Source organism: Uloborus diversus, chromosome 5 (assembly GCF_026930045.1).
Source record: "Uloborus diversus isolate 005 chromosome 5, Udiv.v.3.1, whole genome shotgun sequence".
Classification (NCBI taxonomy): domain Eukaryota; kingdom Metazoa; phylum Arthropoda; class Arachnida; order Araneae; family Uloboridae; genus Uloborus; species Uloborus diversus.
In genome coordinates, this window is record NC_072735.1 from 145,173,367 (window position 1) to 145,245,455 (window position 72,089).

General features: G+C 34.6%; 1 protein-coding gene across 1 annotated transcript; it reads right to left on the bottom strand.

Moving 5' to 3' along the window:
- Positions 1-2,541: 2,541 nt before the first annotated feature.
- LOC129221895 (tRNA N6-adenosine threonylcarbamoyltransferase, mitochondrial-like) lies at positions 2,542-33,204 on the bottom strand (the record flags this gene model as incomplete). Its single annotated transcript, XM_054856267.1, is given in 7 exon segments — positions 2,542-2,610; positions 8,397-8,676; positions 11,055-11,259; positions 12,697-12,826; positions 24,687-24,844; positions 26,065-26,164; positions 32,805-33,204. Coding segments are annotated over 7 exon segments (1,118 nt in total), but the record flags the coding sequence as incomplete, so codon positions are not given.
- Between the last annotated feature and the right edge of the window lie 38,885 nt (positions 33,205-72,089).

Here is a 72,089-nt window from a genome sequence, read left to right on the forward strand (position 1 = left end):
ATATTAATTTCAATATGGAAAATTTGCGTTGAAATAGGTTTTTAAATTTTTTAAATTAGTAAATGAGAAGTTGGCAGGAAACTGCATTTTAGATGAAATATTTAGCTTATAGCAAAGCCTTCAAATCAACAAGGATCAAATACAACTGTGCAGATAATAATTCGCATTTTTCAAAAAAATATTTTATAAAAAGAAAAAAAAAACACGTTTTATATAACACTTTATGTTATCTTCAATAGTTTGTGTTGAGGTCAACATCCAATTCTGTTTTTGGAAACTTAGGTAAGCATTAGTATCGTTTATTTCTATCTTGCGAATGACCAAACATGGCGTCTACGCGAAAAATTCATGGTTATAAATAGATATTTGAATTTGTTGCATAAAAATAGTAATAAATTCAAAATCCTTAAAAAACTACAATTTAGGTGAAATAGTCAGTTTTTAGCACTTAACCTCTAAAGCAATGAAGATAAGATAATATTCTGAAGATAAAATTTTGCAATTTTAAAGACAATAATTAAGAATTACCAAAAAAAAAAAGGCACATTTTGCTTAATTTTCAACAGTTTGCATTGCAATAAACATCCAATTCCGTTTTTGAAAACGTAGGCACTTCATTAGTCTTACGTACCAACATCTTGGGAATGACCAAACATGGCGACTACGCTAAAAATTAAGATATTAATTTCTGAATTTGTTGCAAAAAATATTTTCAAAATAAAAATCCTCATGAGACTAAACTTAAGTAAAAAAGTTTTAGCGCTTTTGCGTCCAAAGCAATGAGGATAAGGTGAAATTTTCACATAAAATTTTTCATTTCTCAAGAAAATTATTTTAAAAAATAAAAATAAAAAAACGATTTGCTGTAAATTTTAAGTTATTTTCATTTCTTGGCAGAAAGATAATACATCCAATTCATCTTTGTTTTTGAAAACTTTTGCACTTTTCTACTTCAATTTTGTGAATGACCAAATATGGCGACTATGTTTCTAGTTGAAATGCTGAAGCATCCATCGTTCAAAAAGCGATCCCCAAACGATCTTTTCTAAGTTGTATTTCTTTTTTTTTCTTTTATTTATTTGTTTTTTTTTCTTTCTTTCGTTTTGTTCTTTGGTAAAATTATCTGCAGGCCGCCGAAAAATCTGCGAGGCACGTCTCGTGTCTCGCAGTTTCTGCTACCGGGGTGATCCACAAGTCTTGTAAAGCATAGTTTTCAAAACTGCAGTTTTGTGAAAGGTTCATTTTGGCGATTAGGATTTTTGTTTGTTTTTTTCTGAAGCATCATCACACAAATTTGGATTTTTTCTTCTAACTTTATTACATTCAATATATGACACACTTTTAAATATGACACACTTTTAAACTTTCGGTTAACAAACCAAACATTTGCGTTTCCCATGGTTTCTGGCTTGTAGAGCTTTTACTGTCATTTTCCTAATACTTTTTGAATTTTTAATCAGCGCTTAACTCTTATGTTTTTTGCTTTGAATCCTTTTTGCTAATGTGGCTCATTAGCTATTATTGCTTTTAAATTTCTCTTCCAGGGTTCGTACGCTCCTTTCAAAACTCCTCCAATACTACATTTAGGGAATTATTTTGAAGGGTCCTTCAAAATCCTTCATTTTGGTTTTAACTCCTTCAAAACTCCTTCTTTGTTAGTTCAAGATTCTATAGTAATCTTCCTCTATGACAGTAACTTAAAATACTTTGAGCAACAACTTAACTTTGTCACAAGAGAGATTTTAATGTAGTAATTTCGTATATATATATTTTTTTTCATAAAGATGTGATTTACAAATGATCACAGAAGTCATAAAAGTGAAAATATTATTAGATCACTAAAACATTTAAAAAGTGAAGTAAAAAATGCTTAAATGGTGCTTGGCTATTTTTTCCAAGTTTTATGATTATTGCTTTTCCCTCCACCACATCCTCAGCAGCAAAAATCAGGTTGTCTAATTATTATTTTAATATTTAAAAATACATATGCAGTTGTACTATATTAAGTGATTGTGTTAAAAAAAAATATTTTAATAAGTCCCAGTTATGATAGTGTAAAAAAGGGTCATCCACAAGTGATGTCTTGCCTTGAGGGAGTTACAGGTTCATGAAATTGTGACAAGGGGAAGAGAGAGGGTGGCAAAAAGTGACAACACAGTTATTGTAACGATATTTTTATCAGAAATAGGACATGTGACAAAGGGGGAAGGGGGTCAAATATGTTGAAAAAAGCTCCAACATCATTTTATGACAGCCCATTAGTACTCCTACAAAATCTGATTTTACTCCTTCATTTTACTTCTGAAATCGAGTACGAACCCTGTCTTCATTTACTTACTCGGCCTATTTTTGACACTCTTTGTTACTTACTGTTAAAAATCATATTGTAATTCAAAATCTTTAATTGGGGCAAAAAATAGAACATGTAAATACATAGCTAAAATAGTATGAAGCAGTTTTTAATAATTAGAAACTAATTCCTATAAAGAATTCTCAATCTACTAATGAAATTCAAATTGTAGCATGTGAAAAAGTACTTACTCAGGATCTAATTTTACATCTAAGTCAGTGGAAATACTAGCATTGGATTTCAGTTTTTCTATACCATTCCTACAGAAAATAAATAGTATTTTGAGTGTTGTTGTACTTAGAATTCCAAAACAACAAATTAAATTTGGGCATTAAATTTTGGGAAAAAAGCAATCTACATATAATTTCTTTGACAGTAATTAATATATTTAGATAAAAATACTCACAAAGTAAATTTTAGAAACAAATAAATTACCTGTAAATTCTGTAACAGTAGTTAAAATATTCAGGTAAAAATACTCACAAAGTAAACTATGAAAAAATAATTTATATTAGGGGATGAAAAAAAAAATAGAGTTTTGATTTGATTGAAAAAATATATGTTCAAATCTAAATTTTTTTTCATCAGTGTTATGTAGAATTGCTAAGGACTTCTTTAATGCATAAAATTTGTGGACATGCCCAGTCAGCTGGACATTTATGTGTGGGCCCAGACAATGTTTTCAATTCTAATACTTTTATCAGAAAGTTGATCATTAATCACACTATAATTAAGGATAAAATGAAGCTTCAACCTGCCCTCATGTCTCATTATTGAGATACAAGTTCTTAAAGTCTTAAAATTAAAAATAAAAAAAAGTGCTATAATTAAAAACTTGTTAAGAAATTGAAGGTACCAATTTTTTGCTAGCATTTTCAGTGTTTGTATGTGGTGGGAAAAGTATCTTTCATTACTCACTAAAACGCACTAAATTTGGTAACTTTTCTTAAAACTTCAGCAGACTTTACTTTTGCTACTGGAGACTAAAAAAATGACTGTTCTGAAACGAATGCAACTATTTTAATCAAAATTCGAGACTGATGCTTCATCTTACTTTTTTGACATTTAAAAAAAATACGAAATATCTACTTTTCTGGTATTACTAGTACAAAACAAAAATAAATACCTTAATTAGTAAAATTAATCAAAAAAGGCACTCTAGAGCAGTGCTTCTCAACCTTTTTTACTTTGCGGCATACTTAAGAAATTTCTAGATCAATGGGGCACACGGAAATAAATTTTGCAATGGTAACATATAAATGTTTTTATCATTCACTGGTAAAAAGACAGGGGTGGGGGTACTTTTTTCATATGAATAAAACAATTATAACAAATGTAGTTTATTTAAATTTATTTAGAAAGCAGAAATATTTTAAATGTATTGAGGCTGATAATGAACAACAAAACTATAGCTATTTACAGAAAATTATGATTCATATGTTTCAAAGCATTTCTGTCAAACATGTCATAAAAATGCACACTGCAGTTAAAGAATTTATCAAATAATGTTTCAAGGAAAAAGCAAGCAAGAAATTAAAACCAAGCACCTAACTTCCGTTTGACACTAATTTTTGCAAAGACGTTTGATGTTCGGCTCTATGCTGGAAAGAGCTGGATGAAGTTCTTGATCCAGGCTCTTTAGAGATGATCTCTTACTGTTTTTTATAAGTGCGAGGGCTGAGAGGCTGAGTTTGCAAAGATATGTGGTTGAAAATGGTAGCAGCACATCAATAGCAAGACAAAAGGTAATGGGGTACTCATTTTTAACCAGCAACCAAAATTCATCCAGAGGCACTTCGTTCAACTTAAGTTTAAGAGTACGGTCGCTCTTGAGGTTTATAAATTCTTCTTGCGCCTTCAAAGAAAGGTCTTTAACTGATGCATCCGCAGACGAAGAAAATGAATCGCGAATCGAGTCATAATGTTCTATGTTACTATTCTTGAAGTAGTGCTTAAACTTGTCCTGAAGCATGACTAAATGTTCTGCCACCACATTCAGCAGCTTTTCTTCCATGCCGTTTTCTTCACATACCATATTGACGGTCCATTTGAACATTCCAATGAGCCACGAACTACTTCTTCTCTCCACAGCTGAATTTTTACTTTGAACCCGTTTGGTTTGTCTATACATGTAACCCAAATTCTCTCCTTGTCCTTGCATTTTCTGATTCAATTCGTTAAGGTTTTCAAAAATGTCAGCCATGTACGCTAGTTTTGCCAACCAATATTTGTCTTGCAACAAACTGGCGTACTGCATTTCGTTTTTTAAAATCAAAAATTGTCGTATCTCATCCCTCAATTCGAAAATTATTGATAGTACCTTACCACATGAAAGCCAGTAAATCTTTGTATGAGGAAGTAGGGAGAGGTAATCTGCACCCAATTCTTCATAAAGTATACGGAGAAAAGGCGACAACTAAGCGCCCTCGATTTTTTGAAATTCACAATTTTCACGACTACAGCCAAAGCTGACTTCAGCTCATCTGGTAAGTTCTGCCATGAGAGCTTCACAATGGAAGAAACAATGTATGGTTTTAATTTCTATTTTACTAAGTATCAGAACCGAGCTTTGAGAAACTACGATAAAAGGAAATTAGTATCGGAACTGGAAAAGAGGAAAACAAAAGCTAAAGCTGGAGCCAAGGGCGCCAATATGCAAAATTTTAAGGGGGGCTCAGATATTTTCCCCATGGTTTAGCAGGATATTTTCCCCATAGAAACTGATTTCAGTACAGATTAGAGTTATTAAAATTTGACATTTTTAATAACTTATTAATTGCTGGAGAAGAAATGTTTTTACATTTTTGTGAAGAAAAAAGTGCTTAAAGGAAAGAAGTTCCGATTTTAGAGGGCTTGAGCCCTCACTTGCCCTCCCCCATATGGGCACCCTTGGCTGGGGTTAAAATCCCTGAGGGAGGGGACATACTCCCGTTTGCGAAAGAAGAAACATTCTGTATGATTAGTTGATTTCGTAGAAATTAAAATCCGTTTTCAAAAACTGAAATTAATAGGATCACAAGAAATTTAAAAGAGGTGGGGCAGCAAATCCCGCCTTTTCCCTTGTTGGGTATATCTTATTTAGTGCACATGATCGACAGGATGAATTGAAAAGTTACAGAACGATGCAAACGCTATTCGGTCGTAACTTTAAAATAAAATACGTCAAGGCTCTTTTTTTATAACTACGAAAATACCGCGGCACACCTGGTTTCTTGTCACGGCGCACGAGTGTGCCGCGGCACACCGGTTGCGAAGCCCTGCTCTAGAGCGGGCTTTATGGGGCTTTGGGGGACTTCCTACCCCACACACAATAATCTGTTTGTGTGTGTCTTTTATAGGAAGAGAGGTGATGCTTTACTTGAAGAAATTCTTTTTGCTTGAGGAGTGTCAATGATAATTGAAAGTTTTTGAAGAGTTTGTTTATTTTCATAGGTGCCACTCTAAAAATTGGCCAGGACTGAAAAGCGCGTGCTCCATTTCGCCACCAAAATGTTAGCGCTTAGTTTGTTTGATGTTTTAGACATATATAATGCTAATTTTTGATGCTGTAACTATATAGTAAAACCATATTGTAAGATTAAGTAAAAATTGAAACCTAAATAAAAAAAAATGACATAACATTTTCCAAGATTTTTAGGAGGTAAAAACTACTGCAGAAAAAAAGCTTCAGATTGTATAGTTCATGTTACATAAATAGTTCATACTTCATACAAAAAAAAAAAAGAAATTAAAAAATATTCAGGTATGAGATTCTTGGCTATAAGATGCGTTGTGATAAAAACTTTAACGAAACTTTCCAGATTAAGATAAGAATGGTTGAAATCAACAGCTTGAGTATCTTAATTATATTTTGGGGGGAAAAAACAGCTTACCTTTTTAACTTTAGCAGATGGGCCGGTTTTCTGTCCTCAGAAGAATAAGACCTTTTTTGAGAGTGAGAGATTCAAAAGTAGAGATTTGTTTCATCTATAAAAATCATTTTGAACATGGAAAAAAAACCGATGGCCAAAACTTTTGAAAAGACGGAATTCCGTCCCTTGGACGGAAGTGTGGCAGCCATGCTTATTTTAAACTCTAGATATCAAGACAAAGACCCAATTTAATTTACTAAAAGATGTTCTTGTATGACTAGACTTGATTTTTCAAGATCTAAAACAGGGCTTCGCAACCGGTGTGCCGCGACAAGGAGCCCGGTGTGCCGCGATATTTTCGTTGTTTTTGACAGTATTCGTTGTATTTCGACAGTTTTTGATTTTAAAAAACGAAATGCAGTACGCTAGTTTGTTGCAAGACAAATATTGACTGGGAAAACTAGCGTACATGGCTGACATTTTTGAACACCTTAACAAATTGAATCGGAAAATGCAAGGACAAGGAGAGAATTTGGGTTCCATGTATGGACAAGCTAAACGGGTTCAAATTAAAAATTCAGCTGTTGAGAGAAGTAGATCGTGGCTCATTGGACATGCTCAAACGGACCGTCAACATGGTATGTGATGGAAATGGCATGGAAGAAAAGCTGCTGAATGTGGTGGCAAAGCATTTAGTCATACTTCAGGACAAGTTTAAGCACTATTTCAAGAGTAGTAACATAAAAGAGTATGACTCGATTCGCGATCCATTCTCTTCGTCTGCGGATGCATTAGTTAGACCTTTCTTTGAGGCGCGAGAAGAATTTATGGACCTCACAAGAGCGACCGTACTCTTAAACTTGGGTTGAGCGAAGTGTCTGTGGACAAATTTTGGTTGCTGGTTAAGAATGAGTATTCCACCATCTCTTGTCTTGCTATTGATGTGCTGCTACCATTTTCAATTACATATCTTTTCGAACTCAGCTTCTTAGCCCTCACACTTATAAAAAAACAGCAAGAGATCATCTCTAAAGAGCATGGATTAGAACTTCGTGTAGCTTTTTGCAGCATAGAGCCTAACATCAAACGTTTCTGTTCCTCAAGGTAGGCTCAAGTGTCTCATTAGTGTCAAACAGAAGTTAGGTGCTTAATTTCTTGCTTGCTTCTTTCTTAAGACATTATTTGATAAATCGTGCAACTGCACTGTGCACTTTAATCACATGTTTGACAGAAATGCTTTCAAACATAAGAAGCATAATTTTCTGTTAAATCTGATATAGGTAGCTTTGTTGTTCATTATTAACCTCAATATATTCGAAATATTTGTACTTTCTAAATAAATTTAAATACACTACGTTAGTTATAATTGTTTTATTCATATGAAAAAAGTCCCCCCCCCCCCCCCGTCTTTTTACCTGTGAATGATAAAAACATTTCTATATTACCATTGCGAAATTAAGTTCAGTGTGTCCCGTTGATTTAGAAATTTTTTAAGTGTGCCGCAAAGTAAAAAAGGTTGAGAAGCCCTGATCTAAGAGGACAGTTATGATGGTGTGTCAAATATGAAGGGGAAGTTTGATGGGCTTCAAAAGCTGGCTCTAGTTTTATAGCTACAAGCAAACTATGTTGTTGTCCATTTCAACAAAATGTCACACATGATGTCACACAAATGAAAGCCTAACAATGAGGCTATAAAAAGAAAGTTAGTTGCAATATTGTCTATTTCGATTTAATACTAGCGACGCCATCTCTTGAAAAGCCTTTAAAACTTATTTGTACACCTTAAGTACAAAATAAAAGCAACAAGTAACAAAAATACTAGCACGTAACAGGGAAACTGAGCCCTTTACAAAAATCCTGATCCCAGAAGTGAACCCTTTGTGGCAAAAGTATAAAAATCAGATGTTTTTCAACATTAGAATGTTCAATACATTTCATTTTCCTCTTTTTAAAAATGTTCCTGATTGTTTTCAAAAAGTTAAGGCTCTATTTATACGCGGGTTTTTGATTTTTTCCTGATTTTCCTCCTAAAAGTAGGAACTTATATGTGAGATTGACTTACATGAGTGTATATGCGATACTTAATCTAATATGCAAGAATCGTATTAAAAGGAAGTTTTCAAGAACGGTATTTTACATTGTAGATTTCCCTTTAGTTGAGTATTATTATTAAATTGAAAAATAACCATACTCACCAAGCAATCATCACTCCATTGTCTGTACAAAGCCTTGGAGGTGGAGCAAAAAATTCAGATTTTAAATCAGAACACATTTGTTTTAAGGCAGTTCTAATGTAGCTGTTGCATGCCACACCGCCTGAAAACACTAGTTTTCGTTCATTTTTTGGCAGATAGTTCTCATTTTCACAAAATATGAATGCTCTGTGAATACGGTGTATCATGTGAATTGCATATCCATGAAGGAGAGATGCACAAAAGTCCTTTGCAGTTGGAATAACTCCATCTGCTGGAACATCTAAAAACAAATGTAACATAAAATAAAACTGATACAGAATATGTCATAGAAATAAGCAATTTTAGTTCAGGGAAAGCATGATTTCACTATCATAAAAGACTTATTAATCTATATTCATAAATCTGAAAATATAGTTTTCTGTTAAAACCCAATTCTACATCCCTTGATGGATTCAAACAAGATTTCATATGATCAATTTGTATATTCAATCATCCTCCAAAAAAGTATTGGGATGATTCTGGTTCTCCCCCCCCCCCAGCAATCAAGATTACTCATGAATTTTTCAATGTTGTAGTATCCTTTTATTGGCTTTGTGATAGGTAAATTGTGAGTATTATGATCTTTAAATAAGCAAATTTTTGTATCCTATATTCTCCAAAATGTCAGGTGTAAAAGAAAAAAAAAATTTACTAGAAACTTATATAGCCCACTCTCATTTTTATGGGTCTCTAATTAATAGGACATTAATATAAAAATTACTGAACATTCTTTCAAATTTGGTGGTGAAAACGCACTAACATGTTTGAAATCTTTATACCAATTTAAAGTTATTGCAAAAGTGGAAGAGTGGTCAGAAATCACAACTAGATGATAAAATGGCAAGTGTTCTTGATTACATTTCTTAAATGTGCATTTAAGGTAAACACACCGGTAGTGACCAGTGCTTAATAGTGCTTCAGTAATGGCCACTTCAAGGTTTATATTTGAAAAAATAAGGATGTCAGGTTTTCAAACCCATTGGATTTAAATGTGCAGGAAGTAATACCTCCTGCACATTTGATGCACTTTTAAATCCATTGGGAGACCTGGAATCCTATTTTTTCAAACATAAACCTTGAAGTGGCCACTACATGTGTGTTTGCCTTACTGCATTACAAACTAAAATGTCAAGAGAAACAGATCTACACATCCATGAAATACACAAACAGCTCAGTCAATTCCAGCCGAGGACTGCAGTTGAGTGCTTATTAGCACTCATCAGCCTGGAATAGAAGTGACTGAGCTGGAGGTGGAAAACCTCTTAAGGAAGCCAAGAGTGCCAAACAAACTGGTTGCTAATTCAGAATTAGCACTGACCAGACTAGTGACCGAAGCAATGGTTCGGTTCAACTCGAATTATAATTTTAACCATTGCTTCGGCCACTCGTCTGGTCAGTGCTAATTCTGTATTAGCTACCAGTTTGTTTGGCACTCTTGGCTTCCTTAAGAGGTTTTCCACCTCCAGCTCAGTCACTTCCATGCCGGGCTGATGAGCAGGGCATATTTTAATGGGATTTTTTTGGACAATTGCCCACACAGTCAAATAAAATTGGCCCTACAGTCAAATAAAATTGCCCACCTACATTTTTCTAAATTTTTCCATTGGTTATGTGTTTCTATATATTTTAATTTTTCTGTAAAATAATGGAAAATAATAAATCTTCTTAAAGGTAGAGTTAATGACAAACAGGCTGAAACTTTAAAAACTGCCAAAGCCTTATGCGTCAGGATCAGCGGCAAAAATAATCTCCATCGGAGAAAATTTACTTTCCAAACTGTTTCCGAATGAAGTTTCTGAATTTGCGGATTCGGTATGTGAAAGCTGGCCGCTCATTGATCAAATTCCAATTCTCCCAGCAAATTCGGACATTGGTTCCTGCACTTCCACAAGACTAAAGAAAATGTTCGTCGTATCAAGGGGGCACCTCAAAAAGTTGCTTGGAACACTTATCATGGCAACTCCCCATTCGATGCAGGTGGAGCGGGTAGGTTCCAGTTGTAATATAGTCAAATCGGACCATCGTGCCAGAACGACAATTGAAACAATAAACAAAAGATTGAATATTGCTCTAAATGGCTGTGGGATGGCCTATTTCAACCCGCGGCCATCCATCATAAAATTTCTGCAAATTAAAAACCAAAGAAAATGAAAACCAAAGGCTGAACTTAAAAACTTTATTAAAATGAAAATGAATGGTTGTATTATAATAAGTGAAATTAAAAAAATTCAAAAACTCTGACTGTTTGAACTATTTTAAACGCTGAGTCACAGCATTTATGTTCTTTACACTCTTTTCCTATCGAATAAAACGAACATTAGCAATAGTTTCCCTAATTCCAATTTTCACACCTCAACTCTTTTTTGATGATTATTCAACTAACATAAACTGCACATTTACAATCCCCCCCCCTTTTGAGGAAGTTGGAGTTGCCCACACAGTCAAATTTCCTTAAAATATGCCCTGCTGATGAGTGCTAATAAGCACGAAACCGCAGTCCTTGGCTGGAATTGACTGAGCTGGCAGTGTATTTCATGTATTTCTGCCTTAGCCTTGGCTATAGGGCGGTAACTTACTGAATAGATCTATACATATTCAGAAAAGTTGAAAGAAACATACTGAAGCGTTCTTCCTCTTCTTCAATAGTTGAAGTAGCATACGAACTGAATCCAGAAAAAGAAAAATTACAGTCTCTGTAATGAGTCATTGTGTGAGGGAAGGGGTAAGCTTTGGGGTCTCCTCCTGACGCCATTGATTCAATAGCTTGGCCACCACTCATTTCGTAGTACTCTGGTAAATTCTGGAGTTTTAAACGCCTTGCTATCTGAGAAAGAAATACTGAGTTATAAGTTTTTACTTAAAGCATTTTTAAAACCGGGGAGCTCGCGGGGGGAGGGGAGTCTTTTTGACATCTGAATGGCATGGTGAAGGGGGGAAGGGAGTAAAATTATTTATCTCATTAATCTGATAAAATCATTTACACAAGAACTAATTTTAGAGGTGCCTAACTTCAATATCTACTTTCAGTCATCTTTAAGGTAAATTTCGATAGATACCAGCTGAAATATATAAAAACACATGTTGGATTTTGGTTGAGATTAATACTAGCCAGGAAACAAATTTTTGAATATGACAAAAAGTGAAAGGGTACAGAAAAAGTTTTTATAGGTTAACTGAAATATCTCAAATTTGCATTTGAAAGAAAAAAAGACTTATTTGGACTATTTTATTACCTTTGTTTCATTTTCTAGGCAACATATTAACAAACAAAAATTTTGCATGGTACACATATCCAAATAAAATCACACATACTAATTAATTATGTTTAATCTTTTATGGGATATTTTTCTACTGAAAGAAAATATTACACATACATCTTTTTTTCAATAAAAACTTGAAAAATGATTATGTCACAAAAATTTATGTAATGAGCCTACCGTATTACCACGCATAATACGGCATGCCGAAAAAAAGCGAAGTTGACCAACATGCCAGGAAATTCGAATTTTCTGGCATGCCAGATAATTTGAGGTTTATTTTGCAACAGAACAAAAGTAAATTTCTTCATTCAGTTCCAATCAGAAAGCAAACCACTGTAAAGAAAAGAATAAATAAATCCTGAAAGTAACCTCTTTCAAGAAAAAAAAAAGTTTTGCATATAATATGTGCTTGTTATTTATGGTAGGCCATTAATTATGGATTTAATTATATGAAAATAAAGTAATCAATTCAGAAGCAATCATCGTTACTGCGATTTGTTCATAGTTTTTAAAATAAATAATTTTATCTTCCTTTTGGAGAGATAAGTTTAATTTTTATTTATAGAATGGCAATGAGAAATTCTTTAGCACTGGTTTAGGGATGGTAACTTACTGCTTAAATGTTTGCTTACTTAGTTTTGATTTAATTTTTATAAAGTTATTTCTTATTAAACAACCTTTTTCTTGAGAAAATAACAAAAATGACATTGTTAGTAAATGATTTGTACAAAATTAAACTGTTTATTAATACATACTAATCAGACATGTATAGAACTTATTTTCAATTTTAAGCTGAACATATATTTTTTTCATAGTATATATATTTTTTTCCTATCCTCGATTTTTCCGGCATGCCGGAAAAGACCAGGCAAGCGTTATTGGAAATCTGGTGACCTCTGAATTTTGCGGCATGTTGGCTAATGTGGGGTAATACTGTAGGTTATCCACTTCTACCATTATCTTAATATTTAAAAAAAAAAATGTTGGTTTTTACAAATTACCTTATCCAATACTTCACCAGGAGAATTATGTTGAGATGATCCTAACAGATAAAATTCTTCAATTCCTTTAACCAACGCTATTTGGCAGTGCCCACCTGACGCCAGCAAAACAAGAAATGGAAATGGTATGCTAAAATGAAATTTCCACTGTCAATGTGTGTAGAAAAAAAAGAAGAGAGATTTTGGTATACAGTAACCCTTCGATATATTGCGCTTGTCAGGAGACAACAAAAATTCACGATATAACCATGGTCATAAAAAGTATCAATTCAATTAAAGTAAAAGTTAATAAAATGTGAATCTACAAAAATCTTAGTTTATCCTCATATAAATAATAGCTGATGATCGTAAAACTCGCGCCATGGCATGATAATTTGATAATATGTTTTGGTAATGTTTACCATGCAGCGAAAGGCTTTATCGTGACAAGGTTGAACTCAATCTCGTAACATAACTGTTTCACTGGTAAAACACTCACTTCAGGAGAATGAAAAAACAGAAAAAAATGGTCACCAATGAACGCTATCTACTGGAGTTTACAGTTAATCCACTGGAGTTAGGGTTACAGTTTTAAGCATCAAAATATCGCCAAACAGGGAAAGGCTTCGTTCAAATGTAGAAGCAATTTTCACCCGTCATACCTTGGCGGGCGATTTTCTAGCAATCAAATAAAGATGACTTTCCTAACAAAAAACAAAAGAAAGTTGTCTACCAATCTTTCTCTTGAGCTAAAAAAATAGTTTTATTGTTTTATTGTGGAATACAAATTGAAAATTGCAACAAATTAAGTCTATGTAAAATGTGCCAGTTTTGTTCATTGATTACAAAAAGAATATACTTTTCTGAGATATATAACCTTTTTTTTTCTGTAGTGTTAATTATAAAGCAACATTTTTTAAATTGAATTTTTCGGGAGACAAAGGAAAAGCTCAATATATCCGAATGAGCGATATAACAAAGGGTTATTGTAATTGCTTTGATTTATATTTACAAATATTTTTACACAAATACAAATTCCAGGGCTCCCAACACATTTTAGCTTCAGAAAAGAGTAAAAGAGGACCATTTTCAATCAAAAAGGGGACTAAAGAGTACCAGTTCGGATCAAAAAGAGGACTTTGGGAGGACCACTCATATTTAAACCTAGGGATGCACCAAAAGGCAAATTAGTTGCCAACTGCTAAATTTGTTAATTAATTATAATAATGATACAATTCCTTTATCACCTGTGAAACTGATCTTTTTTATCCATTGAATAATATTATTTACACAAATATTTGGATGGGGGGGGGGCACTTAGTTCAGCGCTTAAGGCAGCCTCTTTAGAACTAAATAGGCATAATGATACATTTTGACTTGAACCAGGGATGCTGATAGTCTCGTCTCACTGAAGGATAGATGAAGCTGCACTTCATCTTTATTTAGTTTTAAATTATTTTTATGTTTTTCTGTCTTGTAATGCTTCTTAATAGCCTTATATCCCTTCTCAACCAATATTAATCTACCATACACCAAACAAAAAAAGTTATTCTTTTGTTGTTTTCCCTAGTCTCTAATTTTATTCCCATCTTCATGTAACCATTTGCTGAGAAATTTGCACTTCCCCATGACTCACACTGAAACCTAAAAAATATTGTTCTGATTTTCAACAAAGCTACAATTGAGTTTATAGTAAAATTATTTCATATTTAAGTTTTAAATTTAATCTCTCATCACAGGTTTCATACCCTTTAAGGAGGAAAAAAAAATTAAGCAGTTTTCAAGAGTAAAAAATTATTTTTCAAGGTACTACCCTGAATTTGCACTATAAATATTGCATGCAGATTTCATTTAATGCTAATATATAAATAACAGGAAGTAATATAAAAGGTAAAGGAAAAAAAAACTGCTTTTTCTACAAGAGACACTTTGATAAAAGATCTATTGTATTGAAAGTTTTCCTAAAAATGTCTGAAATGCTTAATCACAAAGAGAAGCAGATCACATGAGGTTTAGTTTTGCAATTTTCATATTCAAAGTATATTTTCAAGAATCATAAAGCTTAGATTAAAAAATAAAAAAAAAACTCCATGATTGCAATGCCATGAGTGCTTTCATGGGGGGGGGGGGGTTAATTCCCTCTTAGCATGACAATGAAATGATGCACATAAATGCAACTTTATAAAATTTTATAATTCAACTTCGTTTCAAATACAAACACTAAGTTAAAATGTTATGCACTCAATTTGTTTACATTTAATATCCCCTCCCCCCCCCAATAAAAAAAACAGTAATAACCAAAATAAGCTAAAAATAACTAAAACTAAATTTACAAAACTAGAAATATGAATTAAAAACAAAACAATATTAATTTTTTAGTTATTTAAATACAAATTGAAACGAGTTAATCTAATGTAGCATGTCAAAACAACTTCAAACTGCCAAAAATATAAAAATATTTATTAGATGCAAAACGATTGAAAACTCAGATAAGCAAATTTTCACGAACCAAGTTCAATTTTGGCATGTTTCCCATAAAACAAATTTATTTATTTTCCACTAAATTAAACATAAAACATGCTAATCTAAGGTAGCATTTGGGAAAAAAAACATTCGATTGGGCAAAATATTTTAATATTTTCATGATGCAAAAAGATTGAAATTTCAAACACTAAAAGCCATTTTCTGCGAATTCTGAGTAAGCTCAATGCTGCTATGGTTTCCAAAATAATTACTTCGTTAATTATTGAAATTAAACGAAAAATAAGCTAATCTATAGTAGTATATGTCAAAATAACTTCTTACTGTCATAAAAATCAAAATATTTACAAGATGCAAAAGGATTGAAATTTCCATTGCGAGAAGCAGTTTTCCGCGAAGTCCGAGTAAGTTCAAAGTTGACATGGTTTCCAAACTAATTCCATACTTAATTATTGAAATTAAACAAAAATAAGCTAATCTAAGGTAGCACATGTCAAAACAACTTCTGATTGTAAAAAAACGTGAAAATATTTACAAGATGCAAAAGGATTGAAACCTCAAACACGAAAGCAGTTTTTTGCCATACTGCATATCAAACATATGTTCAGAAAATTGCACTGATGAAATATTTTTAAAAGAATTACAAGCAATCTAAAGTATGCTTCAGATTGCTTGTAATGATTTTTGAAAGAATTCAATCAATAAAAAAACTTTTCATACTTTTTCAAGGTTTTCAAGCACATGGAAAATAAACTCTCCCCCCCCCCCAAGAACTTTTCAAGGTTTTTCAAAGGAGTAAAATTTACAAACATATGCGCCTGTAAAAAAAATGGCGCATGCGCCACGAGATTACTTCCGAATTCATTTGCAAAAGGGGTGGTTCATAGCAGCGTTACTATTATAGTCAACTCGCGACTAAGGGACCAGCTAAAACGTTCTGAGTTAGGGAAAGTTTCCACAACAGTCTCAAGAGCTTAGGATCCAATAAAAACTTAGAGATAAAGGAATATTCGAGTTATCGAGATCCGAGATCGGAAAGTTCATTCGCTATTGCAAACGTGAGGCTGAAATTCCGAGAAATATCGTAGCACCCTGCTCCGATTCGACGTCATAACTCCTCCCCCAAACCTCTTTTTTTTATGGATTTCCATGCTGCAGCTATGAAGGAGGAGCAATGACGTCAATCTGAAGCGAAATAATACGGGAAAGTTAGGTTAAGGCGCCGCGGCCACGTGTTTGGGTGTATCTTTTAACGTAATGGAAAACTTTTAAAATCTGATTCTTAAGTAAAAACAATACAAAAGCGGACTAATCGGAATAAAAAGTTAAAAAGCGGTCTAAAGCGAACTTAAACCTAAAAAACGGACTTTGGCGGGAAAAGCGGACCATTTGGGAGCTCTGAAATTCACTGCTATGATGCCCATGTGGCAGACTAACAGGTTTTATTGATACCAGTAAAACTTTTCTCCACTTTTTTTTGTGGATCATTGTCTAAGGCTAGCGCCTATTGTTGATTAGAATACTGAGCTTCATTGCAGAATACTTACCAAAGTCATTATCTTTAAAAAGTTGACAGAACATTAAAGTTAGCTTAAAACAAATTTAATTTAAGAAACTAAAAAAATAATTAACTAATTTAGCTTTCCAGTACTAATTTTTTAGTTTGCGACTGGAAGTTTAAAAACATTTAATTAATAAATGGGCTTATTTTCAAACCAATTATGTTATTACATGATATATAGCCATGACATACTAATTATATACTATGTTTAAAGAATTTATTACCTGCAAAGGTGCCTTAACCTGATAAAAGGGGGATGGGGAAAATACATTTTGAGCACATCAGAGCAAGTCTATTTTTAACCAAGATAAAATTACAAAGGTGAGGCTTAAAAAATAATATGGTAAAAATAAATAAAGTAAAGCACCCATTTAACACAAATTATTTAAGTCAACTGAGTAGAGACAAAGGGTGGATCCAACTTAAGTTTTTGGAGGAGTTATAAGTTTCATTTTCAACTGACTAGAGACAAAGGTTGGATCCAACTTAAGTTTTTGGAAGAGTCGTAAGTTTCTTATTTTTGAGCACAACTGCAGAGACAATTATGTTCTCTCAGTCTCACTGAAAGTGACAAACTTCATGATTTTTCAATTGATGACGCAATCAATAACTTTTTCTGGCAAAGAGAAGAAATATTTGAGTTTAATATAATTCTTTAAACTCTGTAATTACCCGAAAAATAAAAAACCTTTGCAAATTGTTTTTTAACTTACTTTCCACCCAAGTTAGCATTAATAATTTTCTTAGGAATGATTAAAGTGATTTTTACACTTAAAAGATTTTTTACATCATTGCCATCTCATTCTTAAATATCCTTCAGTTCAGCTACTCAGGCAATAGAAAACTATACAAGGGTCATCTGGAAAGTGGTACCCGTTTGTGAAACAAAGAAACGCAGAAGTAAATAATAATAAATACTAAAAAAATTAAGACAAATTTAGGCATTAGTCAAAACATGTGACAAGTTTTCATATTACGGCTTCATAGTCCTCTGCCGCCAGCTTATTGAAAGATGTAGTCATGCCTTTTTTAAGTTCTTCATTGTGGTCAAATCTTTTTCCCACCAAAAAGTCTTTGAACTTTGTAAAGAGATAAAAATCTGAAGGGGCCAAGTCCAGGCTATAAGGTGGATGGTCGAAAGTTTCCCATTTAGTTGCTGCAAAAGTTGTTGTGTTATCCCAGCTGCATGAGGCGAGGCATTGTCATGAAGGAGAATGAGGTCAGCAGAAATTAGACTTTGCCATTGATTTTGTACAGCAGAATGTTTCTTGCATTGAGAAATTTAATCACAGTCCTGACTTCACAACTGGCGGCGTTCTTATTTTTTTAAAAACATTATAAACAATCACAGAAACAACATAGGCAGTGCTAGCATCATGCAACTTGGCACAGAGAAGGCAGACAAGCCACTAAAATGGTTTGACCTTGCCCAGCGTCTACTCGCCTTGTCAGAACGAGTACTACTTTCCGGATGACCCTCGTATTTGCCATTGATATAAGATATTTGGACTAACGAAAGAGCCTCATAACTGCAGGCCCGCCGTAAGCGGGCGTGCAAGGCGTGCGCCGCACGCCTGAGGGGCGACAAAGCCAGTTTCAACATGCTAAATGGCGGGGAACAAATAAAAAAAAAATCAGTTTTGACTTTTCAAAAAATTTTGTTTGCTCAAAACGACCCCCCCCCCTCCCCCATAGAAGACCATTCAGTGCGAGAAAATTTAATAATAGCAGGAAAGAGGGCTCTTTTAACTTCACTCTTAGTACCACCTGTGGCCAGTGATCAATAAAAAGCAGGCGGAAGAGAGTCTCATGACCCTTTTTGACCTTTTCCAATGTTCACTCAATTACCAGCCCAAGCAGACCAGATAGCCCTGATGTTCTTGGTAAAAACTTGTTCTGCTTGTGTTTTGTTCGGTCACTTTGTACAGTGTTGCCGCCCCGTTGGGACATCAAGCCAAAAAGGTAGTGACGTGCGGGATTGGGATGTGAAGTTAAATGGCTGATCTTCTAAAGCCCGATATATTCTTTCCGTAAAAGCAAGGTAATTTTTAACATATGATCAGAACAATCCAAAGATGGGGTCAGCTTTTTTTTTTTTTTTTTTGAGCCCTTGAACCTGTGTGTCTTTGTTGATTTATTTATTTATTTCTAATTTGCGTGCTTTGGGGATCAAGGCTGGCGCCCTCTTGAGGACCGAGTCCGCCCCTGTATGCACTGTGAGGAAAACAGATGCATTTCACGAAAGGCATCTGTTCCTTAGCAATTAGTTGAGCAATTTATAAAAGCTTCGTGGGAGTGCCTTCGGATTTTTGGTATTTCGAATTTTGACCGTCTACTGCAATATGCGTTGACAAATATGTATCTTTTGAGCCCTCCAGGAAAATTTTGAAATGATGGGCGCATGTGATACATAAGGTTCGAATTTCATGCAACTTTCCAGGACATTTGACGAAAATCTGCCATTCCAGAAGGTCGGGGGGAAAACTTATGTGCTGATTATCCCAGCTCATTGGAGTCCGGTCACCAGCCTGGGATGAGATAAAATGTGTTTCACAATTTACAGAATTCTTTTTCATGTCTTCCGTGACAAAATACGGCCAGGAAAGCTTGAAGGGTTGGATAGATGTATGCGTCTGAAAGGATTTTCCTGAGGTTCGGTATCTTTCGGCGGTTCATCCACGGTCCGTGAAAAATGTGGTGATGATCCGGGAACGTGGCCTGGAAGTATTGATACTCATAATGCGAATGCTTTGGTAGGTCGTGGTCCTGTTCAGGTACATAATCACAACTTCCCCATCAATGACGCTGGTAGAAAATTTGCTGCCAATTATTACAACAGAATTCTTTCAAATGGTGAGAAAGTCAATAGAGATTGGCTTGTTTATTCCATTTTGAAAGATTCAGTGTACTGTTTCTATTGTAAAATTTTTGGCAACAATTCAAGTAGTTTTAGTGATGCAAAAGGCTTCTCAGATTGGCAGCATTTATCATTAAATTTAAAAAGGCATGAAACAAGTGTTTCCCATAATCAAAACACAAAATCCTGGTGCAAATGAATAAAATGTTAAAAACTAAGACAACCGTAAATCAAATGCAACTGAGGCTATTAGATTCCGAAAAAAAGTATTGGTACGATGTGCCAGCGCCGTGTCCAAGGGGAGGGTTTTAGGGGTTAAACCCCTCCCTTGGGGAAAAAATAAGCAAAATGAAGAAAATGTTTATTTGACTTAAATTTACTTTAATGAGAAAGTTTGCGTTCAGCGTTTTTATTTTAATTTTCTCTCTGGAGTTTTTTGCGATTTACAACTGCTAAAGCCTTACAAACTGATGTAATATTTCGGAAAAAGTATGGCGGACGAACCGCTGAATGATCTACCAATGCAAAGAAAGAATATTGCTTATTGTAAGGAGCTTATGGTGAATTTGGCATAAGTTACATCTATATCTATGAAGATGCATTAGTGATTGTACTTGGCTATGTAATTTGCATCTGCAAAGAGCTCTTTCTTGTTTAGTTTATTAAGCATTATTTCAGAACATAACAACCTGATATACATTCTAAATTATAAAAGAATTTGTGAAGAGTTTTTAATAATCATTGCAATATACTACATAGTAAACAGATTTAATTAAAAAGAAGCAAGCAAAGTTTGATTAAAGAGAATCTGTGAAACGAAGGAATACTTAGGTAACTTATACAGCTAGAGGTATCCTTCAAGAATACAGCAGTCCTTACATGTGAATAAACGCCATACTGGGATCGGTAATTTGTCGTAAAACTAAAAGCTGTAAGGGGGTTGAATTCTCCCCTCCCCCCACTGGCAAGATTAAAACCCCTCCCTTTGTAAAAATCTGGACACGGGCCTGCGATGTGCTAGAAAGAATAGTTGCAGTCGTCAAATTTTTATCGCGTCAATGTTTGGCTTTTTGAGTTCATCGAAAATATTGTTTGAACACAATAATGGAAATTTTTTTAAAGCAATAGAAATGATTGCATCTTTTGATTCAATTATGCGGGAAAACATTCTTAAAATTGAATCCTCTAGGTCGGATTCAACTCGTATGGCTCATTATTTAGTAGACAAAATTCGAAATGAAATCATCAATTTACTCGGCAGGAAAATAAAAATTTATATTTCGGATAAAGTAAGAGAAGCGAAGTATTTTTACCTTATTTTAGACTGCACACCAGATGCAAGTCACACAGAGCAATTAACAATAATACTGAGACATGTTTGCTTAAATAATACAAACAAAAAAATAGAGATATGCAAAAATTTCATAGGTTTTTGTCCGATAACCAGTTCTACTGGCGAGGATCTGTTAGATTTTGTTTTAAAATTATTTTCAGAGTTAAACCTTTATATTCAAAATTTGAGTGGCGGAGGATATGATAATGGCTCTAATATGCGTGGAAAAGATATTGGATTGCAAAAGAGAATTTAAGAAATTAATAGTCGCGCATTTTGTGTTCCTTGTTCAGTTCATACTTTGAATTTGGTAGTCAATGATGCAGCAAGGATTTCGCACGAAACTATTAATTTCTTTGACTTGATCCAAGAACTTTATGTTTTTTTCTCTTCATCTACAAAAAAATGGTCCATTATTTGCAGATATTCACCCGACATAAAACTAAAACCTTTAAGTGCTACGCGATGGTCAAGTAAAGTTGACGAAATCAAACCTTTGCGTTATCACTTCGACAAAATATTTGATGCGCTGTTGGAGATATCAGAAAATTCTTCGGATTGGGACAGCACTACAACACACAAAGCTTATTCACTTGCATAAAACATGCAAAATTATAAATTTATATGCTCAATTATCATTTGGTTCGTTGTCGCAATATGTATAAATTTGTTAAAATATTTAGTAGCAAAATTTGAGGAATGTCGCACAGATAAACATTTTGAAGTAGTTTTAGAGGAAGCTACCAAACTAGCTCACGAACTCAACATTGAAGCCGATTTCCCTCCTGTAAAATCACTCCGTCTAAAACGAAAACCCAAACAATTTGAGTATGAACAACGCGACAAAGTTCTGTTAGATCCTAAACCCAATTATAAAGTAGAGTTTTTTTTAGAATCTTTGATCAGACATTAATTTTTTTAAGAGGTCGATTTGAAGAACTACAAGCATTTGACAATGTGTTTGGCTTTTTCAATAGCAAATTATTTAGCCACACAAAAGATGAATTACTAAAGCATTGTAATGATTTACATTCAAAACTAAAAGACGACTCGAGAAATGAAACAGACATTGACAGCGTGGACTCATTTGATGAGATACTACACTTGCTTTAAAACTACACTTTCCAGGTAACGATCGAGTCTAATGATCCACATACACTTTTACAATATCTTTTTACAAACGAATTAATTTCAACTTTTCCCAATACAGCAATAGCATTAAGAATCTTATTAACTCTGCCACTTTCGGTAGCATCAGGTGAAAAATCTTTCTCGAAGTTAAAAATCATAAAAAATTGTTTAAGATCAACTATGCATCAGCAAAGACTTAATAATTTGTCAATTTTGTCTATAGAACATGAAATTTTAAACAATTTGGACACACAAAAATTAATAGCAGATTTTGCGAGCAAGAAAACAAGAGAAGTTCAATTTGTGTAGGATGCTGCATTAGCACATATTAGCACACAGAGCCTGATTACCGCACAGGCCTACTAGGCCTGGGCCTGGGGACCCTTCTTCCTAAGGGGCCCCAAATTACTTAAAGAATTATGCATAGCATTACAACTATACAAAAAATACACACATTTTTAAAATAACCTTCGGGGGGCCTCAAAATCGTTGTGGGCCTTGGGACTCACTTTTAGTTAGTTGGGCTCTGTTAGCACACACATCTTAACAAGTAGTATCTCCCTCTCTTTGTTCTAGAAGTGAAGTCGCATTCGTTTTTAGGCACTACCTCCATTACCTCACCCTATAAATTCTCCACTTTCCTGAACCATTCTGTTTATTACAGGTATTTTACTTTAGCAACGATCTGAAAAAAGACTGCCTGGTTTCATTTTTCTCTCTCTTTTTTTAAATTCGTGCCTCGAAAAGCTAGACATTGACATACCAAAAATTTTATAATTGCAATCATTTTTTAGATCTTCGCTCACCAGAGTGCTTTTTGCACTTCTAATAAATTTTACTGTGCCTTTTCAATGATGTACTTATTTATCCAACATTTAGTTTACTTCAAACCGTTTATTTACCGACCGAATGTGCTAAACAATTGGTTATCCTATTCAGAGCAATGCAACCCAATCGAAATATCACATGTTGCTCGTAATTGAACATGTTTTGCACTAAACAACTTCTAAGAATACAAAAAATATGCCAATTTCTGTGCAGTCTTTTTTTTTTTTTTTTGGAAAAATGTCTTTTACTTTGTACATTTTGCACGAAATAAGGAATAAAATGTTGTGTTTTCTTGAACGAATTTGACAATCCGAAAAAAGTAAGAGTTACTGAGAAGTTCTTTTTCTTTGTATAGCTTGTATTTTTCATTTTAAATCAAAAAATGCTATTACTTACTCCCTTATGTTTTCTACTTGATATGAGTATTGACTCCTTTTCTACACTCACTCATAATCATATTCGTTTTTGTAACAGTTTTAAAACATTTTTAGTGGGTTTGAAACTTTGTAATAGAAATGTAGTATGAAAAAAGTTCTCAAAATAAACATACAGCTAATTGCTGTACTTATTTCGGTTACTGTTACATGTCTCATTAATTACGGATCTGTTTTTCATATTTTCGATCATAAACTAAACATATTACTCGCTTACTAATCTTATTACTTGCTTTTTACCTTCATTGCCGACATTTAATCTCCGAAGTTATTTTATGCATGTCAAGCTCCCTCTCCAGAGAAATATTAAATCAAAAATATGACTTAATTTTATTCTTTTTTTCCTGAAAAGTTTCATTTAAGATACAGAAGCAACAGGTTGCTTACTAGTAAGCGTTACATGCTAGCTAATCACCAAAATAAGTTAATTGATAGAACAATCTAAAAATTGCAAAAGTGGCAAAGTGTCATTCATCTTCTGCTTTCTCACGTAGTAATAAAAGAACAACTTATGTATATCGTGTGTAAGGAAGCACAGAACATGGAAATTCTTGCACAGGCAAAGAGATTTCTTTTGGGGGAGGGACGGGAGAGATCGCTGGGTAAATCAAGCTACTAAGTTTTTTTCAACCTACTTCAAATAAATAAATAAATAAATAAAAAAAATAATTTAAAAAAAAACATAAATAAATAAATTTTCATGACCCTCGGGGAGGGGCTGAATTTCCCATGATATGGGGGGGGGGGCGACCAAAATAGGTTTCGCACGCGAGCGCTCAGACGTCTAGCAGCGGGCCTGCATAACTGAAATAGCTTAGGGCCTCATCAAACCTAAATGCAGCCCCTTTTGTAACCTCGAAAAAAAAATCTGAAACCAGTGACATAGTCAAAAAAAAAAAATTGGGATGGGGGTATGTTAGTTTTAGTCTGTTTCTATGTTCAAAAAAGAATATTTTCTGAGTTTTGGAAGAGGGCTTATATTCAAATCAGGGGTTTTGTGATCCGAAAATTTTGGGTTGATAACACATTCTGAAACTGAAAAATTATTTTAAAAAAGAAAAAAAAACTTTTAAATGTTGGGGGGGTTTTTTCAATAATTTTTGCATGCATATTTGAAAAGTTTTTACGGGGGAGGGCTTGAACTTCCTCATAGTTTTTGAAAATTTCACTGTCTTCAGAAAATTTTACTTGAGTCCACTATCACCCTTGGTTATGTCCCTGTCTACTAATGCAAACCCTATTATTATTATTATTTTCAATGTTGTTTTTGAGTTTTTTTAGCCTATTAACATATTCCTCAAAAATATATTTATTTATTATTTTATGACATGAATATATTTTTTAAATTAATACTACTGAATGCCAAGTGAAACAAACCTTACTTACTTGTTATGCAATCTAGCCATTAAAGCATGGGCTTCCATATGATGAATAGGAATAAGCGGCTTTTCAACCATCTTGGCTAGGTGCTTTGCATATTCAACTCCAACTGCTAAAGATCCTTTTAAGCCGGGTTTATTTGTAACAGCAATAGCAAACATATCCTTAAAAACACGGGTTGAAACATTTTAAATTACTAAACACAGTTAAACAATTTTAAAGACTTATTTTTGTTTTAAATCAATCAGTACATTTGAGCCATGATTGAATGCGATGCTAAAATATAGCAACAAATTTCCTCCGAATGACACACATAGCATTATTTCATGCTTAATCAAACCATACCAAAATTATACAAAATAAACATCCAACTTATTTTAACATTGTGTGTAATTAAGATGACCCTTTTATTATTTTTTTTCCTTCAAAACGGAACATTTAACAACTTGATACAGCTGCACAATTTTTTTGAATGTATATTTTCGACATTTTGTGCCTTTTGGAGCAAAAGAAGAAATGAAATTTAAAAAAAAAAGAAAATCTGATGTATTATATTTTTAATGCACAACTTTGCTTGCATACAGGCCCGGATCTATAAAATTTGGGACTCCCTGCAACAAAATTTGTAGGGCCCCTCCACAGAGGCTAGCAGTATATAATTGCAATGTTAAAAGTCTTAGTGCTAGTTTTTTCAATTTGTTTATATTTTTTTCAATTTCTTACCCTATTCTTTGGGTTTCTTATTTCTACAAATAGAACGGAATGGAAATGGACAATAAATTTGCACCTGTCATATGAGTGGTGATTTTCTAGAATAGAAAATACGAAGCATATCCATAAAAAAGAAATAGTGATTAAGATACAGTAATAAAGATAAAGATTTTATGGCCGATATCCACCAGTACACCTATCACAAAGATTATTTAATGCATATAACTTGATGGTATTTGTATTTCATAACAATCTTAAGTGACGGGAATCGTAATCTGGAAATTTTGAATTTAGATGAAGGTTTGCTGCAAAGGTTCATCTATATTAGTCCCCCCCCCCCCCTGAAAAAAAGTAATGTTACACAAAAAACTTTTTTTTTTAAATGTAAAGTCTCCTTGAGCTAAGTCCTGAAGAAAATATGAATATAATCAAACCGCAGACAATTTGTAATCATCACAATGAAAATTTTGCTCTCTAAATAAATATTAAAAACAATAGTCGTCATGTTAATCAGAAAAATCAGAGCAACATCAACTTTGGTCAAGTGGGGATATTAAGCAATTTGTGATTGCTCAATAAATAATACATGTGTCAAAAATGCTTATTTTAAGAATAATACACAATAGGCCCAATATTTGAATCCGACACTGATTGAGAAAAAGAGGAACATTACCTGCAGATTTAATCCACTTTTCCTTAATGCTGAAGAAACCACATCTTCTATGCATGCTCTGTGATAATAAGCAGCTAGATGAGGAATTACTCCTCCATTCCTATAAGAAATATTTATAAGAGACACTATTAAAATGCAAACAAATTACTCTATTAACATTTAGGTATTGACTTGACTACTATTTAACGTCCACAAGTTTCCAATCATTTGGAACGATTGCTATAAGACACAAAAATGAAAATTTTGAAAGTTAAAAAATGCATCAGTTCTATGTTTCAGAATGAAGTTATGTAATACAGTTGACAAGCTGGAAAGTACATGAAATGCTCATTTCTGAATAAGTAAGTGAATATTTAAGAAAATTGATCTCATGAAAATTCTAGCCCATTTCAAAAATAGAAGCAACACTTGCAAAATTTGCGATCAAAAATTAAATTTTACAAAAAATCTTGACCATAAAAACAAACCATTCTCAGATAAGAATACATAAATTATCAACTTCCAATGTTCAAAACATTTTATTTTCATTCTTTTCAAAGGGTTTATTTCCTGCTAACTTCAAAGAGCAGAACCTCGATTATCTGAAAAAATTGGGACTGAACCTACTTTGAATAGTTGAGAATTCATTAATAATCATCTAGTTTAACATATAGTATTGTCATTAAACTATTATTATGACTATTTTAGCTGTTAAATAAATTAAAATTATAAATGAAACTAAACTGATATCTGAAACAAAAACTGAACATCAAGTGACTTTTCTCCTTTTTCAAATTCTACTGCGATGAAAATTTTCTGTTTTTGAGGTAGCAAAAGAGGTTAGCTTCTTTGCACTTGCTTACGATCAGAGGGTGCAATAACATTTGATTTTGCTGATACTCGGTAGTATGACCTTCCAAATTTCAAAATGGGGTGTGTTTTTGTTTAGAACAGGATACAGAACTAATGTTATATACCTCACTCTTGGTGACTTTTTTCCTGTTGGCGCCAAGAAAGCGTCGACAAGAAAACGATGTATGACGACATATGTCATACATCGTTCTTAGCGATGCTTTTTTAGCGCCAACAGGAAAAATTCAAATAAAAAAACATGATCAAATCACTTCAGAACACAATATATATATATATATATATAAAAACAACATAAAACCACGACAAAAAACATTGCGAATATACGCTTCAAAAATACCAGAAACTAGAAAGTTTTTGTACACAAAGAAAAATTACTAGAAAGTATTTAAAATGCTTAAATTAATAAAATTACTATAACAGCTCACCAATGAAATATGTACCAATAGAAAAAAAAGCTATTTTCCAACATGCATTTCATCGAACAAAAACTTTGCATACTCTACTGAAAAAGAGCAAAGCGATTCAAACTGTGATGTTTAAAGTGGGAAACATCCCCAAAATCAATAACTATTTCAGCCAAAAAAACACTTAGTTACTCAAATTTCGATGCATGAAAAAAAGAAATGTCTCAACAGAACCCAAATATACAAATACAAATGTGACGACCAGCAACAGGCACTGGGCCCAGCTAGGGTGGTCCTAGTCAATTAATTAGTCCCCAATGAAGATCAATGGCCCTCTTAAAGCTATCCACTCCCTTGCTCATTACCGCCTCTTCCGGTAAGCTATTCCAAGTGCCCACGACCCTGCTAAAGTAGTACTTTTTCCTGATTTCCAAGTTAGCCTGAGATTTAAATAGCTTAAAACAATGACCCCTTGTCCTGCTTTCCCCGCAAAAATTTAATCCATTTACATCTTTCATTTTGATAAATTTAAATAACTGAATCATGTCCCCTCTGACTCTCCTTTGCTCCAGGCTATACATGTTAAGCCTATTAAGTCTGGTATCATAATCTAAATCTGAGAGTCCCCTTACTAATTTAGTTACCCTTCTTTGAACCCTTTCCAATACAAAAATATCTTTCTTCGGATAAGGCGACCAAAACTGAACAGCATACTCCAAATGAGGTCTTACTAAACTCCTATATAAAGGCAGAAGAACTTTCTTAGATTTGTTTGAAATAGATCTATTGATGAACCCAAGCATTTTGTTGGCTTTGTTACTAGCAATACTGCACTGTTGACTAAACTTGAAGTCCTGATTTATAAAGACACCCAGATCCATAACATTTTCTGCCTGATTTATGACTGAACCCTGTAAACGATATCTCATACGCTTATTTCCATGACCTAAGTGTAGCACTTGACATTTCCCTACATTAACTGCCATACCCCATTTATCTGCCCACTTAGTAATATGATCTAAATCCTCTTGCAGCTGTTTTACTTGTTCTTCATTTTCGACAATCCCCATAACTTTTACATCGTCAGCAAAACAATTCATGCTTCCAGAAATATTTTCATTGATGTCATTCATAAATATAATAAACAAAAGAGGCCCTAAAACTGATCCCTGAAGAACCCCACTTAAAAACATCACTCCAATTAGAATGCTTTCCTCTCACAACTACTCTTTGCTTCCTACCAGTAAGCCAATTTCTAACCCAAAGTAAAGTTTTTCCTCCTATTCCAATGTCAGCTAACTTGCTGAGAAGAGCAACATGCGGTACCTTGTCAAAAGCTTTTTGAAAATCAATATAAACAACATCCACACATTTTTTGTTATCTAAAGCTGAGGTAACCTTGTCGTAGAAATGCAATAAATTAGTAGTACAGGATTTACCTTTCCTGAAACCATACTGCAAACTAGTCAACAGATTATTAGTCTCTAAGAACATCATGATCTTAATTTTGATCAAAGTTTCGAAAATCTTACAAATCACCGAAGTCAAACTTACAGGTCTATAATTCCCAGCAATACCTTTAGACCCCTTCTTGAAGAGTGGCGTTATGTTAGCCAGCTTCCAGTCCTCTGGCACCGTCCCCGAGTTATAAGAAGCATTGAAAATATTCAAAATAACATCCACTAATTCCTCTGCACATTCAACTAAAATTTTTGGATAAATATTATCTGGTCCCGGAGCTTTAGTTGCTTTAATCTTTTTCAAATGAAATAAAACCTCCTCCCTGGAAAATACAAAATCCTCAAGCTGTATAATAGCTTGTGTCTTGTTAGTGTCAACTGTTGAGATACAGTTATCGTTAAACACACTGGAAAAAAAGTTATTTAGAACATTTGCAATATCCCTATCGTTTTGGATTAAATTTCCATGCTCATCAACCAAAGGCCCAATTTGACTGGTTCGAGCTTTCCCAGAATTAGCGTAAGCAAAAAACCTCTTAGGGTTCCCATCAATGTCATCTGCCAGCCTCTGCTCCAATTCCCTTTTCTGAATCCGTACCAAATACTTAAAATTTCGCCTTGCCTTACCATACTGGAGCCTCTCCGCACTCTGACCAGTTTCTTTAAACTTACGAAAAGTGGCTTGCTTATAATTAAGAGCTTCTTTAGTCTCCCTGGAGAACCACATGGGCCAAATTTTGGTACTAACACCTTTTCTCCTAAATGGAACATAGTCCCCAACGGTTTTAGCAAGTTTATCCTTAAATTCCGTCCACTGCTGATCTACGTCGCTATTTTCCAACCCTGACGAAAAAACCTCTTTCAAGCTCTGCCTAAGTGCAACAAAATCGGTGTTTCTGAAATTGGGCACAAACCTAAAATTATCATCTTTGCACACTTCAAATTTAACCCGGAACCTAATGCTGTTATGATCACTATCTCCAATATGCTCCCCTACACTCAACCCCTGAACAAAACTACCTATGTCACAAAAAACTAGATCCAAAATGGTCTCCTCTCGAGTTCCCTGAGTTACAACTTGATCTAAGAAACAGTCACCAATTACTTTTAAAAATTCCTCTTCTTTGCCATTACCAGGATAAAAATTATTCCAATCAATACCCGGAAAATTGAAATCCCCCATTATGATAACAGATCCCTTACTAGACATGTCACTAATAATACGGTACATCTGTTCATCTTGTCCCTGGTTTGAATTAGGTGGCCTATAAATGTTTCCAAAGCGTAGCTTTATGCCCTTACTGCTCATCAACTCCAGCCAAACCATATCAATATCAGTAGGCTTATCATTTATGACCAATTCATTGCAAATAAAATTATCTCTAACATAAAATAAAACCCCACCACCTCTTTTACCTACTCTATCCTGTCTGAATAAATTATACCCAGCAATATGTAATAACTCTGCATCAGATTCGGTAGCCCATGTCTCTGTAATTCCAATAACATCCAACTTCTCATCCATAACTATGCTTTTCAATTCATCCATCTTGTTCCTAATACTGCGAGCATTGGTATAGAAAACTTTAAGCATGCCTAAGTTGCTTTTATTTAACACCCTGAAATTTCCTAAATTACAATTGTTAACATTACTACTCTTGTTTGTCACTTTATTTCCATTTCTAGCAATACCCAAAAACATTTCATTCTCTCGATACCTGGTGCTTGAACCATGCCCCCCATTCCAACTTAGTTTTTTGACTCCGAAGCCCTTAAAATTAATCCACTAACCATTTTGACCCCTGTAGAGCTCAGATGCAGGCCATCCCTAGCAATATAAAAATACCATACATTAATTAGCTATCCAGACATGCTTTCAAAATACCTATTAAATTTTACATAAAATAACACCTTCATGTTTTTATAAAATACTAGAGTCAACTTATTTTTAGAAATTCAGTACCTAAAGAATGTCTAAATAATTCGTAGCATCGATAAGAATTAACTTTTAGAATAAAATAACCGTATACAGTAAAACCTGTGAAGTTGACCACCATTATAAGTTGACCACCTGTCTAAGTTGACCGTTTTTTTCAGGCACGGAATTAGTCCTTATCATCTAAATCAACCTCTGTAAGTTGACCACCTGTTTAAGTTGACCACTAAAGTAGTGCACCGCAGGTGGTCAACTTACACAGGTTTCATTGTACTATTTTTGTATAATTAATTTACATACAGTAAAAATAAAGTTAAAAACTACAAGAAACCCTCAAGATTATGTAAACACAAAGAATTTCGGAAGTGAGAGTTTTTTTTTTTAATTCTAGAAAAAGGAACTTACCTTTTTATGGTATAAATCCTCACACTCATTCTGAAACAAAATGACAATGGCACCTAATAGATACACACCAAGTTGGAACAACTTTCAATTTAACGTTCAAGTTTGAAGAAACTGGTATTTTCTAATATTTATTCATCAAAACACAACTACTGAATTTAAACTAACACAAAATAAGATTTCCTATAAGGTATCTTGCACGAAAAAACAGGAATCTATATAACGTGGACCGCTAACAAGTAAACAAGTTTGAACAGATCTAAGATTGCCTTTGGGTTGTCAAACACAGTTTAGTTTCACCAGGGGTGCCATGTTTAAAAAATTATCGCCTCATTGGCGAGAAAAATATTTCAATTTTGTGCAAAAAATCGGATGTCGCCAAATGGGGGGAGGTGGGTATATCACATCTGTACCCAGGATACTTGAAAGCAGGGAAGAATGCATTCATATCGAGAATTAAGCTTGCGAGAAGGAATTCTAAAAATGGGAATTCCAAAATATTTAGCTGCACTCGTAGTTTGGAAAGGACGGCTTGCACACAAAAGGAATGTGGGGGGGGGGGGAATGACAAAAATTCATGTTCGTTAAGAGAAAATTTTGGTATGAAAGAAGAAACAGACTTCCGTTAATGGGGAGTTTTGGTTAATCAAGGTTCTTTTCTAGTGCCTTTTCAAAATGGTGCCACTTTTATTCTGCAAGTTCACATGAAAATGGCCAATCTGAGATTAATACATAGTAAAAAAAAGTACAGGATAAAATATTTTGCGCAAAATTTAATGTGGGTTCATAGTCTTTCCTACAAGTAACTTATCCTAGTCCAAATCTTTGTAAAATAAAAACCCAGAAAGAAAACATACCTATTATTGCCTCAAATTTCAAATAGGTTGGGGGTGGTGGGGTAGAGAATCAGGGAAACTGATATTTTGCTCATATCTTGGAAAATTTCTTTACCAGTAGTTTTTTTTTTTTTTTTCCTTTATTGGTGTTTCTTTAGTTTTCTCTTTTAGAAAGAAACAAAAGGAGAAATTTGGACTGCATGTAGAGAAATGTGGGGCAAAGTGAAATAGTTAAGATTAGGGCTCGAAAATTATATTGCCCGACATGCCCGCGTAAAATTCCGATCAGGCATAAATTTTTTACCCTTACATGCCCGGCCAGAAATGTATTTATTATAATTTTTTAATTAAGTATTAGTAATTTTAATGACTCATTATATGTTTTGTTTAAAATTTTTTTGTTGCTTTATATTGAAATAATTCTTGATTCAGATGTAAAGGCCCTGGTTAAGATAAACTAATCTTTTTGAAGTGAAAAAATAGGAAATTTAATTAAAAAATTACAATATATAAAGAGAAGACACTGTGCAGTTGAACCATGTTTAAATGAACTCAAAGGGTTTTTGAAAGTAACTTTTTGTAACTGAAAAACAATAAATAACAGTATAGGATAGGGGTCGCAAATGTAGGTGGTTTTAAACAGTTACTTATTTTAAAGGTGTTCGAATTAACGATGTCCAACTGCATTTGATAAGAAAATTTATATTGAAATGTTGTTTTGTAACTTTTGGCACTAAATTTGTAAGAAAAAGCTTGGAGGGAAAAAGCGTATACAACACATTAAACTAGTTTAGCTATTACAAAAGAAAAAATAACAAATCGCAATAAAAAAGAGGAACAGATTCATTACTCTAAATGAATCTTCATCTGAGAATTCAGCTCTTCTCCCAGAACAGTCCCAGATTCATCAATGACGGCCGCTCCAGTGTCATCGCAGCTCGTTTCTATGCCAAGAATTGCTCTGTGAGACAGCCGAGTGAAAGAAAGTCCAAGACGTTGGCTCAGTTTGAGGAAACTTAGCTTCATGATGCTTAGTAAAACGTTTCACTAGATGATGAAGATGGAAAACATGAGAAGTTTTTAAGCTAAAATTTGAAACTTGGTCCCCATAATCAAGTTATGAAAGTCATCCTAGCAACGATGTAAACACAAGCACATGGCAGTCATAGTTACAGTGAAGAAGTAAATCTAATATCGCACATGGCAACAGAAGGAAAGTTCCTGTTCGAATAGAATTACCGATTAACACGAACGGTTAATTTCATGACATTTAGGCTAGCATACGTGGATAATAGTTCTACACTTGTGCTTTTCAATCCTAAATGTTAAAACTTTTCCAGAGAAAGAGATACCCAGCTGACCCCCCTCCCCCCATTTCCATCACATAATAAAAATGTGTTTATAAGATTGTAATGTCGGAAAAATTCCGAAGAAGCAGAGAGAAAGAGAGCTGATACCTTCCACACACCCTTAAACGTTACCAAAGCTACTTGATTCAACTTATCTTTTTTTTTTTTTTTTTTTGAGCAATCACGATTGCTTATTGTTCTTACTTGACCGTCCTTGATGTTGTGGTTCCTTTTTCAGCTTTTACCAGGGGCCTCTGCAGCACCACCGGCCGGCGCAGCTCCTCTGGTCCTGAGCACTGTCCCCCAGAATCCACTTCTGCTGGGCGGTGACGTCCATGTGTGTGTCCTACACATGCATGCTCGTACACATACACACTCACACACGTACGCTTCTTTACACAAATACACCTATACACACACACACTCAACTATACACGCGTAACCACCCAAGAGGAGAGATATGCTTGGGGGGCAGGGGTTCTAGAAACAATAACTCCAATGAGTAGGGTCTTGTCGTAACTCGTGATTGCGAAAAACATAATTTGAATTCAAAGTTTCAGAATTCAAATTATAGTTGGTTAGGGGAAGTGTTTTTCTTTCTTTTTTTTTTTGAAAATTTCTTTGGAGAGCTCCCAAAGTCTTCCTTCTTAAAGATAAATTAATATTTACTTCAATTTCGAACATATTTCCGGGCGTTAATTCCTTCCACTTCCGGCTATCGGTAACAAACAGTCTAAAATTATGTTTTTAGAGTTAAATGTCGAAAATTTTCCGAAGAGAAAGAATCCCCTAACAGTTCGCATTAACTAATATCATTAAAGACAGCCAAAAATTACGTTTCTAAAACTTCAATTTCCCAGGAGGAGCCCTCGACTCCATAACGCCACCAGAGATAGCCTAAAATTAGATTGAAATTTGAAATAAAACGTGCTGATGTGTGATCACATGACTTCCTTTTACTCCAATTTAATGTCATTTCCCCATTACTGGCAATTTTAATGTGATTCAATAGTTTACTCTCTAAATATCACCAACAGTGGCCAAATTGAAACAGATTATTATAAAAAAAAAATCGCCAAGTTGGCAACAAAGCATGATGACCTCAAAAGACTGGCGATATATCGCCAAGTGTCCGCCAAATTATAACACCACATAAGTTTACATCGAAATTAACACTGATTCCCCCCAAAAAGGGGTACAAGACCCCTTTAGAAACACCCGAATGCAACCAAAAGAGGTTGTGCGCAACTAGACCCCACTAGGAGTCTACCTACCAAATTTCAACTTTCTAGGACATACCGTTCTTGAGTTATGCGACATACATACGTTCATACAGGCGTCGCACAGTGGAGTATTTGACTGAAAATCCTGGCCAAAACTAGTTTGAAATTTTCACTCTACTGAAGGCGACACCCTTGTGTGCGTTTGTGCGCTGTACGGCGAAGCTATTCCACTTATAGACACGAAACCTGACATACAAGTTGTCTGAAAGGTCTGACGTTACAATTTGAAACTCGATTTTTTTTTTAATTTGAATTAGAAAATGAAATATTTAATATTTTATCCACGGTTTAGACTTTTGCATGTTTCGCCCGTAAAAACGATCCTAGTAAACGTAGGAAAAAAAACCAATGTATCACTAGATAGGAAAAATAATTTTCTTCAAAAATATGATTTGTTTGAAGTTCTAACGTAATTAACCGAATTTCTAGGAATTTACAAAGGGAGGTCACTTTTTCGACTTTTTTCAATTATTCAATCAATGTAAACTAAAATTCCTGCATCCAATATTTTAATAATGTTATGGCTCTGAAACTTTTTAAGGAAATGATATAAACACCTTACCTTTATTTACAGCGAAACGATGAAGTTATGTTGTTTCACTGATTTATAATGAATTTTTTTTCCAATCAGTTGAAATAAAAATTTTCAACAATTTTCACTCGATCCGAATTGGATGCCACAGTTGGCTGCTTGCCAATAATGCTTAGACAAGTGATAAGAAAACATGTTTGATGCGAATGGCTGTTTTCTTTTGAAGATATGTAATTAAGTGTACTGTTCGAGGGAAAAAAAAGCGGTTAAAAAATCCTAGTATTCTGTACAAAACACTAATTTGAAACCTAAAAAATAATCAATTTTATTCTTTTCGCTTGGTTTAAATCATTAAAACCTTTCACTCACAAAAATAATTGAAGACAAGGGTTTCGGGGTTACAAAGAACCTTTTTTCTATTGTATAAAAAAAAAAATAAATATCTCCTTAAGACCGAGGCCGGCCGTATACGGCTTTGTAGCTTAGATCCGAGACCGCCCGTATCCGGCCGAGTTCTGCGAATGCAGGGGTGATGGGTAGAAGACCCCTACTGTGAGACCTCCCTGAAGAAGATTCTTTCTTCTTGCCGATAGCTATTTAGCAAGTGATAGCGACAATTGCATGAATGGGAATCTGCTAATGACTTGAGGTCGCTTGACTTCCTCAAAAAATGAGAAAAGACGAATCCGCTGTACGATTTCGTTTCAATTTCCTGCACTTTTAACTCACTTTTTTATACCACTTTTTAAAAACGAATGCTATTCTAGGGCTTATAAATTAATGTACGAATTATGATAAAATTGATACAAAACAACATTAATAAAGCACAAACTTTGCAAATAACTGCCTATACATGCTTCAGGATAACAAGGAACCTCGAAACACGGGTGTACAATTACTACTTACAATATTTCGCCATCTATTAACCTTTTTTCTTTTTTCATTATTTTTATTTTCAGCCTCAAAGTACTTATTTCTTTCCAGTTTTAGAATCTCAAAAACAACGCTTAGCAAATCAGAGCTAAAAAGGCATCCTTGAAAGTAAACTACGTCCCCCCTACCCCACACACCCAACTTACCCAAAGAGTAGCGCAACAAAAAATGAGATACGACGTCATAATTACATCAAGAGATAATAACTACATATACGCACCCATAATATGTATATTATGTAAGCATGCTCCGACCAACTCCAAGGTTTAGGTCACTCTGGTGACTAAAGAAAATGCCTTGGCAACTATTCTCCCAGAATGGGAGAAAAAAGAGAATTGTGTTACCATATTATAAAATATTTAATCTAGCGAAGGATCACTTTTCCTTTTGAGTTCAAAGTTCTGAGTAAAGTCATACTTACTAGTAATATATTAAAAATTTGCACTTTTAAAAATGTAATCTCAAAACAGCATTTTCTAATTTTCTTCTGAACAACATCTCACTCACGCTCAAAGCAATATTTTTTATGCATACATATCTATCTTTATGTATATTAAAATAATGAAATAAGTAGCTCTGTGTTTGCCTGGCTCGCGACAATCGTTAGAAATCTTTAACAATGAAAATTTCAGGAAGAGTTCAGTTAAGGATAGATTTAATTTAAAAAAAAAAAAGATTGTTGTGTGTCGTGCTATGTATAGTGCGGCAGTAATAAGTTGAGCTACGACGCTGGCAATGTTTACCTTTTCTTAAAGAAATTAGAAAAATATAGAGATATAGATAGATAGATAGATGTATACAGACATAGATAGATTTAAACACATGTACAGAGACATATTTTTTGATTTTCTGTAATTCTAGAATATGTCTCTTAAAAATCTAAAAAATATGTACATTTCTAAAAAAAGAATGTTTTATAATTTTATTGTAGTCTTTTTCAATAACTTAAAAAGAAAAACATGTATTAAAAAGAACTATATGTATTGTAATTTATTTATCAATTGAAATCGGGGGAAACGTTTCCAAAAACTAAAGCTACTAGAAAGGTTAGGCATTTTGCGCTGTAAGCTGAACATGATATCCAAAAAAAAAAAAAAAAAACATCGAACTGATTAGCAATATGGGTACAGGGGTGCCCACAGGGGGGGATTATGGCGCAAGTTGCGCCATGAAAATTTTTGGGGGGGGGGATTTTTTTCCCTGAAAGTTTTTTTTATTCAGAACATGAAATTTTTGAATTTTGGAAAGAAAAAATATTTAGACTCATTCAACAAGAATTAGAAGCATTAATTATACTTCTTCCGCGTACTTTTCAGGGCCGTCACCGTAGCAAGCCCCCCCCCCCTTCCCCATTTTTCAGAAGTGTGGCCGCCAATTTCATTTTAGCGATGCAACTAACGAAGAAAAAGGAAAACTATTCGTTGTTTTAAAAAAATAAAATAGTAATTATAAATGAACAAGTGAAATAATAGTGAAAAAGTATTTTTTCTGTCAAATTTCAATAGAAAATGTAATCTGAAAATACAATTGAGGAACATCCATGACTCTCTTTTATCAAGAGTAAGTAAGGGCCGCGGAAATGTATACTTCAAACATTTTTATTAACACAAAAAAAAGTATTCAGTACAGTACACTCTTCACTAGGCCGCAGAGTCTGGCAAGTCGGAAACTATGGGCTCAGCTCGAAATAAAAACATTGTGCATAGAGTAAAATTTGAATAACGGGAGGGAGGACAGGTGACCAAACTAACATGTTGCACGCCTTGTCTCTCGGCAGCCATGGTTATACAAAACCATGCTTCATGTTTCTGCAGTTTAAAAAAATATATAAATAAAAATACATAAATAAATAGGACAGCCCATAGGATAGGGGTCGCCGAAACATTCCCATATGTATATATGTGTATATATATATATATATATATATATATATATATATATATATATATATATATATATATATTAGGACTCGACCGATGCATCGGCGCCGATGGTTCAACAATTTAGCCATCGGCATCGGCATCCAGGGCCCGATCAAGCCAAACTGGTGCCCAGGTCCTGAGTAGATGTTGGTGACCCCCCCCCCCCCATGAGAAAATCCGCACAATTTTTAAAGTCAATGTTTCATACTAGAAACCTAATATACTAGAAACTACATTTTAAAGGAACATGACTACATTTAAAAGGAAACCTGAGATTTGAGTACCAAACACTTGATAGTCACCATACTAATCACAGTTAAAATTGTCTTACCTTAAGGCGAAAAAAAGTTAAAAAACAATTTAAAACTGAAAAAAAAAAAAAAAAAAAACTTTCTATTTCTGACATCAAGCTTTAAAAAGATTTCTTTCTGGCTTTAACAGAGGCAAATGTGTCAATCAAATAATCGAAATCTATGTTTGATGTCACAGAATTTTCAATGGTCAATAAGAAAAACGCCTGTAAATTATCCTGAGAAATCCAGCTTCCGAATGATTTTTGATTATTTTCAAAAATGAAATGGAATGTTCACTGGAACAGCTGTTGAAAGGTAAGACGAAGCTGCAGGGCTGAATCCACATTCGGAAATGTAAGTGTAATGTTTAGTGATCTTATCCTTTTTAAACAGTCTGCAGGGGGGGAGAAGGGTTACCTTTTGCAAAAAATTTAAAAGTGTGTTAATTCTTCTGTAAAATGTTCATCTATGTCATCCGAGTAATTTTTTTGAAATTCCAGAGCTAAGGGACAACGACTTCTTTACGCGAAATTTTTTTAACTTTATGAGTTTTTGAGCTGATTTTTAAACAATTTTGAGCCCCCTCTACCTTAAAGTTGAGAAAAAGTAAAATGAACTTTAAAAAAGAAAAGGAAGTAAGTAAGTGAATTTAGGCTAGGATATTTTGGTGCCCCTAAATTTGTGGTGCCCAGGTCCACGGACCCGCCGGACCGTGCGTTAATCAGGCCCTGTCGGCATCGGCGGCCGATGCTAACTTGCAGGAAACATCGGCCCATCGGCCTTAAAAAACATTGAAAAGCCGATGGAATTGGCCGATGTTTTTGAAAAAAAAAAAGGACCTTTTTTGTTTTACTTTTTAATACAAAGTAAAGGCAGTTATTGTTTTCATATAAAATTGTTAACTTAAACTTCACTATGAATTTCTATTTTAGTTACCGCTGAAAGAGTTTTTAATACTGCATTCAGGTACCAAACAAGTTAATTATTGCGTTGTTTCTTGCGGCTGGATGTACGTATGTATCTCTCATAAGTCATAATTCAAATATAGTAAGCTGTAGAAAACTAAATTTTCGCATGTGGGGCGTGCGTACGTTCCAGTTGTGCACTTCTCTTTTTGTTTTCGATCGGGTGTTCTAAAAAGCAGGGCTGTGGAGTCGGAGTCGGAGTCGGAGTCGAACAGTCGGAGTCGGATAGATTTTGGAGTAAAGGAGTCGGAGTCGGAGTTGTTCAAAAACATGCCGACTCCGACTCCGACTCCAGGCTTCTTTTTTTCTTTCCTTTTCACTGATTCTCCTTGCAATTTTTAAAAACTGACTACCAATTGGTTCGATTACATTATAAAAAGATACTAATGAGAAAATAACAGCCGTTATGGCAATCAGCTAGCCTGAGTGCTTACCGAACTTTCTGTAGCCGTCCCCTAGTTTGCTTGCTTTTGAACTGAACTAATAGCAACTGTCAGCAAACGATTTTGTTGCCTAACATTTTCAATTAATCACTTTCAAATAAAAATAGAAATATAGTGTTTTGTTCGATCTCAGTTATAAAATAGTAAAAGAAATGTAACAAATTAGTAAGTCGAGGCCCGTAGCTAAGGTTGAAACGTTTAAGGGTGATCGGTAAATTCAAAAAAGTTATGGCGCGAAAGCACGAATCCAAAAGATTCGATGAAATAATCTCATGTTTTTTTTTTCTTTATTAAGACTTATTATTAGTGATTACAACACTCAATAATTGCAGTTAATCTTAAAATCTTCATATTAAGGTTAATCTTAAAGCAGCCAATAAAATGTAAATTAAAAATTTAGCGAAGAAGAAATATAGGTATAGTAAAAGCTATTCGTATAAATTTGTATACCCCCGCATTTTGTGTAAAATTAGCTCCTGACGTATATGTGCCCTATTTTTGCTGAAATTGTATTGATGAAATATAATTAAAAACATATTCGCGAAAATTTTCAGAATTAAAATATTCATATTTTTTTTATAAACTCTGAAATTAACTTTTGGTGTCATCTACCAGATGGGTGTCACCCGGAGCAACCACCCCCTCTCAAGAACTTGGATTTAGAAAAAAAGCTTTTTTTCTCTCAAGTTACAGCTTTCAAAAATTGAAAGCACCCGATTTGATCAATATCAATTTGTTAAACATTAAAGGGGGGCAAATTACAGATAATCCTTTTCAAATTATTTAAAAGGGATTTTTATGTCATCTCACTTTTTAACTCGTAACTATTGGAAAATTTGATTTTTAAATTGTATTTCTAACGTTGTATGCGTCTTAGGTTTACAATAAAAAACAAAATGCGAAATTTTCATAAAAAGTAATTAATATTTAAATCTCTGTTTAGAGGTTTCCCCCCTTCCCCTGAAGGGAGAGAGGGAGTTGAAAAAATATAAGTAAAAAAATAAAATAAATCCGGAGTCGGAGTCGGAGTTGGAGTCGGAGTCGGGCGTTTCAAAATCCTGGAGTCGGAGTCGGCCATTTTCCTTCCGACTCCGCAGCCCTGCTAAAAAGCCTACTCATTTTTTGTGGCTATTAATTACTTATTTCAATGCAAAACTAATATAGCGTCTCAGACTGACGATCATTTGGTGATATATTGCCGAATTGGAGACTATGGAAACAAATATGAGATGGCGAAACCGGTTTTGTTTCATTTTGTTAGATTCCCGTTGAACCGATGGTAATTTTTCGATATTTGTAATAATGAATCGCAGTAATGCAGTCTTTTCTGTATCGCTTCTGCGGAGCTACAAGTTTGGGGCCGTCGAAATACATTTTGGGGCTCTATTTCTCTATCACAGAAGTTTTAAAACATTTATCATAACCATTTTGCAACTCCTACGATGCCCCTATGGTTATGGGGCCTCTCGTGCAATTGCAAGATTTGCTATATTTTAAATCCGCCACTGCACGTCAAAACAAACTCGGGTGCAAGTTTTAAAAGGTTTTTTTACGACTTTTTTTTGTATTTCCGAGAACACTTGCGTGTCCCTCCTCCCACTCCCTCAATTTCAAAAATTAAACTCTAGTTAGTTAAAACAAACACCATTCATAAAATTAGAGATTTTGTTTTCAAGCTTTATCTATTGTTTAGGAAGAATTTAGAATTAGTTTAGGAACAGCATTAATGTAAGAAATTGATTAAAGATGTTTTGAATGGTGACATAATTCGGAAATCAGAGGGACTTTTGAACTTTTTCTTCAGAAGTGCTGAAGTAGATTCAGAAACTCTTTCGAGGCGTTGCCATTGGTGGTAGCGGTTCTGTACTAAAAAAATGAGGCCGAAGTTGGGGCCGAAGTTTAATGTTATGAGTTACTCCAAAATCAGAGGGTGACCCCCCCCCCCCTCCTAACCCACCCTCGTAGTTTCAAGCATTTCTTAAATATTTAGCGATTTTTTATTTTGGTCAAGAAATGTCATTTTGCGTATTTCTTATAATTGTTTCACCTATATTTCGTAATGCGCCATCTTTTTTGCATCATTAATAGCGATCGATTTTTTTTTCTGTTGTAAGTAACTATTTTTATGCATTTATGTAAAATCAATGAATTAGTTATTTTTATTTTCATCATATTTTTAATGATATGTTATAGAAAAGTTTCAATTATTTTCTATTATGTAATTTTTTAAATTTCAGAAAATTATTGTTAAATTGAAAAATTCAATTAGAACTTGTTTGTAGTTCTTTATAAAAGATTAAACAATCAAATTGTTTAATATTACGTGTGCCAACATCAGATCAAGTAGTATATGTATTCAGTTATTAACTTGGTGTAAATATTGAGTTGGTTTATCGTAGCTGCAATTTAAGAACTTCGCTCTTTTCATGGCTATTTCTTTTTTCCGCAAAATTTATGTCACTGTTATAGCTTTTATGAAAAATGTAAAATTTTCTATTCATAAATTTTAAATAAGTATAAAAATATTCCTATTATGATTTAATATTGTGATTAATCTGTTACCTTTTTTGTTTAATTTGATGACTAAAAAATGTCTACGTGCAATCTTTCCACTTGAATTGCGTAATTAGTTGACGGTTTCATAGTTTTATTCTTAATTTGTTTTTTGAATGATTAAACAACATAATTTAATGTTTTTTAACTAGGTTTAGTGTACCTAAATCCATACATTATTACGATATTACTGAAATCTTAGTTATATGTTCAATTAAAAAAAAAAAAAAACAATTCGTTACTAAACAGTCTCTTTGTTTTTCTTCCTTTTTTTCTTTCTTTCTCTTTTTTTTGGCTGTTGTTCTTTGTCTTCCATCATACAGCAGTCAAAAAAGGAGAAGCATAACTACAGATTGTCCGTAGTACGATCCAAAAGTTCGGGGGACAAGCTGTATAAAAACCTTTGGTTCGCATCATCGAAGTACATCCACCTTCAAAAGGTACCCTTCATGAACTATGTACTTCTGCCAGTATTCATATAACTTTTGGTAACACTCCTGGAAGCCATTTTTCGCTACCTTCTGTGATGCAGCTTAAATGTTCTCCTGACGGAAGAAATCGGCGTCCATGGAAATGTTCTTTTGCTGGGAACAGGTAAAAGTCACACGGAGCTAAGTCCGACGAAACGTTATGTTATTTGTTTGTCATATCAGAGTATTGACCAATCAAACCGTGCATCCTCAACATGAAAGTCGCCTTCTTCCCCACGATGAAGTTAAAGCAGCAGCGCAAGAGGCCTTACAGGAGGTTGCGATAAATGTCTTTCATTAGTCCTTCTAAAAGCTATACGAACGTTGGCAGAAGTGCATAGTCGTTCAAGGTGACTGTTTTGTAGATAGATGTACTTCGGTAATGTGACCTATTCAGGGTAAGGTTTTATACAACTTGTCCTCGAACTTTTAGATCATACTACGTACGTATGAGTTTTCAACTTACTATTTCATAACATTTTTGAGTGACGCTAGTTTACACGCATAAAGACATCACGAGAATTTGCGTTCAAAATGAATATTTCGTTCATCTTAGTTAATTAGTTCTTAGCTACATATGCATGTACAGATATGCCGAAAAAACTTGTGAAGTTTAAATTGGGTGATTGTAAAATAGAAATTTAGGTCGAAATCTTTTTTTTTTTTTTTGTGATTACAATTCCTTATTCGTAAAAAGGAAGTAAAGTGAAATGAATCAATGATCCTTTAAATCCCTGACAGTCTTATCAATTTATTTCTTTTAGATTTTTTTTTTTTGCCATCGGCCAACGGCATCGGCCATCGGCCATCGGCAATCGGCCATCGGCAATCTTTGAACAATCGGCCAACAATCGGCATCCGCCCATCGGCCAAAAAATGCCATCGGTCGAGCCCTAATATATATATATATATATATATATATATATATATATATATATATATATATATATATATATATATATATATATATATATATTTTTTTTTTTTTTTTGATGAAAAATGTTGTCCTGAAAATCATTGCTAAATCGGAGAAATATGTATTGGTCGCCGAAATAAATTTGAAATAGATAGAGGAAAAAAATCAGTTAAATGCAAAGAGAGATTCAATGTATTATAATGAATACTCACACCAAAAGCTCTAAATGTTTAAATGTAAAAATCGTAAGTAAATCAAAGTTTGATCAAGAGATGCAGATGGCATATTTAAAATAAAATGAAGTGGAATAGAGACCTAAGGTATCACAGATAATTACCACATCCGTTCAAAATATTAAAAGTCCTTTTTCTAAGGCCGCAAATGCTAGTATTGCAAGAAAACAAAAATATTAAGGGGGAAATTGAAAGTTTTATTACGGAAAATCCAAGCAAATAATCGTGTTTGGCAAAGGAAAATTGGAAAAAAATATCACCACAATATGTTTATCAATTATTGAAATTTACAATGAAGATAGGAGGGACGTAGCCAAACTGAAAGGAAGAGTTGGGAACTCCAAAGCCTTCTTTTTACGTCCCCAAAGCCGGCCTGGAAGTGAGTTTTTAAAACTTAGGTTTTGAAAAAATCCCGGGAAAACGTTCTCAAACCCCATCCTTTACCCTAACGTCATTAAAGATGACCTATACCTAAGTATTTAGGACTGCAATTTCGAAAAGCTGTGAGAGTGCTCCCAACGTAAGATCCGAGAAACGTCCTCTCAATTAATCATTAATCATCATTTAAGGTCGAATAAATTTCGTCTTTTGGACTTTAATTAAAAAAAACTCCTTGGGGTGTCCAAAAACTGTCGTTCCCCAAATATTACCGAAGATCCTCAAAATTTGCATTGTTAAGGCTTCAATTCAGAAAAGTTTTCGGGGAGACCTCCAAAACCTTCTACTCCTCTAACAGTATTTAAAATTGTCTACGATTGCGTTAATTGATTTAATTTTGAAAATTTGTCAGGGGAGGACTCCGAATCTCTCCACCCATTAATATTACCGAAAATCTTCTAAAATTGCGGTTTCAACAGATCGAAATTTTTTCGAGAGAATGCCCCCCCCCCTCTCTATTTCTCTCTCGCCAACATCATCGAAAACTGTCTTAAATCTCGCTTTTAGTGCTTCAATTACGAAACATTTCTGGTCTCGAGCCCCTTCAAAATTCCCCCTTCCCCCTTTCATCGAAGGTTGGCTTAAATTACGTTTTCGGAGCTTGAATTTCAAGAAACTGGTGGTGCACTAAATTTTAACAAAAAGAAGTCTACAATCGAGTTTTTAAGGCTTCAAAATTAAAAAAAAAATTTGGGGGAGGGGGCGCATCTCTCTTCCCCTTAATATCACCACAGATCATCTAAAACTGCATTTTTCAAACCACAATTTTCAGATTTTTCCCGGGGGAGAGCCCCCGGACTCCCCTTTACGTGTCAGAATCACAAATAATTCACAATTGGGAATGCGTGCTTGAAGTTTGCATTTTGAAAAATTATAGAACGATGACCTCGGGCCTCCGTAGGTCGTTTAAAACTGTGTTTTTCAAATCATAATCTTGAAAATTCCCGGGGGTGAGCCCCAGACCCCCTCTTCTGAACGTAATTAAATATAACGTACGATTGTATTGAGAACTTAAATTTGGAAAAATTATCGGGAGAGGCTAACTTGGACCTCCTCTCCCCCTTCCTCCCAAACTTAAAATATAGTCTAAAACTGCGTTTTTATGTCTTCAATTTCGAAATAATGTAAGAAAGTAGCCCTCCGACACCTCCTAATTCTGATTGAATTTATATTACTAGTACTAAGGTAATACTAGTAATACTATAAATACTCCTTCCGATTAAATTTATATTACTAGTACTAAGGTCTAGTAATATGACTATCCCTGCTGAAGCCAAATCTTCTTTCTCTCTCTCTGCATATTGGAACATGCGTTTGAAACAATGAACGGGCCACCAAAAGCGTCCCCCCCCCTCCCCAGTTTTTTTTTTTTTTTGACCTAGCGACGGCTCTGATACTCTTTCCAAAATTTAATGACCGTGTCGCTTTTTCAATGAAGGGAACATCACAGACGGCATGGTGTCCGTTTCAAAGCTGGATCAGACGATTTGATTTCTTTTCATTTTTTTATAAATTTTCTGGAAGTAGCACAATTCTGCATGATGAATGCGTGTGTAAAAATGATGAGAGGGAGAGGGGTCAAAAATGTTTTATTGTTTGTAATAATTCTGACCAGTATGCTTTAGTCTTCCATTGATTCATTTGCACCTCGACAATCGTTAAGAACTAGTTTTGAAGTTTGCGAATAACATATTTTTTATCCGTCCAATTGACAATTAATATATTTTCTTCATTAACGAGCTTAAGCTTGTGAAGAATTTCTCTCTCTCTCTCTCATTTCACTTTACTCCCATCTTCTCTACCATTTTAAACTGATTGTTTCAATTTACTATTAGATGATTTTTATTAAAACTTTCAGTGATGTTGGTTTTCGCTGATGGAGGTAGAACAGTCTGTTCTTAAGGTGTTTAAATTATGTTTCGTAAATCATATTTACTTTCTTCTATATCTGATATGTATAGAAGGATATTTGATTCATGAAAATTCTCGAGTTCTGATTTTCGATGTGCATTGAATAGCTGAATCCATTTTTGAGGATTTCCGAAACGTATCTCACGGTGTGTCTGATCCATCTTTTTTTTTGGATATGCAACTTCAATTTTGGAAAACTTCCAAGAGAGCGCCCCCCTCCCCACTGTAGCGCCAGAATAACACCCTGTTTATCATCAAGAGTCATCTAAAACTGCGTTTGTTGAACTGCAATTTTGAAAAATTTATAGGAAAGTGCCCCTGATTCCTCCCTCTTTCCTTAACATGATCAAAGACAAGCCTAGAATTGCGTTTTTGGAGTATCAATTTCAAACAATTGCCGGGGGAATGGCACCGAAATTCACCTTCCACTAACATTATCCAGTTCTATCAAAACTGCGTTTTTAAAGCTAGAAATTCGAAAATTTAAATAGAGTGTCCCTCTCCCCCCATCCTCTACTCTCATCAACATTATTAAAAATGCGTGTTAAATTTGGTTTTCAGGGCTTCAATTTCGAGAAAATTTCGGGACAGCTTCCGAAAACTCGTTTTCTTAACGCCACAAAGGTCGGCTACAATTGCGATTTTAGAGCTTCAGTTTCAGAGAACTGCTTTTCCCCCAACCATGGATAGCGTTTTAAAGACTTTAATTTTGAAAATTTTCCTGGGGCAAGCCCCAGGATCTCTTCTTTCCCTAACATTACCACAGATAGTCTAAAACTGCCTTTTTAGAACTACAATTTTGAAAACAAAGGAAAAGCCTTCTTTCACACAACGTTAGACTATCAACAATTGCGCTTTAAAGTTTCAATATTGAAAAATTACCGGGAAGGGCACACCAAACCTTTTATTCCCCAAACATCATCAGAGATCGTCTAAAACTGGTTTTAAAACTACAATTTGGAAAATTTTCCGGAGGAGAAACCCCAGGAACCCCTATCTAAGTGACAATAAAATAAGATTCATATTTTATAGATTCATTTTGTATACATCTAGTAATGACTCCATCCCAAGCCAGAAAGTTGAATCCACTCTTCCTGTAATTGTTCATACAATTGAAAAAATAATTAAGGTGTAGAAAAAATCAGGGGTACCCAAAACTTGTTTACTCAAGGTGCACGTTGTAAAATTTGGGACGGCAAGGCAGGTCAACAATCCAACAATATTTCAGTTCAAATGCTATTTGTTGGCGTCACCCCCCCCCCCCCCGATGAATTTGACTAGAAATTAAACACTCTAAAAACTGTTATATTTAACCCGATTCGAAAGCGAGAAAATTTTTGGGGGGGAATTTGCGCCATTGAGCTTGGGGGGGATGGGCACCCCTGGGTATAGGAACTGATGGAAAGTCACGCTGTGAGACCACCTCAAAGATCCTTTCTTCCGACCGACCGAAGTATTTTCAACTGATGGGACAAGTGACAGTGATGTACAATTCCCAATGGCAATACAACTACAAGGATTGATATCTAATAACTTGTGAAAATGCCCGCTTTTCGGGAGGAAGGGGAAATGAAGAAACTTTGATATTCATTCTAACTTTTTCATGCACGCAACTTGTTCTATTTTTTTTTCCTTTTGAAATTCTTCATACCGAAGTAGCTTTTAATTTTTGAATATTTTTTTTCTGGTTCAGATGTTTTATTCGTAATTTTGAAACATCCCATGTATTCTATAGATCGCAGCAGTGGCGGATCCAGAGGTCTGTTTTTTTGGGGGGGGGGCGATTTTATCCATGGGTGATTGGTCCACAAAAAATTTGGGGGGGGGGGGGCGGGTCAGAGAAGTCACGGGAGGGGGGATGTGGGCAGTGCCCTTATTTATTTATTTATTATTTTATTTTAAATTTTATAAAATTGGGCTATGGTATTTTTGTTGTTGGTTAAATGATCGTCTCAAAAAAAAAAAAAAACCTATGGACACGACCTGAAATCTCGAGACAAATATCAACAGTAGACTTCCTTCTTTCGATTCAAAGCTCCAATTTAATCTTCATCAAAAAACGTGACAAACATTTAAAGTACCCTTATTAAGTCAATTCTTCTTCCTTTAAACACGTGAATCGATCAGCACCAGCATTTTCCAGTCGATCTATAACTTTGAAGTTAGAAAAACGGAGGGGCAGTGCCCCTTTGTTTTTGAAAAGGAGGGGCAGATGCCCCCACGAGCCGCCTATGATTCCATCCCATCCGTTCTCACATGCGCTCAAAAGTATCGGACGCACAAAAGCTATTTCGTTGCGAAGATCATTCATGAGCTTTTAAATTGAGTCTTACAAATAAAGGAAATGCATTCCCTTATATCGCCATTTTTTATATATTTTCTCTCATCCTATTATGGAATGAAAAAAAATACCATTCTAATGTAACGTGGGATTTTCAGAGATCGATATGACATGGATTTATGAGGCATTTCTATGAATCTCCTCGGTAATACATTTTTGAATAAAAATAATGTCTAATGATTGCAGAAAAAATGAAAACAAGCAACTACCAAAGTTCACTATAACTACAAATAGCGGCAGTAAAAAACGCGAAACAAAAGTTTAAATAAAGATATATCGAAATAAATCTTGTAACAAAAATTGCTTTTATGATAGAACCAGAAGCAAATAAAGCGGTTAATTTTCGTTATACAAAACATAATTTTCCACTATTTAACCAGTATTAAAATAAATTTAGGATCAAAATAAAACGTTTTAAGTGTAGTTTACTTTTGTTTGAATAAGACTTTACTAGGAAATGCGAAATATAAGAGACAGAAAAGATCTTTTAACAATTAAAAAAAATTGATCTGTTAAAAAACCATATTCTGTTACAGCATTGTTAAATTACACTTAATCAGTGGCGTAGCAAACTTGGATGTCAACCGGGGTGGTAATCTGGGCTATCACCCCTCACCCCTCCCCATCAACCGAAGGCGAAAAAAAACCTTATTCAATGTTCGATGAAAGAAACGAAGTTCATACAATATTCATAAACAAAACGAAATTGTGCCCCCCCCCGAGGGATATCATCCGAAATAAACGTTTCCCTCGTATTGATACCAATGCATTTAAGAGATTATAAAACATATGCGAATTTCTGTTGGTATTTACATTTTTCCGGAACTCTTACATGCGTTTTGGGTGTCTCCGCCCCCCCCCCCCCGCCCCACTCCATATGAGTACCAGCCGCCTCAAATGCCCTTCTAGTGAGACCAATATGTTTGATAGAAAAAAAATATTTTTTTTTCATGTTGGAAATAATATTCAGAATTGAAACATCGAAATTTCTCATATTCATTTTAGTGTCACACTCTAGGGGGTGTCACCCGGCTTAGCCCCGCCCTGCAAAATAATTTTTAATATAAATTGAAATGTTGGGGAATTTTTTTTAGGATTGAAGCATTTAAATTTTTCAAAAAAAGTTGAAGATCAATTTCGGGTGCCACCTGGGGCAAACCCATCCGCGCCACCGTAGCAATGTTACTGACTTCATCAACTCACATTTATATATAAAATAATTAAATTTATCAAATAGATAAGGAAAGGATATAGAAAGGAGAAAAAAACCCGTATTTTTATATCAATCAACTAAAAAACCGCAAATTAAGGGAATATGTAATATCCCCCCCCCCCTGGAGCAAAAATAAAACGTATGTATGGCACCAGTTATAAATATGCAGGAATGATTACACCTTCGAACGATATAAAACAAACGCTGAGAAGAAAATACGCTTTCAATTTTTAACATTTATCATTTAAATTTTGAGCATAAATGAAAAAAATTTAATGTATAAATTTTGAATTTGAAAAAAAATTAGATTATTCTTCAGAAAGTGTTTAAACAAAAACGATTTATTTTGGTATGCAACCTAATAGTAAAAAAAAAAAAAAAAACACGAAGTCTGTTGGGGGGGGGGCGATCGCCCCAATCGCCCCCCCCTGTGGATCCGCCACTGGATCGCAGACAGTTGAACAACAAGAAAGCTACGCGATAAACACTAGACTAGGGAAATAGTGAAAAAGGCCGCGCGCCTGAAGCGCGGCAGCGATTAAGGTGACAGTTTACCACGCCTACTGCAATTAGTGCACACAAGAGCTGACGAGATGCTGCCAATGGGGGTCTCAGAGTGGACGATTCCATTCCCAAAATAGCTTGGTTGAAAAAGTCAGGACTTAACTGTAGTAAAAAATTCCCCCTTCCGGGTCTAAAAGAGATATACTAGGATGTTATAACTGTAAAAACACTCGAAAATGGATTGTAAAACTTAAGAGCTTTTATTCAATAACAACGTAAACATCAAAAACGTTACATCACTTAATCATCAAACGTAAATCTCTTTCTCAAACTCGATAATTCCGAAAAACATCCAACGTCTTACAAAAATCGTAATTCCAATCTCCATCGTTGCCATTCTCAATAACCCAAGTTCTTGCTTACAATCGGCCATCCTACAATCTAGTCGTCCACGACCTAGAGTATATAGTCTTGCAAGTGAATAGGCAACTTCTTGGCTCTTTGCTTACGGAATGTATATACTTCGTCGTTCATATGCTGTGTAGTCTCATCAGTCTCGGGAAACGGGGAGATGAGTTCGCTCGACGGTAACGGTTCGCTAGCTTGTAATTCATCATCTGAATAGCTGCACGTCACATTGTCTAGTGTGCTATCTTCTTCGTTCACAATGTGAAATAGTTTGATTTGTGAAGCGTGTGCAGTAGTCGTATGTGGCCGCCTTTTGCGCCCTTGCCCTTGTGTTCGGAAGTCCGCAACTTGATACACATCTGATGGTAGGACTTTAATTATTGCAAAAGGACCTCGGTACTTGACTTGAGTTTTAGTGCTACTTCCAGTACATTCTGGCGCTCGTTTTATCACAACCACATCGCCAACTGAATACTTATAAGCTTCGCAATGACGTTTGTCAAAACCATGTTTCATTTTCTTCTGAGCTTTCAAAATGTTTTCCCGGGCTTCTTCTCGGAGTGATTCAGGTCGTGAGTATTCATCGGAATCAGGCAGCAAATCTTTTGGAAAATCTCCAAGCTTCACTGGTTTAAAACCGTATAACAGTTCAAAGGGTGGTTTACCTGTCGATTTGCTTGGGGTCCAATTTATACACCGTTGAACATCAGATAGTGTTTTATCCCAATCTTTGTGAGAATCCTTTCGAACAGCTGACGATATCATTGGGATAAGAACACGATTTATTCTCTCGACTTGACCGTTTGCTTGTGGTCTTTGACTGCAATTCAATGTATGTTTTATACCATGCTTTGAACAAAACTCTTCAAAACTATCTGACTTGAAACATTGTGCACGATCTGTTACCACACGATTAGGACTTCCAAAACCATTTATAAATTCTTCAAAGTGTTTTAAAACACATTTAGATGAGCAGCTGGAACAAGGACGTAAACGTACAAATTTTGTCAAGTTATCAACAAATACCAAGAGTTCGTTATTGCGATTTGAACTTAGAACAAAAGGACCCAGAAAATCTAAATGAATTATGTCAAATGGTCGTTTTCCTGGTGGGATAGGGTTTAGTTTTCCTTGAACTTTTCCTGATGGAATTTTCGCAAAGGCACATGTTACGCATTGTCGTATATGTTGTCTAATGTAGCTGATCATCCGGGGAAACCAAAACTGTTGAGATATTAAAGAGACAACTTTATCTACTCCAAAATGTCCAGTAAAATCATGAAATCGTACAGCAAGATACTTTCGCATCGACTTGGGCATTACGAATTGTTTTCTTTTCTTCCCATCTACAACTGGCACATGGTATAAAATGCCGTTGATAAGTTCAAATTTGGCATCAAGATTCTTCTGCTTGTTCAGTTTAGGGTTTTTCAACATTTCAATAATAGCTTGCAGTTCCTCATCTTGTGACTGTATCAGGGCTACTTTGTCCTCTTCCGTAGCAATGTATAACACTATAGGCTCCGACTGATTATCGTTTCCCTTGTCTTGCCTACACTGATTTTCATCATCAGCGTTTTCAATTGGAGCACGACTTAGGGCATCCACATGCAGCATTTGAGATCCAGGTCTTTGTTTTACTTCGTAGTTGAATTCGCTCAATTGCTCAGCCCACCTGGCAATTTGTGGTTTTATATTTCTTTGACTGTTCAAATAAGCTACTGCAGAACAATCCGTAACTAGTGTGAATCTGAGACCAAGAAGCAAGGGTCGAAGTCTATTAACGGACCAAACTACAGCTAATAATTCTAATCTGCTAGAGTGATACTTTTCTTCATCTGTGGTTGTTCTCCGACTAACACAGTAAACAAGATGTAACAAATTATTTTCATCCCGTTGAAGTAACATACCCGCCAATCCCAAAGAACTTGCATCAGTGTGAAGTTCAGTTTCATGACGTGGATCAAATAATTTCAAAACTGGCTTTGACGTTAATATTCTACGAAGCCTCTCAAATGCTTCTTGGTGCCTATAATTCCAGAGAAACGATTGGCCACTCTTCAATAATAGAGTAAGTGGAGCAGCAATGGAGGCATATCTTTTAATGAATCGTCGAAAGAATCCTGTCAGTCCTAAGAATCGGCGTACTTCTTCCTTAGACTTTGGTACAGGAAATTCAGAAATTGCAGAGAGTTTTCTCGGTCCAGGTCGAATACCTTCTCTGGTCACAACAAATCCCAAGTATTCAACTTCAGACATTCCAAACTCACATTTTGATAATTTCAGAGTTAATCCTGCATTACTTAAACGTTTAAGCACTTCTCGCAGTTTAATCATCATGGTTTCAAAATCTAAGCATCCAAAAAAAACATCATCCACGAAACACGATACACCATTCCACAATAAATCTCCCAAAGCTAGCGACATACACCGTTGAAACACGGAAGGACCATTCGCTAAGCCGAAAAACATACGTGTTGGTTCAAAATGCCCATCGGGAGTGGTAAATGCTGCTTTTCGAGAGGATTCATTGTCCATTGGGATCTGGTTAAAACCTTGGCAAGCGTCAAGTATGCAAAACAAATTATAACCAGATAGTTGGTCGAGCAAATCATCAAGGCATGGTAAGGGGAATTTATCTTTGACTGTTTGAGAATTTAATTGCCTGTAATCGATTACCATCCGATATTCCCCCGTATGTTGGTTGAAATTTTACTTAAGATGATCGCATTTATTTTAGTTACAAATGTTTCTTTAATCATTGATATGTCTGCTGCGGTATCCATGATTGCCTCCGTAGTGATGCCGTTAATAACGATAGTCTTAGTACTTACGTTTCTGTCCGAAGGATTCGAATGAGAAATGTTCACTAGAGGAGAAATAGAGGGTTTCTGTGGACAATCCTTTGTTTCATGACCTTCCATTCTACACCTGGTACACAACTTGGGTCGTCTCAATTTTAGACAGTCACGAGAAAAATGTCCCTTTTCATTGCAGTTATAACATACTATGGATTCTGTAGCTCTAACACGCGAAATGTCTTTATTCCAACTTTCGTTTGAATTATGATTCTTTCTCAAAATAAACTCTGGACGGTCATTCACTTGAAGTTTACCCTTAAAAGAATTGTCCAGTTCTATGTATTCATCTATCTTATTAGTCAATTCAATTGGTGTATTTAATGATGACCATGTGCTCAAATAGTAATCTCTTACTGCAGAAGGAGCCACCTCTTTGATACGATCAGAGATTATCAGTCCTTTTAAGTCGTCCACACTTTCAATTTTCAGTCCTGTAGTCCATCCGGTAAAATATGTTTCTAACTCATAATAATATTCACGCCAGCTCTTTCCATCCTTAATCTTATGTGAGTAAAATAGTTGTCTGAACTTTTCGGGACTTAATTTATATCGCTTTAAAAGCAAATCTTTCACGTAAGCATAATCTTCGGCATTTTTTTCTGGTTCTTTCAGAATTAATTCAACAATATCACTTGGCAATACTCCAGTAAGACACGCCATCCACAATGTCGATTCCATTTTAACTCGCGTCATCACTCTTTCGAAATGGACAAGATACAACCCTATGTCGTCGTTAATTGAATCGAATTTTCTTAACTGAGCTTGCCAATCCACCTTTGGTAATTCTGACACTGCGCTGCTGGTAATAGTCTTTGCTTCTGACTCTAATTTCTTTAACTGAAGTTCGTGTTGGCGCTTTTCGTGCTCAATTTCATGTTGGCGCTTTTCTCGCTCAATTTCCTTTTGGTACTGGAGCTGTTCCCTTTCAAATTCCTGTTGGCGTTGCAACTTTTCAATTTCCTGTTGGCGCTTTTCCCGTTCGATTTCCTGTTGTCGCTTTTCCCTTTCAATTTCTTGTTGGCGCAGTTCATTTTCATGTTGGCGCTTTTCCCTTTCAATTTCTTGTTGGCGCTGTTCATTTTCATGTTGGCGCTTTTCCCGTTCAATTTCTTGTTGGCGCAGTTCATTTTCATGTTGGCGCTTTTCCCTTTCAATTTCTTGTTGGCGCTGTTCATTTTCATGTTGGCGCTTTTCCCGTTCAATTTCTTGTTGGCGCAGTTCATTTTCATGTTGGCGCTTTTCCCTTTCAATTTCTTGTTGGCGCTGTTCATTTTCATGTTGGCGCTTTTCACGTTCTTCTTCACTGAGTCGTTCGACATCTAAGCTCGAAATGATGCCCTTAACTATTTCTTCTTCATAATTGTCATTACTTAAGATAACTTTGATCAAACGTATAACTGTTAGGTTTTTAACATCATCTTCTCCTAACTCAGTGGCAATATATTGCAAATCTCTCTTCCTGACTCTTGATAAATAGGACATTGCTTCAAAAAAAATTTTATTATCCCACTTCTGAAGTGTAAAACTTAAGAGCTTTTATTCAATAACAACGTAAACATCAAAAACGTTACATCACTTAATCATCAAACGTAAATCTCTTTCTCAAACTCGATAATTCCGAAAAACATCCAACGTCTTACAAAAATCGTAATTCCAATCTCCATCGTTGCCATTCTCAATAACCCAAGTTCTTGCTTACAGGATATTCGAAAGCTCTTTGTTTTTGAATTGTGTATGTTGTACTCGTACCTTGGGTCTATCCTTAGTTTTACATAGCGTGGTGTGTCCCGCTAAAAATTGTACGAACAAAAACTTGGAACTAAAATTTTACATAACTTCAATTTCACAATGAGTAGGTAAAATGTCTTAAATGTGGATAGCTCGCTAACGTTAGGAGACAATTACAATTATCTCCTAACGTTAGCAGTTTATCCACAACATTATTTGCAGCAATGATCTGAAAAAATATAAATATTTATTTATTTTATCTAAAATTTATCTCAATTTTAAGAAAGAACATATTTTCTCAGCGAAATCACAAAATAATTTAATTTATTAACTCATTAACGTACATGAAAAATTTAACATATTTGAACGCAAAAACATGTTTTAGGGTTGCAATGAATCTCTTTAGCGATGCATAAAGGTAAGCGTTTCGAAATTAATTGTATGATTCTCATTCCATAGCTTACATCTTTATACAATGACTAGCATTCCCGTACCCGGCATTGCTCGGGTAATGGAATTAGCAGGGGTTAACAGTGCTTGGTGCACCTAGTTTCGAAAATCCCCTATAATAATTACTTATTACCTATAACTTTTTCTAATTTGGGGAGGATCCCGTGGCCCCTGAACTCCTTACATATATGCCTTTGTCCTTAACCGATCTTTAACTGTTATTAACGATCCTTTTAAAGTATTGATTTTCTTTGCAAACACAGGCCATCCACATTTTATTGATATACCTATGTTTAAGCAAGAACTTCTTTGTATACAACATTTTTAGTTTTTTTTTTTTTCTGGTGCTAAAATTATTAAGCTGCTTGATGAACTGACTTTGGAGAAAGCTACATAACATTGGCCATGTGAAAAAAAGTCTTCTCTTAAATTGGTCCCAGCTAATTTTAATGTCTGTCCTTGTGATTTATTAATGGTTATTGCAAAGCAAACTTTAACAGGAAACTGTACTCTTCTAAATTCAAAAGGATAGTTCGCCTGTGATGATGTTCTTAAAAACTTCGTTTCTAGTTTTGAAGAAATGAAAGCAATAGACAGAAACATTATGATTTGACTTGAGAAAAGCCTCGAAGAACCACGTGAGAAACAAAAACAATATCAAATTTATAGTTCGCTATCGACCAAAAGTTGAGATGAAGTACTGAATAATGATTTGAATGGAGGAAAGCCTTCGAAAATAAGGGATTTGAATTCAATGACAGGTTTTAATTTCTCAGAAATTAAGAGGTTTTAATTAATTTCTCCCGAACTAATTGAGATTTCGAAAAATCCTTTCTTAGTGGTTACTTTCGTAATCATGCGGACATGCCTGCCAAATTTCAAGTCTGAAGCTTCAGCGGTTTCGGCTGTGCGTTGATATATATATATATGTATATATATATGTATTGGTACTATACTTGAAGCGTGATAGTTTCCACTTCCCTCACTAGAGAGGTACGCTACACTTACAGATGAATTTCAATTTTTTTGCGTCTGTGTTTCCCTTGTTCAGGGGCGGCATTTCAACAATTCATTCGGGGGGGTCGAGTTTTTTAAGTATGAGTTACCTCAGTTTGGAATAAAATACATATTGGTTAACAAAATGGGATCATAAAATAGATTAAATATTTATTAAAAAAAAGCCTTTTAAAATAATTTAAATTTTAATTACTATAGTTTTAATTTATTTAATCATAAATTATAGCACAAATATTTTGATATTACAGTTTTTACCTTTTGAGAAAGTTAAGTTAGAAAACACATCTCTTAGATTTTTCTCTTTAAAATAGCCCAGGTAACCTTGAAAATTGTGCCAGTCTTCGTTTTTCATTATTAATTAGTATAGTTCCAATTCGCAAAACAATTCTTCTTATTTAGTACTATAAATTTTGCTTATAATTGAAACATTTTATTTCTCCTTTTCAATAACCTATCAATATAACATTGAGCTTAAGGTCAACAGTACAGATAAATCTTTATCATAATATCTTGTTTTAATTTCATTAGAAACTGAATCTATTATCTAAAACAAAATAGTAATTCAATGTTATGGCTGTATATTATCATTTAGATTTTTGTCGCTTTCTAAATTCATTTTTTTTTTTTTTTGTGCTCTATTACAATTAGTCTGCAGTAAGAGTTTTTTAATGTTTCGCTCTTGGTTAAAATATACATCCATGTAAATTTTATAAACTGTTTTAACTGTAGATTTAGCTGAAGCTTGGACAGTTGGAAAATTAAGGTTAGCGGATTGAAGACGCTTTGATAGAGTACAGATTTTTTTTAAAAAACTCCCCACAATACAAACAAAGCGAATAAACGTTAAAACAAAGTCATACATGTAAAAAGGCGTCAGCTTTTCCGACATTGAAAGAATCGCTTCCAAACAAATCAAAATTGACAAGGAGAACTTTTATTTTGACTCTTGTGTTACTCAGAAATGACAAAGTTAAAGAGCTCCCAGAAAAGGCATTTGTTGATGCATGACTTTTTTCAAAAAAAAAGCGTGTCTTATGTTATAATTTTCTATGAATGTATCTAAAGTATTTGGTTGCTGAAATGTGTTTCTAACAAAAGGAATCGTTGTTCACTCACTAACTAACCATATATTTTAAATATGAGCGTAACAACGTACGCAAAATACCAAGAAATCTCTTCTAAAATCGTGCAGCCACACCACTACACGGTGTTCTCTCATTGGATACATTATCATAACACTGAGCACACAAGTATGAAATATTTCGTTTACATGAGGAGATTACTTCTTTAGTTGAAACAAACTGTGATTCTCCATCACTTTTTTCTGTTCTGAAAAGGACTGCAAATGATTCACAATTTTCTAAATTACATCCAAATAGCCAAAAAACGCTTGTGTATAAAAATGTCCCAAGATTCATTCACTATTATTGAGAATCAGAGGGCGCTTTTTGTAACAACAATTTCCTTGTGAATATGGTCAATGATTTGCGATTAACGTAAGTTGAATTTGCCCATTTCTTATCATTCTGTGCAAAATATTTGGGGGTGCAACCGCACCCTCTCGCTCCCCCTATTTGCCGCCCCTGCCCTTGTTCATTCATGTTTTTTTCACAAGTGCAAACTATTAGTGCAGTGTCAACCACTGGTTTGTTTACTTTAATTACTGCCAGTTATTTTCAGAGTTATGTGTAATGTTGTGTTTAGTGTTATGTCTTTAGAGTCATGTGTAACAGGATGGCAGCGCGTGAAAGTTTACCGGAGCAACACACGGCCAATGTAACAAAGGAACTTTTGCGGAAATTTAAGTCGTGAATCACCTCTTTATAGTCCAGATCTACCCCCATGCGTTCCCATATATCTTTGGGAAACTCTAGAATTCACTTCGGGGGAAACGATTTCATTCGGACGATGAAGTAAAGGAGAGTGTGCGTAATTGGTTCCAGCAGCATCCAAAGGACTTTTATAAGCACGGATTTATGCGACAAATTTTCCAGTGGGATAAGTGTTTAAACAATTTTGGTCAGAAATTTTTAAGAACGTCGGATAAAATCGGTTTGCTAACCCCTGACTCGTTGTTTATTTATTGACCCTAATACATATGAAATTGCCAAGATGTTTCATCCAGAGATTGTTCATAGAGCAATTTACACTGTATACAAAGCGCGACCACATTTTCACTCTGATTCTCCCAAATGTAAAAACTTTAAAAGACGGGCGGCAATCGTTATCTACCTGGAATGTACCACAGGATAAAAATTTTCAGTAGCAAGATTGCTTGAGGGTCAATCCATGTCAAATCATCCAGGTCATGCCACCCACTATCTCCGATTTTATTCAAATTTGGTGAACTTGTAGATTTTTTGATGCTGATTATAAAAATATAAATTATTTTGAAATTTATGAAGGGCTTGAAAAGCTACGAGCCTTTAAATATATGCCAAGATGATTTTTTTGCTGCCATTTTGATTGACACAAAAATGTGTATAAATGGCTTACGGCAGGTTGGCGTGGTATGTTCATGAAGAAAACGAAGTTACACAAAAGTGACACATTTATTCAAACATTTTTGGACAATACAAGAAGGGAAAAGAAAATGGTAAAAATTCTAAGGATTATCTACACGTGATTCGTACAAGTGCGAGCCGCGAGCAACCTGGCGCAATGACAACATGTAGCGCTTCACTTCACTTCAGTAGCAAAAAGTTGAGTTGTCAATATTTGTTGCCGCATACTCCCTTCCCAGTGTCAACGATATCTTGCGGGAAAATGCACATGACGTCCAGAACGTGTAGTCCTTGGTTGAACAGTTGCTTCATCCTCTGATGAAGGAGTTGTAGGTTTCAATGAAGAACCACTCGGTGAGGTAATTGGTTTATGTAGCAGATTGGGTAGTGTACACTTGAGGCTGGGGAGTGGTGCTCTGAGAAATATTGAAATTGCTCTGGGACTGATGAGGCTGATTAGCAGTCTGGCTGTACTGTATGCTCGATTGTTGTTGGCTAGCGGGAGACTGCTGGGATCCGGCTTACTGCTGATGCTGCTGCTGTTGTGTTTGTTGCTGGGATACAGGTTGTTGCTGAGGCTGTTGCTGTAGTTGTTGCGATGCTTGTTGCTGCTGCTGTTGAGTCTGTGGTTGTTGCTGTTGTTGGGACTGTTGCTGTGCCTGCTGCTGTTGAGCTTGTTGAGAGACTGGAGATTGCTGTTGCTGCTGTTGTTACTGCTGCTGCTGTTGTTGTTGCTGTTGTTGTTGCTGCTGCTGCTGGGGACCAGGTGAGTGACCAACAGGAGGGTGAGGTGTTGTACTAAAATTTTGTGGAACACCAGGCCCATGAGGTTGATTTCCACTGACTGCTTGACTTTGCGGCATTGATTGATGAAGTTGATGTCCAACAGGTGTTTGAATGCCAGAGGCAAAACTTGGTGGGATGCGAAGTGCAACTTTCGTAACCTGATTTTGTTGATCGGGAGCAGTCATCGCTAATTCACAGTAGTAGTTCCAAATGCAAAAACTTACTAATCAAAGTCCTCATGAAAACAATGACGCCAAATGCTTCATTAATACGGCATTCTGAAGGCTGCATCCAGATAAAATTAACTGCATACACTTTTTTTAATAAGTCCTCAGGTCACCAATTTACGGCAGGTTGGCGTGTTATATGTTCATGAAGAAAACGAAGTTACACAGAAGTGACACATTTATTCAAACATTTTTGGACAATACAAGAAGAGAAAAGAAAATGGTAAAAATTCTAAGGATTATCTACACGTGATTCGTACAAGTGCAAGCCGCGAGCAACCTGGCGCAATGACAACATGTAGCGCTTCACTTCACTTCAGTAGCAAAAAGTTGAGTTGTCAATATTTGTTGCCGCAGGCTATAACTCATTCACAAATTATCACAGAGCTTTGATTTTTTCTTCCTCAGTATGATGTAAACTTGAACTTAAACTTGATTTAAATTGTATAACTCACTAGTAGTACCCGCACAGCGATGCCTGTGCTAAAAATTCAAAGAAAATCCGTGGAATTAAAGAAAAACAAATTACATCAAAATTACATTTGCAGTAGAGTTCAAATGTAAAAAATCTCCATAATTCATCGCCAAATTCGCCAAGCGACTTTCTAATTAAAAAGAAAATCAATTAACATACGCACAATGAATCTTTACTCTTTACTAATTATAAGGCTGAAAGTCTCTCTGTCAGGATCTCTCTCTGTCCGAATTTCTGTCTGTCTGTCAGGATCTCTGTGACGCGCATAGCGCCTAGACCGTTCGGCCGATTTTCATGAAACTTGGCACAAAGTTAGTTTGTATGTAGCATAGGGGTGTGAACCTCGAAGCAATTTTTTGAAAATTCGATGTGGTTCTTTTTCTATTCCAATTTTAAGAACAAAATTATCATAAGAAGGACGAGTAAATTACGAAACTATCATAACGTGGAACCGTAACATGGCCACAAGTCAAATGGCGAGGTACGAAATTATCATAACGTGGAATCGTAACATGGGTACAAGCCAATTGACGAGAAAATTCACCATACATTATTTGTAAATATACAGGAGAACCAAAAGACCGTTTCATTTTTCTATTACGGGCAAAGCAGTGCGGGTACTACTAGTTTAAAATAAAGTAATAACAGTAAAATATTCATAAGCAACAAAGGCAACTTCTTTCAAAATGTTTAAAAAGAAAGTAATTGAAAGATTTTCTGGAAAGTGGACCTAGTGTTATAGCAATTCCTCGAAAGAGAACCCTTGAAAATTGGCTCAATTAGAATCGCTTATATTTCCTGTTGTAATTAATTGAGAAAAATGGAACAAACATCATCTTGTTTGGGAAGGAAAACCTTTTCCAACGATATATAATGTTTGGGGGTGGAGGGATTTTTTACTCCCTAATTAGCCGAAATTTAGCTTAATTAGTTAATTAAAAAAACTAATTCGGAATTTCGAATTTCGGCTTCGAAGTGCACGCGCCCGGGGTACGTTCGAATTTTTGTGCCAAATTTCAAGGCTGTAGGTGCTATGGGGTCTTCTGGCCATCAGGTACAAAGAAACAAAGAAACACCGTCACCTTTATACATATAAATTTACAATTTTTTTCTGTGAGGGTTTACTTTTAATTTTTTGACTCTAAAATGGAGTAACTTTGACAGAAATTTAGTCAAAGTATACCCCCTTTCGATTTTAACCAAATTTTGTGCCCAGGTACCTCTTAGTATATTAAAACATCTGGTAAAAAAAATCTCGGTGGGCCAGTCGCAGGCAGTCGTTAAAAACCGAATTTTTTATTTTCAGTCCAAAAAAATTAAACTCTTTTCAAAAATAAAGTTTATTTAACTGTGCTTTCCCTAAAATGACAGCAAACACGTGTAAAAGAAGCCACAACATGAGAATTTAGGTGTGGTGTGTACGAAATAAATACAAACATCAGAATAAGTTAAGGGTATTTACTATTTTGACTTACAGTACACACCGAAAACATGAAATTTGAATTGGAAACTATTATAAGTATGTTATAAAATATCTATGAATGGTCTTATTAATAAATAAACTTCAAATGAATAATAACATGAAATATTACTCCATGTATTTGAACTTACTTCAGCTGATGTATTTGCAAGTCGATAAGGGTAAACGTCGATTAGTGTTGTGTAAATTCTGTTTCTTGTGTGTAAGATAATAACTGCAAATATTATTTTCTTGCACTATATTTCATAAAGTGAGCAATACCGTTTCAAGTTCCTTTATTGTTAAAAAAAATTAAAATAGTGATCGCAGATTATATGTATTATATAAAAGGCAGGAGGAATTTATAACTTTTTGTTCCTTATGTACAAACTAGTTTCCAAAATTAGAATTTTCCACTTTTATTAGCATATTTTATCCTCACAGCGCATACTAAAACTTTAGACTTATCAACAATTTTATCAAAGACATTTTTTTTAAAATTTTCCAGCATAAAAAGAAAAATTCTTTTCAAAAATCAAGTGTGTTCAAAAATCAAAGTGACTATCAAAACCGTTCAAGTGCATAAGCATATTTTCAAAGCGCTGTAGCTCAAGTTTGTCACCTTGCATCGTTTTTTCGTTTATACCATTAGAAAGAACATATTTTTCCTACAAAAATAAATTTTCATTCCGATGATGTTGTTTCAGATAAGCATGAAAAAATGAACTTGAAATACTATTATTCGTTTACGAGAAAATCTCGTTCTAAATTGAATAAAGAATGGTGATTACCATCGAAACCGATGAATAAGTGATTTTGCAACTGTCATTAGTCAGAAATAGTTTTTTTTCTCTCTTTTAAAAAGTTATTTTTCAAATTAAATATGACAGAAACAGAAAAACATCCTGCTCTGGAAACAGACTGATACATCAGACAAAACAAGATGTTTTTCTGTTTCTACCATATTTCATTTGCAAAATAGGTTTTTAAAAGATAAATAAAATATATTTCTGTCTACCAACAGTTGCAAAATCACAAAAGGCGGTTTCCATGGCAATCACCATTCTTTATTCATTGTGGAACGTATTTAATTTGTGGAACGTACGTAATTTTCTCGTAAACGACAAATAGTATTTGAAGTTCATTTTTTCATGCTTATCTGAAAGAACACCATCGGAAATAAAATTTATTTTTATAGGAAAAAATATGTTCTTTCTAATGGTATAAACGAAAAAAAAAAAAAAAAAAGATGACAAACTTTACCTATATCGCATAGAAAATTGGCTTTTTTTTTCGTGTGAATGATTTTGATAGCCACTTTGGATGGCAATATCTTTTAAAAAATCAATATTTGCGCTCTGCAACTTTTACCCATCAAAACTATGTATATTTACAATGGAATTACCAAGTACGAGCTTTTGGATTATTTTTGTTCCTAATTTATGACATTCTAAAATCCAGGAAAAAGTTTTTCCACTGCGTTTTGTCAAGACTTTGCATGCGTGCTACACAAAAGTTAATGAACTCAAACTCACAAAATACTAGAACGTATTGATAACCAAAAGTACTTTAAGTTCCTAAAATTTCAGACTTCCAGTGTGATAAAATTTTCCACAACCTGACCTTAAACGTGGCAAATCGTTACGACAGACAGAATTTCAAGCTCATTTTTTTCCTTATTTGAAAGAACACCATCGAAGAAAAAGCTTTTTTTTGATAGGAAAAAATGTGTTTCTTTCTAATGGTATAAACGAAAAGAAGATGCAAGGTGACAAATTTGAGATACAGAGCTTTGAAAATAGACCATTTTTCACTTTAGGGGTTTTGATAGCCACTTTGGATGACAATATCTTTTCGAAAATAGATATTTAAGATCTGCAACTGTAACCCATTAAAAACAAGTGTTTTTACAATATAATCACGAAGTACGAATCTTAGAATTATTTTTATTCAGATTTTATGACAACCTAAAATCCAGGAAAACATTTCTCCACCGCGCTTTTTCACGAGTTTACACACATGCTATAAAAATATAATGAGCTCAAATTCACAAAAATAAATCAATGCATTAACAGCCAAATGTATGTTAAGCTCCAAAAATTTCAGGGTTTAGGGTGATAAATTTTCTGCAAACTTTGGCTAAAAATGGCAATGGGGTTGTTTCCTTCAGTCAAAAGTAATATTTTTAGTCACAGAAAATGATAGAATAAGCAAAAAAAAAAAAAAAACATGGACCCAGAAAATACTTTCATTTTCCCAACAGTTATTTTTAAATTATTCTTTTAAAATGCCCAATTTTTCGAACAAGGCGTGGTCTTTATGACGTCACAAATGATGTCCTTTGGCGCATTTTTCACTGCGTTTCCACGTTATGATAATCAAGCAGCGAATTAAAAATTGCCTCTACGCTTGCTATCAACCATATCGTTGCCAGTACACGTGAGTAAAGATGCGAATTAAATATTGTGCTCTTCTGAATAGCATGTGGCATTTCATGTGACATGTGATTTTCATGAACAGTGAATGGCATTTCATCATTTGTGATGTCATCGGCAGAAGCATTAAACAATAAAAGCGCACCGGTTAAAGCAGTTTTTTAAAAATATTAAACTTAATCAAATTATTTAAAAAATGGTCAGATCCTATGTTTTTAAGCATGCTCTTTCAGGAAAAAATGCTTTTAAAATTTTGGAAACGACCCCATTTGTCACAAAAAGCTCATCCACCATTTTGGGTCATTTTTTGAGAGATTCTAAATCCTCAAGATTTGGATCTCAGAAGCAGAAAATTTACATAGGTTAGTTTCAAAGGCACCTCTACACTTCTATAAAATTTCATCCAAATCGGAGATGGTCGAGTGGGGATCACTAGGGCACTTGACATAGAATGATTCAGATATACAAATAGAAAAGAAAAAGCCTTTTAACATATTTAATAATTATCTTATTAAAGCAAACAACTTTTGAATCAAAACTTACTTGATAGAAACATGTCAAGTTAAAAATAAATTTCGTAATTATTAGTGACTTTCTTGGTTCTGTCTTGAAGAACAAAGTTTTTCGAAGAAAGGCTTAATATTAGAAATAGCCACTCTCAGTTATGTTTCTATATTTTGCCGAATCTATATTTTGTCTTCAAGAAGCCAAAGCGGAAAATCCAGTTTCACAAAGGTAGGATGTTGAAACTGGTAATAGAATGCGAAATGTCCTTGTTTTTAGTGCGGAAAAAGAATCCTCTACTCCTGACTAAAATTCAAATAGTGATTTGTTGATAAATCGTCTTGTTTCTCCACTTGTCGTAAAGTCTATGAATTTTTCTTCCTCATCAATGGAGAGTCTTTTGGGAATCTTATGAAATGGATCTCTAACCCTATCGTTACTTGCTATCAGTTTGTCGTTAGCAAGAAAATACTTTTTAAAACTCTTTGCCACCATGGCTAAATGATTTTCATTGTTTACAAAAACAAACTCTTACATGTTCTTCTTCAGCTTTGTAAATTTTAGTACTGTTAGAGGTTGATAATCAACCTCATTTAGGTAATAGATTGCTTGCAATTTATTTGTATTCAGTTCTTTAATTTCCTATGTTCTAATAAGATTATGCTAAAAACAAAGTTATGCGTAGTAATCTCAAATTTGTTTTCGAAATTATCAATATTTGTATTTATAACCTGCTTCAGCTATCCCAACTAGCTTCAGTTTCAAAATTTGACTGTGCCATAAATGAATGGACAGTTTTAATTTTAATTTTTTAATGACAGCTGGGGCATACCTTTTATGCGAGAAACATAGCAGAACAATTGGTATCTTACTTCTGGAGAAATCAGTAAAAATGTGAATTTTTGACAGTGTCGCAATACTTATGGGGATGTAGTGTTTCTGGTGTATACAATTAATGAATTAGTCTTCAGATCAGAAGTGACCAAACTTAAGTGATGAGAAGTTTCAGTGCTGCTGTAATGAACGTAGCACACCTATTTATCTTGTAAAAAATTCAGAATCATCTTTGTCGTTACGTTTCGAAATTATTTCCTAAATTTAATGCGTTGAATAAAAATGGATGACATGCTATCTTTAAACTTGACAATCTTGATACATTGATAAGCGAAAAAGGAACATATGAATTCAAGCTATTCGATCTTACTACACTCTTACTTTCTGTATTCAACATTTTTCAGATAAAATAAAATTGAAAGAAATTGCTATTTTTACTACAATTATGAATTACACCTTTGTATATACATAGATAATTTGGGGGGGGGGGCTACAGATTCAAGCAATGCAAGAGATTTGTGTTTAATAAAACAGCTGAAGATGTATTTTAAGTAACCTGATTGCTTAATGATAGGTTAGAATCTAGTTAGAATTTAGGAATAGATAGATAGGAATCAAATACGAAAATGAAAAAAAAAATCATTTAATATTCATCTAGCAACGTGAAGATCTCAAAGAAAGTAATAATTTTTGTCCTGATGTGATTGAACCTGGAGTTTCTTCTTCATTAAGAATAAAAAAGAAGATAAATTACATTACATACATAATTAACAGCACATGAATTTATTTTATTTTTATTAGTTTTTGGTATGTCTTCTTACCAGAGAGCACCATTACATCAATGCATAAAGAATAATTAGCAATTTTGGGAATGAGTGATGTAAGTATTTAGATTAAACACGGAGCAATAAACACAGAATCATCTGATCTTGTTTCATCATACTACTTATTTTATTATTTATTTTTTATTATCGAACTTATTAATTTTTTTTTTTTTCGCAAGGTGATCTTCAGCGAGCGCAATCAATTTATGGAGAATGCAAGAGCAGTACCTTTCAAGGTCAAGGGACAGTGGTCTATCTTTCATGCACGACGAATTCATATGCTTGGCGCCGAAATCTTCGACTCAACCTTGACTCATTATTTATTAGTAATTAATCATGCAAACCCGCCTCACGTTACCTACTCCCAAAGTGACCTTTAGTCAAATTATGTGGAATGGATTTGTCCCTTTCCTCCCTTTCCCATGACTATGCAAATACCAACGATGATCACAAGCTCCAAGCTTCAGTTTCGGACTAAGTGCAGAAATCAATAAAAAGGAATTTGAAGGTCTTTCGAATGCAACATTGTGGCTCGTTGTCTTTTCTCGTTCCATTTTTGCGCAACGAAATTGCCATTAATCAATCTCTCAGGTGACAGGCAAGAAGTTGTAATTAACGCATGCCTTCAAAAGACACGTTACTAATTTTAAATTTTCAATCTGATAAATCTTTGATGCTGGCATTTATTGGTGCCATGGACTAAAAATAGAACAGACAGTCAGTCTAAAGTTACAAATTGATTCTGCCAGTTAGTGGCGTAGCCAAGGGGGAGATGTGGTGTCAAAACCCCTCCCAGAACCTTTGGTTTTAATACATATGATAATCCTAATACGGTACTTTGTGTTCATATAAGGATGGTTTTGACCAAGAATTAGTATAACAGAAATTTGTAACGTGGCAGTTAGTTTTGTCTTACTATTGTATCTTAAATGGTAGCACAAAAATTGAAGGGCTCGATTCACCCCGAAGACAATTTCTGGTTGCGTTACAGCTGCCAGCAGTGCCGTGTCGAATAATAAACTCTGAGGCTGCTTTGTATGTATTCGAAGAGGAGGAACGCTTGGAAAACTTCCAAATGACGAGAGCTTGATGTATCTTCAAGTAAACATTTTATCACTTCACTTTACTGAACATTTTATCACTAATGATTTCATTTGACCAGGTGATTTTTCAAATGCTTTTTTAAAAAAAGTATGACTACTATAAGAAATCGGAAAAACACTCCAACAGAATGGCTTGAGGGCAGCTTTTACGCAGATGCTGAGGAAGAATTTTTACAAAATTAACTGCGAATGCAACTTGACTTGATACTGCATCATGATTACAATATCAAATAGAGTAAAGTAGGGTATACGATAACGAATTTAGAATTTCTGTAATACAACAATTTATATTTACATCTGTAGTTTTTGAGACTCATGTGATGTGTAACGAGTGACGGAATGATTGTTTCGTGAGCCATAATCACCAAGATGAGTTTTTCTTGCTTGGGTTAGTAATTTTTTGGCCAGGCAATGTAGGGAATGATTCGGCAACAGCAAGTTATTTTTTCTTTTATTCACTATTTGCGAAATTCAAGATGTAATATAAAGAGGATCTGTTATAAGACGTTGGCGATGAGCTACGATACAGAAAACCAAATTCAAAATGAAAATGTACGAATGAGGTAAGATGAAGGATGGTTGAACGGGTAAGATGATTAGAGGATTGCTTGTTCGTCATCTAATACGCGTTTTTGAGTACCTATTTTATTTGAGTAAAGCTCTAGACATCAACATTTATGCAGATAGAGATTTCCAAGCTTCGTATACTACTGATGCAACAGAAGGGGGGGGGGGGGCTGACGCTTTAGTTATTGATTCTTCCATTTCCTCATAGCTTGCTTCAGACTCAACCTAGTCAGCAAGAAAATCTCCAAAGCCTATCAATTCCGCAAATGTTCTCTCACAGCCATCAACGGACACTTTCTCCACAGCTCCCTACATGCTCAGCACTTTCTTAATTTTAGATGGCTTGCAAGAAAATAACTGAAGAAACAGAGGAAGAAGCTTACTTCTTGCCGCTAATCTCCAAACCTAACTACTCGTAAGCTAGAAACCCTACAATTCACTAATGGACGGAAAATCGCAATTTTGGACTAACGTTAGTTTGGCTCTGAGGTGCAGAAATTATCAACTAAATAATATTTGCGTATACTTTGCGATGCATGGGAAACAATATTTCTCTCTTGTTGAAAATGAATAATTCTGATGAAATCGTGCTTCCTTATACGTGTAAATAGAATAAATCAAACATCATTCGATACATGAATAATTCGAAAGAATTTTCAAATCCCATGGACTTCCTATTGGATAAATATTACTTTTCAATTCAATATAGATGGTCACCATTTAACGTCGAGTTTTTGAAATTGCCCTCTACACTGCTTAACTGAATAAAAATCAACTGAAAAATTTCATTCAGCTATCCGTTAACAAAGAAGATTTTCTTTAGGAATTTAGTGGGGTTTTGGTAGGGGGTCGATGGTCTTGTAACATTCTTTCAGGAAGTCGATGCATGAAAGAAGTTGTAAAAACCTATCTTAATATCTTCAACGTATCGGCAATGCGGAAAATTGTAGAAATAGCTGAAGGAGGGCTAAAGAGAGAAAGTGTGAAGTGGGACATTTAATCATTCAAAAAGAGATCGGCCTGCATAACTTGCTAATTCTTTGCTTTCGAAATTTTATGATCTTTCATACGATTCCGATTAAATTTTTCGTAACTATTTTCGCTCCACTACTGAAAAATGTTCTGTAGAAGTCATTGATAAACTTAATGCCATCTCACAAATTGCTATCAAGTGTCCCCCCCTCTCCAAAAAAAAAAAACAAGAAAGAAAATCTGTTCCGACGAAAAAAAGTTAGTTTCAAAGCAGTTCTCAGTACCATTAACCATTCAGTTTGATTTTCAAATGTTCCCAAAAGATGGCAGCACTAAAATATTGTCTTTGCTGGAGTTTGGTAGAAAGAAAATTTGGTTTTTGATGAATTGACTTTAAATTAAATTTTTAATTTCAGATTACATTTTTCAAAATTCAATGTTTCAAATTATAGTAATGATTTTCTCTTTGCATCTCATCAAAACTGTGTGTGTGTGACAGGGTCGCCGATAACGTCAAAGCCTATCCTCCGTCTCCAACGTTCTACTCCGATCTTGGATCGGACCCTTATTTTCTGATTAGACTGTCAATGTCTGACTAGACTGACTCGTCTACCCTGATGCGTTACAAAAAATCTAGTAGGAATGCGAAATAAAAGAAAGGTGGTTCTTTCTTTATCTTTAAACGCGCATTATTTCTCCAAACATATTTGCAGCTACATGCAATATACCAGACAGCCCAGATATCACATCCAGAGACTGCAGTTTCGTTCTTGTTAGAAATCACCAGTCTGGATTAGTGAATAACCGAATTAGAGGCAGATGTCATCTCATTGAAGCTGAGAGCGCCAACAAACTGGTAGATAAAGTGAATTTATCTTACCAGCGAGAGTCCGCAGCAGGGTGCGGTTCGATTCGTGAATTGAAGACAAAGCTATCTAGCAGTAATGTAAGTTATCTAGCAGTAATCTTACCGCCCCTAAGCCAGATTATGGCTGAACATGCAATATACTACCAGACAACCCGGTTATCACATCCAGGGACTCGCAGTATCGTTCTTATCAGAACTCATCAGTAGGGGCGGTAACTTTTACTGCTAAATGTCTTCGAGTGTTTATTTTACACCATGATTTGGAAAGCTCTATGGAATTCCACAGAAAAGATGCACTTTAGAATTGAACGGCTCGGTGCAGAAATGGGACAAGCCACAAGTAGTGACTTTTTGATCAAAAGTTTTGTTTTTCATAACTAAAATTGAAATGACAGTTTAGTATGTCATTTGGAGAAAAATATATCTGGTTTTAGCATTGCAGAATCTAGAATGTATAATACCTATAATAAATATCAAGAATTTTGCAAAAGTTGGAAATTGGCCTACTGAAAAATTCACATTATGTGGCCTATCACATTCCCCCCCCCCGCCCTTCAGCCCTTTGATTGCTGTGACATTTTTAGCAACAGCTTTTGAATGATGACAATGTAAGGAGGCAGTGACGACAGAGTGGAGAGGATAAACGCCACAGAACACTTGAATCGATTATTTCAGAAAGTCATTTTCATATTGTAGCTATTTATTTTTGTTACAATGGGATATTTAATTGAAGGAGGGCTGCTTTGAGAACGCCAACATGAGAAAATGCAAAAAATGACGCATCTATTAAATGAAGGAAAGAAATTTGATGTGTGCACTACATAGTTTTCACCCCCTGTTGAATATTCGATGCCTTTTTGATAACTCAAAAAATAGATGCGTGTACTCTAATACGCGTATTCGAAGTAATATTTCTTAAATTCATATTTTTTGGCAGTTATAAGATACTAGCAGTACCCACACGGCGATGCTCGTGCTAAGATTTTAAAGGAAAAGTCCGTTGAATAAAAAAAAAAAATCCACGCCCAAGTTCGGCTCCTACAGCGGATGTTTAAATAAATTTGGCAGTGGTATTAATTAATCTATATCTATCTTTTTCGCATTTTCTATACCTATTTCCAGTTGCGTTTTGTGTCAAATTACCTTTTTACGCCAAAATTTCCGCCTTCGGCGGCTATCTACCTATACGATCTATATCTAATTTTTTCTATCCGTCTCTATTTATTTTAACCTCCCCGTCCATTTCCTAATCTAAACAAAAATGATTCAAAAAACTGCGCTTTATTCATTTAATTAAATAGCGCAAAAAAAAGCTCTCCCCTTGTTCCATGTAGTGTGCAAAAGTAGAGTTAGCAAAAAAAAAAAAAAAACATTCACTATTTAAATTTAGTAAGCAATATGTAACGTAAAATAGATACAGTGTCCGGCGGTGGAGGGACATGAAAAAAAAAAAAAAAGAATTCCTAAACAAGCATTATAGCAAATTAGATTCAATTCCTCAATATCGAATCGAAATCCAGGCATGACGTCAGAGCAATTGGGAAGGATTTTTTTCGCCCCTTTCGCCCTATCATGACGTCACAGCTTGATAAAGAAGAAAGCTTTTTTCTCCCGTGGACCAATGCTAGAAAATACAATGTGTTTTAAAAAAATTGTAAAAAAAAAAAGCTATTGCATATTTTTTGAAAAAAAAAAAAAAAAAAAAACTGAAGAAGGTAAAATGTTTAAATGAAATGGCTTTGTAAAAATTAGTACTACATACTAAATTTTCATAAAGAAATCTCTCTCACTTTTTTGTGAGATGGGTTTAGAAA